Raw genomic sequence first — 72,089 nt, forward strand, 5'->3', positions numbered from 1 at the left:
AGTGGATTTCCAACAACATATAGATACTAGATTGAGTTTGATGAGCCTAGGTTGTTGGAAGAGGCCATCCAGAAGTTGAAGCATTTTTATGAGAAGTCAAGGTGAAAAGTAGAGCCTAAGCATGATTTGAAAGGAAATGGGAAAGGTAAATGGAAGTTACCACTGAAGCGGGGAAGACGTCAAGATGTAGGAGAGAAAGAAAATGTGGTTCCTTACAAGAAGTTCAATGTAGTTGAGAAGGGACATGGGTTGTATCTTGGAGAGCAGTAGACTAGAGGTGATGGTAGAGGACCATTGCGGTGATTTATATGTGGGAAATATCATTGCAAGAAGGATTGTCCATTGTACCAGGGAGGTAGCCTCAAATATATAGTTCTAAGGAGGCACAGAAAATTTCGGATGTTGGTCATAACATTCCTCAGATTTATGAAGCTATGGAAAATAAGAAAGCATACAATAAAGCATCCTTTATTGATATGGAAGGTAAGCTTTGTGGCTGAGTTGTTTCTATTTTGATTGATCCTAGACCTAATTATAGTTATGTTAATCTTGATTTGGTGGATAAGTGTGTCTTGAGAAAAGAAGTGCATGCAGAGTCTTGGTTGGTGCAATTGGCTATAGGTACTAAGAAGAGAGTTCATAATTGGGTAAGAACTTATGCATTTGAGTTGAATGGTATGCCTACAACAACACATTATAATGTACTTCCATTGGGATCATATTGTATGCTTTTGGGTATGGATTGGTTGCATCTTCACATAACAAAAGTAGATTTCCATGACAAGGCTATTGAGTGACTGGATGATAAGGAAAAAGAGAATCTTGCAGGGAAAGAAGAAGCAAACATCAGTGAGGATGGTCAAAATTATGAAATTTAAAACAATTGTAGGAAGGGGTGTGTAATGTTTGCAGTTCATATTTCTATTGACAAGGGTAAGGATGTTGAATATGCAGAAATCTTTGAGAGGTGTCCAGTATTGGAGTAGTTTCAGGATATATTTTTCACATAGATTACAAATTTGCCTCCTCATAGGGAAGTGGAATTTTCTATTGTGTTGGTAAAAGGGGCAGCCCCAGCATCAAAGGCACCTTACAGGATGAGCACTCTAGAGTTAGTAGAGTTGAAGTTGCAGTTGAAGGAAATGCTTGATAAGGGATACACTAGGCCAAGTGTATCACTTTGGGGTGCACCAGTATTGTTCGTGAAGAAAAAGGATGGTACTCTCAAATTGTGCATTTATTATAGGCAGTTGAACAAGGTGATGATCAAGAATAGGTACCCATTTTTGAGGATTGACGACTTGTTTGATCAATTGAAGGGAGCAACAGTATTCTCAAATATTGACATGAGATCATGATACTATTAGGTACGTGTCAAATTAGAAGACATCTACAAGATTGATTTCAAGACCAAGTATGGGCATTATGAGTTTTTTGTAGTTCCTTTTGGTTTGACTAATGCTCTAGCTACTTTTATGTGCTTGATGAATAGTGTGTTGCGTCCTTATTTGGACAAGTTTTATTGTATTCATTAATGACATCCTAATATATTCTAAGAATGAGGAAGAGCATGCCGATCATTTGGTAACAGTATTAAGATTGCTAAGAGAGCATTAGTTGCATGCCAAGCTTAGCAAGTGGAGTTTATTTCAGATAGAGGTACATTACTTGGGACATATTGTTTCCAAGGATGGAATAGCAGTAGATACAGAAAAGATAAAAGCTATCATGGAATGAGAAGCTCCTAGAAATGGGGGTGAAGTCAGATCATTCATGGGACTAGTAGGTTACTACATGAGATTCATCGGGAACTTCTCATGCATTTCATATCCTATTACATCATTGCAAAGAAAAGGTAAGAAGCTTGAATGGATGGAGGACTGTGCATCCAGTTTTGAACAGTTGAAGCAGTTGTTGACAAATTCTCCAGTGTTAAAGATTGCATATTCTGATAAAGATTTTGTAGTGTGTACATATGCTTGCAAGAGAGTGCTTGGTGGAGTCCTTATGCAGGAGGGATAGGTGGTGTGCTATGAGTCCAGGAAACTAAATGAGCATGAGCAAAACTATGTGATTCATGATCTTGAGTTGGAAGCTATTATTGATGCCTTGAAGATGTGGAGGCATTATCTTCTTGGCAAGAGGTTTTTATTGATGTGCGATCACTGTGGATTGAGATATTTGTTTGACCAACCAAATCTAAATTCCAGGTAAGCTAAATGGTTATCTACCCTTAGTGAGTTTGACTTCAAGATTAGATACATTAAGGAAGAGGAGAACAAGGTTGCATATGCTCTTAGCAGGAAAGTGCAGTTGAACCATGTTGCAGCAGTGAGCTCATATGGGACATATTTACAGGATCAGATCTTACAGGCAGGACAACAGGATGATATGTACAAGGAGCTTATGTATAGGTTACAACATGGTACATGTGATCACTATGTGGACTATTGTCTCACAGTAGATGGCTTGGTGAGATTCAGGGACATGATCTATGTGTCAGATGACAGTGAGATCAAAAAGCTTATCTTGGGGGAGTTTCATGTCAAGCCATATTCAGGTCACCTGGGATATTAGAAGCCATTGGCAGTAGTGAAGAAGTCCTACTATTGGCGAAATATGAAGAAGGAAGTGGCAGATTTTGTGGCTATATTCTTAGACTGTCAGTAGGTGAAAGCAAAGTGTAAGCATCCAGGTGGGTTGCTTCAACCTATTCTGCTTCCAGAATGGAAACGGGAGGTCATTTACATGGACTTCATTATAGTTCTTCTGAGGACATCGATGTAACATGATTCTATCATGGTTTTGTTTGATAGATTGAGAAAGGTAGCTCACTTCATTCCAGTAAAGACTACTTATTCATCTATTGATGTAGCACAGGTCTTCCTCTGGGAGATCGTGAGATTGCATGGTGTTCTGAAGAAGATTGTGTTAGACAAGGATTCTGAGTTCACTTCCAATTTTTGGAAATAGTTTTTTATAGGTTTGGGGATAGAGTTGGCCTTCAACACAACTTATCATCCACAGACAAATGGACTGACAAAGAGGGTCAACAATATTCTATAGGATATGTTGAGGATGTATGCCATTTATTAGCAGTGAAGGTGGGAGGAGTATCTTCCACTGGTTGAGTTTTCTTACAACAATGGTTATAAAGAGTCACTAAGGATGAGTCTGTTTGAGGCACTTTATTGGAGGATTTTTAACACTCCCATCAGCTGGAGTGATCCAATGAACATAGTACTTATTAGATCAGACATGTTGGAATACATGGAACAAGAAATGCAAGTTATCAAGAAGAATCTAAAGGCAACACAGGACAAATAGAAGAGTTATGCAAACCAACACGATGCATTTAAATAATTTCAGGTTGGGGAGCATGTGTACTTGTGCATCAAGCCCAAGAAGAGCTCCTTGAGGATTGTATCACATGCCAAGTTGGCACCACGATATTGCGGGCCTTTTGAGATCCTTGAGAGGATTGGACCAGTGGCCTACAGACTTGCACTGCCTTTGACAGTGAAAGTCCATGATGTTTTCCATGTTTCATTGCTTAAGATATATGTAAAGGATGTTGATCATGTTATTGATTGGTTTGTATTGTAGGTGGAACCAAAAGGAGAATTCTAGCTGGAACCTCGATGCATATTGCAGCAGAAACAACTCATGCTCAAGATCAGAGTGAACGAGCAAGTTAGAGTGTAGTGGAATCACTTTGGGTCCAATGAAGCTACATGGGATATGGATGATCAGATGTAGGCTATGTATCCTTCATTGTTTAGCGATGAAGGCAAATGAGTTTTGGTATTTGTACATATTTATGTATGTTTTATATTGTAAGTACCATAATGAGTTATGCTATAAATATCTAATAAGTGGTATGGTTGTCATATTGTCATGATGGTTTTTCTTTTGAGCAGGTTGTTATTGTAAATATTGCAACGAGATGGACTATAAAGTTCCATGGGAAGTATGTTTTTATTTTAGCGGTTTTACTGGTTGTAGGTGTTATAGAACACCAAGGATGGTGTTCCCCTAAGGGGGAGGGTATGTAAAAACCTCAAGTTAAAAGTTCATGTAATAAAATTTAATAAAGGCAAAATAATACCAAGGTCATGGGACGTGTATTCCAAGTTGAATGTTAGGCAAAATATCCTAGTGGGCATCACTTGATGTGTTTATGGCTAAGGGGAAATTGGAAAAGGCAATGGGAAAGGCTTTGGAAAGGAAAAAATGTATTTTTGGCACTTTATTTATTAAAATTATGAGAAAAGGGAGGTGACAGGTCACAGGTTGCATGTGAGGAGGAAATTGAAGGAAAATTAAGGAAAATGAAAAAATTATAGACATCAATAATAAAAGGACATCAGAGCATCAGTTGGTAGCCTTTTGTCAGTTCATTTTGGAATTGGTTTTAGAGAGGAGAAGAGCACCAAGAGGAGAAGGAAAGGAAGAAAGCAAAGGAAGGACAAGGAAAGCCAAGGAAGGACAAGGAAAACAAATAAAATTTGGATCAAGCAGCATCAGTAGGAGTACTTGTAGGTAATAGGTTGCATGTATGATTTCCTAGTTGGTTTTGACATGCATGGTATGTGCATGTTGGTATTTGGTTCTTTTGATGTCATTGACAAGGATTTTTTCAAGTTTGATTGTGGATTTTAGGCTTGCCTTTCCATTTCTGGATAACCATGTTGTGATAATATTCTTTCTTGGCTAAGCTTTGGATTGTCGAAAGGTTTTGGATCTAGGAGAGGTGGTCTTGGAAAATGCCAAGGGTTGGGGGTGGATATGGTTTTATCTAGGAAGCCCTCAACAGGTGGGTGGAGACAAGAAAATTCCTCAAGGGATGGTGAAGGAATTCTAAGGCATCCAAGCTCAGTTTGGTTTTGTGATCTCGACACCGCTTTAGGTGAGATCACTATATGGTGAGGGTGGAGGTGGTTTAACCTCTAGATTCCCTTGGTTTTTTATGGATTTGTTTATCCCATGATATCCCACATTCATGCTTGGAATATGGCACGGGGGTGATTGGTTGAAAGAAAGATTTGGTTCATCCCAATAAATGGTTGGGTGGTATGTGGAAGTCTCTGACCTGGTTGGCTTTTGCCTATGTTTAATAAGAGCTAAGTTCCTCTTGCTTTAAATGAGTAAATATAATTCCTATTATGTGGCTTTAATGTCATTTATATCATTGTTCTCTATATGGTTATATGTTGGTTATAAGCATGGTTATTTGATAGATGTAAGTATGGCTCTTATCACATTTTCATTAATGAATTTCTATTTCATGAATGTATAACCTAATTGGTGCTATGACAACTATTTTGAGAAGGAATTGATCCTTCTTGTTAAACCTCAAATAAGTTTCCAGATTCTTATGTTTAGATATGCATTCATGACTTGTAGCTTGCATGTTTAACAAGTATTTGATGGAATTTCACTTCCAGTTGGGAAAGGTCAGGCCAAGTACTAGTTCAATTTTTGGTTTATAAGCCTTGTGATCCGAACTTAAACAGGAACGCAACAAATTACAGAGATAACCATAAACACAGATATGCAGCGGAAATAATACTTCATTTCATTAATGTAAAATACTGAAATATGCTTACAAACGGTAATGGAAATAAACTAGCGAGGGCGATGGTAGCTTATCTCTGAGGAGAGATGTGGTGGCTACATGCCTCTGAACTGTGTTACAATGAGGCTCGAAGGCCTATTTATTGTTGAGAAACAATGGAAAACCCTTAACATTCCAAAACCTAACCCTAGAAGATGAAACGCCAAACTGTGGGCCCCGTTTGGGTAAATTGGTACACCAACTTCCCAGGGTCGTAACTTTGGCATGCGATCTCCGTTTGACGCGTACAATAGCTCGTTAGAAAGATCTATCCGAGCACTACCACTTTGGGAGGAAACATCGGTCCATGGACCCATGTTGCCACAGATTTCCCAAAAAACGTCGTTTAGGGCCTCAAAACGGCTCTGGAAGTTCAGGACTCAAAAAACTGCTAAAAATAGTAAGTTGTGCTACAATTAAGGAAACTGAAAATGCTGAGAGAAACAATGGTGGGGGTCCAGGTGGACTTGGCAGGTGGCCACCAATATCCACCTGGATCATTCCTCCCCCCTTAGGAAGCAATGGTCCCCATTGCGTTGAGTTCCTCCATGAGATGAGGAAACTTTTGCTGAACTTGTTCCCTGGTGAGCCACTTGCCCTGGTGAAGGAGTTGGCCTGCTTTGACAACTCGATACAGTTGGATATTCTGTTGGCGAGTGTTCTTGATCTGTGTATCCATGATCCGATCAGTTGTAGCTTGTTCCATGCAATCTGGATTTAATTCTGTGGGTGTGAGCTGTTCTGCAATGTCGGATGTGTCTAGCAATGGTGGAAAGTATGGCCGAAGGTGGTCCACATTGAACACTGGGTGCAGGCCAAGGAATGGGGGAATGCTGAGCTCAAATGCATTGTTTCCCATAGCCTTAGTAATGGTGTAAGGACCATATCGGAGTGGTCTCAGTTTCCGATAGGCTCCAGTAAGGCGTTCCTTTTGCAAATGTAACCAGACTTTGTCGCCCACCTGAAACTTGTGTTGCACCCGATGTTGATCATGTCGCTGCTTGTACTTGGCATTTGATTTCTCCAGAATTTCATGGACCTACTGGCGAATATGTTGGATGCGCTCAATGAAGCTGGTGGCCTTATCTGTTTCGGACTGGACATGAGCTGAATTTATGTGAGTAGCTGCAAGTGGCATGGCCACATCAATGGGGCATAGTGGCTGGAATCCCAAACCCACCTGAAAAGGGCTATGGCCAGTGGAGCTGTGAAGAGCTCGGTTGTAGCTGTGCTGAACATAGGGGAGGCTCTCATCCCATGTGCGTGGATGCTTTGAGTTATACATGCGCAGAATGTGCACAATCATCCTATTGACAACCTCTGTCTGGCCATCAGTTTGAGGATGGAAGGCCGTGGACTTCGTGAGTTTGGTGTCCAGCATTGACCAGAGACTGGACCAAAATGTGCTGAGGAACCGACTGTCCCGATCTGAGATGATCGACTGTGGGATCCCAAAGTGCACCCACACTCGTTCAAAGAAGAGTTTAGCAGTGGCTTCTGCTATGATATTCTTCTTGTAGGCCGCCATAATGGCCATCTTCGAGAACCTGTCGACGACCACAAAAACATAGTCATTTCCATGCTTAGTGGAAGGAAGGCCTGACATGTAATCCATGGAGATGGATTCCCAAGGTCGACTAGGGGTAGGAAACGGGGTATAGAGGCCGTGCTTCTTGATGGTCGGTTTGGCAATGGCACAGGCAGTACATGATCTGATGTACTTCCCAACATCCTGTCGAAGATTCGGCCAATAGAAATAATTTTGCAGTACTGCCACTGTTTTCTCGACCCCGAAATGCCCAGCAGCCCGACTGTAGTGTGCTTCCCAAATCATCTTGGCACGCTCGCTTGAAGGAACACAATGGTGACCTAGGTGGCATAACAGGGCATCCTGGAGGTGAAAATCTGGAACATGCCGACCCTCCAAGAGTGTCTGGTATGTGTGGCCGAATTCTGGGTCGCTTTTGTAGAGAAGTGGCCAATCAGAAGTCTCGTGCCCACAAGAGTTGAGCACGGTGGTTAACGCCATGATCGGTGGTCGACTGAGGCAATCTGCAACATTATTGGTGCTGCCCTTCTTATACTTGATATTCAAGTGGAACTGTTGCAGGTATGTAGACCACTTCTGATGGCGATCATTCTGCAATTTCCCTTGGGTCTGTATGAACTGCAGGGGTCGGTGGTCTGTGTGGATGACTGTTTCCTTCCCCAAAATGTAATGCTTCCATTGTCGGCAGGCCTGTACAATGGAATACATCTCTTTATCATAAGTGGGGTACTTCCGGACTGTGTCTGAAAGTGTTTCACTGTGATATGCCACTGGATGTCCATGTTGAGTAAGGACTGCCCCAATAGCATAGTCAGAGGCATCTGTCTCGACCTCAAATGGTTGTTGTAAATCTGGTAACGCAAGCACTGGTTCCGTGCAGAGGCGATCCTTCAACTCTATGAATGCCTTCTGTTGAGATTCAGACCAAAAGAATTTTGCTTTCGCCCCTCCCTTGGTGACTTGACTCAAGGGCCAAGTAATATGAGAAAACGCCAACACGAACCTGCGGTAGAAGTTGGCAAGACCTAGAAAGCTGCGGAGCTCTGTTAGAGTGGTTGGAGATGGCCAATCCCGAATGACTTGGATCTTGGCTGGATCGACATGCACCCCCTGTTCATCAATGATGTATCCCAGATACTGAACCTGGGTCATGCCAAAAGTGCATTTCTCCAAATTGGCACATAGCTTGTGTTGCCGCAGTGTTTGGAGAACCTGTCGGATGTGGTGGAGGTGCTCTTCCCAACTCTAGCTGAAGATCAGAATGTCATCTAAGTATACTACTACAAAGGAGTTGGTGAATGGCCGCAAGATGTCATCCATTAACCTCATGAAGGTTGCAGGAGCATTCGTCAATCCGAAAGGCATGACCAACCATTCGAAAAGGCCCTCCTTGGATTTGAAGGCAGTCTTCCACACATCAGAAGGTTCGATTGGTACCTGGTGATATCCTGACTTCAGATCGATCTTGCTGAAATATTTCGCCCCCTTTAGTTGGTCCAGGAGGTCATCAACCCGCGGGATCGGGTACCTATTACGGACAGTGATCTTGTTCAGCGCCCGATAGTCAATACAGAGTCTCCACGTCCCATCCTTCTTCTATACCAACACGATCGGGCTCCCACAAGGCGATGAACTCGGACGGATGTGACCTTTCTGCAAGAGCTCCTGAATCTGCCTCTTGATTTCATTGTTCTCCAGAACGGAGCGCCGATAAATTGGTCCATTGGGCAGCGGCGCGCCTGGGGTCAGATCGATGGAGTGCTTGACCTCACAGTGTAGAGGAACCCCTGCAGGGGAGGTGAAGATGTCCTCATACTCCTCCACAACCTTGTCCATCTGTAGTTGTTGTGCAGAGGGACCCCGTTTGGAGGCCGCAGCCACCGTCTTCTTCTTTCCTTGAGGGCGTATCATCAGGAAAAAAAATTTCCTGGTTTTGGAAATGATCTTACTGCATTGTTTTGCAGTAATCAAAGAGATGGCGGTAGGTGGTGCTACCTCTGGTATCCTGTACAACTTATTTCCCAATGTAATAATAACAGCACGGGGCCTTGATTCATACACAGCATGTCGCTTCCACAAGTATGGCTGTCCTAATAATACATCACAAACTTCAAGGGGAGCAATGTCACACAATACCTCATCCGTGAAGGGCTTGATGTTGTATGGAAGGCGACACTGCTGGCTCACGCGAAGATTTCGTCCTTGGTGAAGCCACCCAATGGTGTATGGTTGTGGATGTGCTGTGGTCGGTAAGCCCAACCGCTTCACGACCTCTGCCGAAATGAGGTTCTTTTGACTCCCGCTATCAACAATGAACTGTATCGGGGAGCCCTTTACCCACATCTGGGAGTGGAAGAGACGCTCCTCCTCCTCTAGATCTTCGGGTTCATTTTTCTGGATCTTGGCAGTAGCAACAGTGGCGTTGGGATCTGCATCAATGATTTGCTTCCCTTTTTCATTCCCCTTATCGGGTTCTGACTCAGAGTCGGAACATGCATCTGATTCTAAAACCTTTAGCTCAGCCACCAGTGACTGCTTGGCCCGACACTCACTTGTGTTGTGAGTGGAGCTCTTATGGAACTCACACCATTTTCCCGTGTCCTTTTTCGGCTTCGCGGCGCTGTTCTTTGCTTGCAGCTTCGGTGGGTTGTCTTGGGCTGTCCCGTCTTGGCTTTGTCCTTTGTTCTGTGGTTTAGGGTCACCTTTCCCCTGCTTTGGATTCGCAGATCCAAAGTCTCGCTTCTTTTGTTTAAACTTCTGCTCAACCTTGACGGCATATCGGTATGCTGCGCCGAGCGAGGAGATGTTCAGGAATTGTATTTCTTCTTGTATGTACTTGTGCAGGCAGCCACGGTATTTGAGTATCAAATGTTGCTCTGAATCCTTGATACCCAACTTTGTGCGAAGGGTATGGAAAAGATTGGTGAACTCCGGCACGTCTTGGTCCCTTCCCTGCCGCAGCGTGGTCCACTTTATGTATTCATCCTCATAGCTTCCGACAGGGTAGTATTGCTCCTTGATGGCATCCCGGAATGAATTCCAGGTGGGTGCGGCTGAAAATAGTGAGCTAGTACTTTCATCCTTCTGCTCGCAGTAGGTTTCCCACCAGTCCTTGACGTGGGGGGCTGCTTTGAGAAGAGCGAAAACAATCTTTTCCCGACTCGAAAAGTCATGAACAGAAAAATAACCCTCTAGCAAATTTAACCATTTATCTATGGCATCTGCGTCTATCTGACCCTCGAATATGGGGATTTCAAAATTAACTTGTACCTTAAAGGGCGTGGCTTTTTCCAGAGTAGCTGCTGGAAGCCGATGCGTCGCTTCTGGGTAGCCGCTGAAGGATTTGGGCAAAGCTGTCCATCATCGCATTCTGTTGTCGCTCGAGGGCTTCTTCGAGCAAGATTTTGATGGGATCTCTTGCCCCCTCATCTTTCTTCTCATCCGCCATGGGAGGCCGTCGGGATTTGCGAGGCTGGTCTTGCAAAGGTTCGACCAGTTCAAGCCCTAACTCCTTATATCCTGACCTTGTTGGGGACATGCAAAGAAAAACAAAGAAAAAGCAGACCGCTCTGATACCACTGATCCGGACTTAAACAGGAATGAAACAAATTACAGAGATAACCATAAACACAGATATGCAGCGGAAATAATACTTCATTTCATTAATGTAAAATACTGAAATATGCTTACAAACGATAATGGAAATAAACTAGCTAGGGCGATGGTAGCTTATCTCTGAGGAGAGATGTGGTGGCTACATGCCTCTGAACTGTGTTACAATGAGGCTCGAAGGCCTATTTATTGTTGAGAAACAATGGAAAACCCTTAACATTCCAAAACCTAACCCTAGAAGATGAAACGCCAAACTGTGGGCCCTGTTTGGGTAAATTGGTACACCAACTTCCCAGGGTCGTAACTTTGGCATACGATCTCCGTTTGACGCGTACAATAGCTCGTTAGAAAGATCTATCCGAGAACTGCCACTTTGGGAGGCAACATCAATCCATGGACCCATTTTGCCCCAGATTTCCCAAAAAACGTTGTTTAGGGCCTCAAAACGGCTACGGAAGTTCAGGACCCGAAAAACTGCTAAAAATAGTAAGTTGTGCTACAATTAAGGAAACTGAAAATGCTGAGAGAAACAATGGTGGGGGTCCAGGTGGACTTGGCAAGTGGCCACCAATATCCACCTGGATCACCTTGTTTCTATGTCATTCATCATTTCTATAAATTTCATTATTTCTAGGCAGAGGCCTAAGTCCTAGCCCTGAAAAATGGCTCAGAATTTGGGGTCGCTTGCATAGAGCTAACTGCAAAAGTCCACAATCACTAGTAGGTAGGCATATGGGAGTGAATGGAGGGCTATAGTTGCTTGCATTCCTTTTCAAGGGAGAGGCTAAGGCTCTAGTTAAGTGAAAAAGAGAGTTATCTCAAGGGTTGGACACCTGGAGGTGTTGGGTTGCTCTTGGAGGTCCTATAACACTTGAGGGAAGTCAGTAAGGTCTTAAGTTGTCGAAACCATTTCATTAAGGTCATATAGGAGGTTGATTTTTATCATAGTGACCCTTAAGTCCTTAAATGTGGGAGGAGTTCTTTATAATTAGGACTCCATAAGTCTTGGTATAGCTTCCAGGATGCAGTAAGTTGCCAAGAAATTTTTCCTAATTGGGAAAGGCTATGGAGTGACTACATTTAGGAATAAATATAGAGAGGGAGCAGAGATGGTAGATCAACAAAGATAGAATATGAGGAGAAATTTTCCCTAGCATGTAAATTCAAGGATAAGAAGGACCAAGGAGATGCCAAGTCCAGTCAAAAGGGCGAGAAGAAGAAGAATATTCTAATAAAGATTAAGTGCTTCCATTTCCATGAGTTTGGGAACTATGCCACTAAGTGTCCTAATCAGAAGAAGGAGTCCAAAAAGGATCATGTAGATGCATCAATAGAGTTAGATGCGTTTTCTCGCAGTTTGAGAAACATTTCTCAATAATTTATTTGCATGGCAAGCTCAACAAACGACGACGTATGGTATATTGATTCAGGAGCATCCTTCCACATGATTGGGAACAAGAATTATTTCAACCACCTGAAGGAGAAGGAAATGTAGTTTTAGATTGAGCTAGGAGATGATGATATGTATGCAGTTAGAGGAGTTGGTAGTGTTAGTTTTCAAAAGGAGTTAAGAAATATTCTTGATATCAGAGATGTCCTCTCTATTCCATGCCTTAAGAAGAATCTTATTTTGGTAGCTATCCTTGAGGACAAGGGCTATCATGTCATCTTCAATAGAAGTAAGGCTTGCCTCTAGCACTTAGCTTCTAGATGTAAGAAGAAAATAGGTGTGAGGAAGAAGAACATGTACCTACTATAGGTTGAGACAGTTTTGGCTTTGAACAACAAGGTAGGAAGTGCACAAAGTAGAAAAGTGATGGTTAAGCAAGAGAAGGATAGAGCTCTCAAGGTAAAGCCTCAACTATTATCTTAGTTTGAGTCTCAGCTAGTTGGTAGTTGGGTTGACCAGCAAGATGATGAGGATCTTAGCCCAGGGTGAGTGGATGCAACCACTCAGTCAGGGACTCTTAGTATAAGGTGTGTTCGAGCCAAGTGGGAAAAAGAGTTGTTCAAGGGATATCAAGAGAGATTTGGATCTCCCAGTATTACCTTCATCCAAAAGAAGCATCCACTGATATGGTACATGGAACTTATGAATGAGGTGATAGACTCATAGAGCATGGTTGGCAAGAAAAATTCTTCATATTAGATTCCACAATAGAAAGTAGGGAAGTATTCTAGTTGAGAGGGCGCAACTACATTAGCATAGAATGTGGTAGTGTTGAATACATATGCATATGGACAAGGTTCTTCCAGAAGTACCTTCCTCTCTAAGAGGGAGTGTTGAAAAGTGTTAACCAGAAAAATCACTCTTGTGGACAAGAGTGATAACCCTAAACTTGATACATAAGTCTAGAACAAATAGGAAAAAATACAATGATTCTTCTCTAGAAATACTTGAATCTTTCAAAGGTAAACTTATCCAATGATCGAAATAAGTCTTCAATAATTTTTTTTCTTGAGATCCTATTCCACTTTTAATCCATGAAATGGAATCTACAATGACAAAAACAACACAATATCAATACATAAAATATATAAATGATTTCAAGCTTTTTCTAGCCAAAAGATCAAGGAGTTTTGATATACATATGCAAACATTTGAAAAAATTGTATGATAAACATACCGCACTTTGTCTTAACAATGGGAAGACAAGATAACAACCCTTTTGGCCTTGATTTCATAAGCTCTCTTCCAAGAATTCCCCAATCCTTCCTCTTGAAATGATAAGTCTTCACTATTCAACTTAACAACATAAGGGTACTTCCAAAAGCCAATCTATTAGGCCCCTATACTACTAGTGTAACCCATTATTATTATTAGTACAACCCCCTTATTATATTGTTGTACCCATGTAGTCCCCATATTGTTACTATTGTGCCCCATAGAAGCCCACTATTGTTATTATTGTGCCCTTACATTATTATTGTTATGTCGACTCTGATTATATTATGACCCCTTAGAATCCTATATATAGAAAGGAGGTCTTGTCATTTGTATCATCGAAGAATTGTTCATTTGTGTAATGTAAAGGAGGTTGCCTCCTCGAAGAGACTTATTTCTAAGGCGTTCATCTATCTTTTCTATCTTTTTGTGAGTTGGTTTCATAACATTTGGAATCAAAGCTGTGGATTCTAGGGTTTCGCTACTCCAAACAGGTCATCATGGAATTTGCACTATAACTTTTTTTTCTGCCACGTTTCAGATGCAAAAAAAAGCTATTTAGGCCGAAATCATTTTGAACTGCAGGACTAAATTTCAAATCTTTTTGCGCTATATTTGCGGAGATATGATCTGAGGAAGTTGGCATTTTTGCAGACTCCCAAATTACATTCCAAACAGGCGACCTGGGGAAAATATTCATAACTTTTGTTTTGAGCATCAAATTGAAATTTCGTAAGAAGTTATAGAAATATGACGAACTTTAGTTTCCTATGTATATTTTTCAGATCCTAAGGTAAAAATAGTGACATGTGGCACTTCATACAAGTTCGCTCTTCTAAAAAGGTATATAATCAGGTCATCTTGGGAGATTGTGCATAACTCTTTCTTGGAGAATCTAAATTCGATCAGACTGGTGGCATTGGAAAGAGGACGCAGAGGGATACCACAGGTCGCAATCTAAGAACTGGAAGATCTGAAATTACAGAGTTATAGTCGTTTCAAGATCAAACTCCTAAAATCAAGAAAATGCAATATGAGGAAGTATGATGGCAAGGATCCGGTAAATTGGATACTTCAGATGGAGCAATATTTTGATCTACATGGTGTACCACTGTTACAAAAGGTATGTATTGCATCTTCATATTTAGAACCGGATCAATTTTTATGGTATAAAGGGCTTTGTTCTCATAAAAAACTTGTTACGTGGTCAATTTTCACAGAGGAAATGATAGCACATTATGAGGATACAAAGAGAAACACCTTCTTTAGCCAATTGATAAATCTCAAAAAAAAGTGTTCAATGGTAGAGCACATTGAGGACTTTCAAAAATTGAATATAAGGGTGAATGATATTCCAGAGAAGCAAAGGATTGATGTCTTCATAGGTACTTTAAAGGATAACATTCAACATGAGGTTCGTCTTTGGGAACCTGATTCATTGGAGAAGGCATTTAGGTGGGCAAGAAAAATTGAAAGCGAAATTATGGAAACAAGGAATCCCACCACTCACGACTATAATTATGGAAGTGTTTCTTCTCCTAGCCTTCCACAACCTACAAGGGTTATACCACAAAAATTGGAAGAAAAAAGAGAAAAAGGGCTTTGTTACAATTTTGATAGCAAATGCACTAAAGGTCATAAGTGTGCTGAGAAGAAACTATTTTACATAGAGTATGAAGAGGAGGAAGAAAAGGATCAAGAAACATCAAAAGAAGAGGATATACGCCAGGACCTAACCTAAGAGAAAGAAGAAATGAGTCTGACCATATCTTGTAAGCAAGAATTACCACTCCTAAAACTCTCAAGATAGAAGGACATATCAAGAAGAAAAAGGTTCAAGAAGTGAAAGATCACATCGAGAAAGAAGAAATGAATCCAAACATATCATGTAATGCATTGGCCAGAATTACCACTCCTCAAAATATCAAGATAGGACATATCAAGAAGAAAAATGTTCAAGAAGTGAAAGATCACATCGAGCAACAAGAAATGAATCTGACCATATCTTGTAAAGCATTGGAAGAAATTACCACTCCTCGAACTCTCAAGATAGAAGGACATATCAAGAAGAAAAAGATTCAAGTAGTGAAAGATCACATCGACCATCAACACCAAGTTCTCCAACTTTCAAAGGATAACGCCACTTTGGTGCAGAATTGAATGAAACAACAGGTAGGTCAACATCGCAGTGAAAAAAGTTTTGATGTAGGTGATTGGGTATTTTTACAGCTACATCTCAAGAAAGCTATTTATGAGAAGGAAATATTGGCAATACTACATGCACTTAAGAAATGCCGGCCTTACCCAATGGGAAGACACTTCAAGGTAAAAATGGATCACGATAGTCTTAAATATTTTTTAGAAAAAATATTCTTTATAAGAAAAGAAAAAGTGGGTCACAAATATGTTGGGTTATGTCTTTGACATCATCTACAGAAAAGGGAAGAAATTTTTTGTTGCAAATGCACTCTCAAGAAAGGATGAGGATGTGGAAGGATTGTTTTGTGCTATTTCTATTATCCAACTAGATGGGATAAATGAAGCAAGGGATGAATAGAAGAAGGATGAAGAAGTGTGGCCACCCATTCAAAAGCTACAAAAGATCCCAATTCAAACAATATTGCCAGAACTTGAAGAGGAAGGAAAAATCATATTGGAACCTGGAGCAGTCACAGAAACAAGAACCCGATAGCTACGAAATCGATCAATTTCAAAGTATCTCATCAAGTGGAAGAACTTACCCACTGAAGATTCCACATGGGAGGACAAGAATTTTAGACAAAAGCATCAAGAACTACGCAAGCGTTGAGGACAACACTTTTTGAAGGAGAGGGGCATGTTAGGCCCCTATACTACTAGTGTAACCCCTTATTGTTATTAGTACAACCCCTTATTATATTGTTGTACCCATGTAGTCCCCATATTGTTACTATTGTGCCCCGTAGAAGCCCACTATTGTTATTATTGTGCCCTTACATTATTATTTTTATGTCGGCTCTGATTATATTATGACCCCTTAGACTCCTATATATAAAAAGGAGGTCTTGTCATTTGTATCATCGAAGAATTTTTCATTTGTGTAATGTAAAGGAGGTTTCCCCCTCGAAGAGGCTTATTTCTAAGGCGTTCATCTATCTTTTCTATCTTTTTGTGAGTTGGTTTCATAACACAATCCCTACTCCTTTAGTCTGCATTGTACTTACAGGAGAGGCAGGAGGTTGGAGATCCATATTCTAAGGAATGAGATCCACAATTAGAGGGGATTGGTTCCATGATAAGGGGGATGAGATCCATCATTCTTAGGATGAGGTCCAAAGAGGTAGGAACTCGAGGTCTAATTGATTGAGGGAAGATTCCCCAACAAGGTTCTAGACTTTAATTTTCTATTTTTACCCATGTTAAAAGGGTGTGACACTCTATAATGGAGAACGATGCGGCACACTACTCAGGTGTCAATGACTTAACGTGAGGTGTCACAATTTGGGTCTAGGAAAGGTGTGACAGTGCTTAAAATTATGGTTTTTAAGAAATGTAATTTAGGATTCATGGGATCTTCATAATGGTTTATCTTCTGACTTTGTAGGGGATTACTAAGAAGGGTTCTTCAGATAGCGAGGGATCTGAATTTGGGGTCATTTTCCTAATGGTGACAAAATGATGTGTAACAGATTGCCCATAAAGCACAAAGTTAGAAATTTTGTATGAGGACTAAAGTTATTTATCTTGCAAAAGTTCAGATTAGAAGCCAATTGGTTGGACACATAAAAGTAGACAATCAAGGATCACAATACAATATAATAATGAATTCATATCTAAGGTAGGCATTCCCATACTCAATATAGTATATCAATAAATTTATACCTAAGTATGGAAATCTGTAAAAATCCATCTTGAACAAATCAAAGTCATGGTCACCAGACATACATCGTGGATCCATGCTCGAATAGACTCAATATGAACATAGCCATGATCATACTTTATCAATTTGTACATTAGTCATGAAAACTCCACGCAGCTTGGATGGATGAAACTAGACCCAGGGTCTTTGTCATCACCACTCGATAATACGAGTCTAACCATGTGAATGAGTGTGTCGAAGTCAAACGTGGCAAACACCATCTAATTACCAATCAATGATGAGAACTGTTAATAAATGTGAGAGAAACCACATGTAATTCCAATGAATCTCATTATACACTAGTATAATCTATGAAGTATGAATGAATGATCTACAATTGAACACTCATAGAATCTTCTGATTGAAGGCCAATGATGTAAACCTTTCATCAAAAGCGAAGAGACCGACAATTGAGGCATGCAAGTTCCAAGGGAATAAAGGGAGTTTCTAAGTCAACTTCCCAAATAATGTATTGAATTCAATAGGAAGTGACTCATCACAGGAGGGCCTTGATGTATCCTCCATCAACGACACGAAACAAGTATCAGTATTTTTAGTAGAAAAAATGAACTAATTTAGGATTGAACCAAGGATTGTTGATGTGAGAGAGGGCTATAAGTACTACAAAATATTTTAACTGAAGTTGAACTTCTCTTGAACATACCAGCAACACTATACAGAGTTGGTAGCATTGACTCATCAAAAAATAGTATGAATACTTTCAAGAAGGTGTGATCAATAGAAAGGAAATTTTATTTCCCAACCCAATAAAACATGAAAGTGAAAGAGTATCATATTTAAGATCAACTCATTTCCAAATATAAATTCAATGCATTGTTTTTCCCAAATTTCCCCCACCATTTTTGGCAAGTACCTCTTTGTTTTTATCAAGCTTGAGGAGGATAACATATGCTTGTAGTACAAGCTCATCCTTCGGATAAGTCCTTCAGAGTATTGATAATGAACCCCGGGAATGAGCAGCTCAATCTCATCATTATTGACGAGTCCTACACTATTTACATTTTACAAGTCCATTAAAGGGGTAACTCGACTTCTTTTTCACATTTAGAGAGTCTAAAAAGAAATAAAAAGAAAACTCTATAGTTTTCTTTTTTTGTAAATTAGCCTAAAATTGTATAAGTGTAAATTTGTATGAATCTTGATGTACACACTTTTCTCAGAAAATTAATACAAGATTTTTGGTGATTCCAACTTATTGGATTGTAGTATGTTCTTCTCCCTCTATGTTTTCATATATGTTAAATACTCTTCTCAGATTTCATGTCACGTAGCTGCTAGATATATTTCTCATTAGATGCAGATTCATCTAGATCAAGTTATTGATGGAAAATGCATGTATTGATGTGGAAACAAAGTCTTTAAAAAGTGCTCCATATATCTTAGCATTCCATAAACATTTCCTTATTCCCTCTTCTCTCTAAATCTAGATATATAGAATTCTTAAGTTTAAGCTCTCTATGACAGGTTTCTCCTCTACTGTCTTCTACAAATACATTTGTCTTAACAACTAATTTGTTGCAAATTCTTAATATGATTTGGCCACCACTAATTTAGGATTATTTCCTATGTATCCCTGTGTGTATGTTGCTTCGTACATTGTACCTTTATGAATGGTTCTGAATCAATCCTATTTGAAATAATCATGACAAAACTATAGTGCTACAAGTCTTTAAGATAAATTTGACACCACTAATTAAGATGTCCTAGGCACTGGTCTCCAATCAACCTAGAGGTTGTCTCTACGAGGCTTCTATATCTCTCGAAGCACTTGTGCGATAGGTGATAGAAAAATTTAGAACAATATCTATGCAGAAAATCTCTAGGCATAGCACTTTTCGAGATATATCCCATCTCTAGGTTGAGCCAAAGGTGTTCCATCATAATCCACTAGTGACTAGGCCCCCTTTATAAGTACACATTTGACTATGTAAGGGCCAAGCCACATGAAATTGAGCTTGCCAACTCCTAGCTTAGCATGTTCTTGGTCATATAGCAGGACCAAATCGCCTTCAAAAAAGACACGAGGGTTAACATTTTTATCAAATTTCAATTTAAGTAATTTCTTATGGGTCTTTTTAACCAATGCGACATCACAATGAGTTTCACCTAAATGAATTAAGTGCAACAAGCATTCTTCCTTGGTAGAAGTAGTAGGGAGAAGTTCAACAACTAGTTTCAAAGACAGGATTTCACATTCAATCGGCAAAACAACTTCTAGACCATAAACTACTTGGAGTGTGTAAATCTAGTTTTCGTTTTGACTGTAGTATGGTATGCCCATAATGTCGAAACAAGTATGATGCTAATTAGGTCAATGAATCCCTATGATCCATTGAAGCATCATTTTCAAAACCTTTCTCATGGCTTCAACCTAGCCATTGGCCTAAGAATAATAAGGAGTAGATCTATCATGACCTAGCACCAACTTAGCAGTTAACGTAGACATCATATAATTTCAAAAATTTGTGTCATGGCCCATGATGATGGCCTATGATACAACTAATCATTCAATAATGTGATTGAATATGAATAACACAACAATTTTACTGTTGTTGTCAAATGTTATCATTGCCTAGCCCATTTTGTGAAATAATTGACTACAATGATAATATAAACATATTTATAATATAACGATAATATAAAGATGGTTCGCATATGCATAAGATGACCTTGATGTTTCTTAGAGTGAGAAAGTAAGTCATCAAGATAAGGCTGAACAATATGTTTGATGTTATGAAAGGCATAATACATAGCTCTTTGGAAAGTTGCACTAAGATTTTTAGACCAAAAGGAAGCTTTCGATAAGTAAAAGTTCCCCAAGGGAAGATAAAAATTATTTTATGTTGGTAAAAATGGAGTATGTTTATTTGATTATATCCATAAAATCTGTCCATAAATGAAAATATTTAATTTACGATGCAATCATCAACGATCTGGTCAATGAAAGGAGTTGGATAATTTTCATGTGGACAAGCTCTATTGATATCTCTATAATCAACACACACTCTAATATTACCTTTCTTCTTCATATCTGGGACAATATTTGACACCCATTAAGTTAAAGGAACAGGGTATATAAAACCGACTTTTATAAGTTTTTCAACTTTGGCCTTGATAATAGCAGCGTTCTACGGATGCATAAAAAACAACCTTTTCCAAATATGCTAAGCATCCAGATAAGTTTTGATTTAATGGACAACAATACTTGGGTCGATTCTTGGCATTTCCCGGTATGTCCAAGTGAAAATATCATAGAATTCTTGAAATAGGGCCTTATAAGTTTGAATTTCTTCCATAGAACAAGAGGCTCCTATGTGAAAATTCTCAATAATTCTTGTTTTTAGTGAAATGATTATTAGGACGGTAGCAGATATGCCCCCCAAATTTCTTTTATAATTTTATTCATAAACAGAAACAAGACTTTGGGGTTTTGTAACTATCTCAGGTAAAAATATTGAATCAAAATTATTCTCAATGAATTCTAATTTCGGTAAGAAATAGGAACAATGATGATTATCGTCCCATGGTTTTTAATCTGAATTAATTACCTCCAAGACGCTTTCATCCATAGGGAAAACACCATTAAAAGGATCAGGGTTTGACACAGAAATTAACCATGAAGATTGAAAATACTCGTCGACTACCGGGTTCATTATGTTGTCTAGTGGAGGAATTATCACAAAGTCCAAATGGATTGCTTCATAAGCTTATTCTATTAGACTAGGTGGAATTTGATGACTGTAAATCTGATAATTGAAATCACTAAGTACTCCATGGATTATAGGAATCAATACTAGATGATATCATATTTACTTGTGTGACCGTGGTAGAAAATTTGGGTGGAGGGAGTGAAAAAGTTCCCATTAATGATGAGTCTTTAAATAAACCCACACCAACATTTTCATAAGGGATTGGTGTTTTACCTACAAAAGGAATGTTCCATGAAGTTGAGACTCAGAAGTGTAGAAGGCTAACTGATAGATAGTAATGATTTTCCCTTGATGCATAAATCTAATCATGTGAAAAAATGATGACATAATAACATAGCATAAGTCCATCTATGACCGAGTAAGAGGTTATAATCTAATTGGGTGTCAACTACTTCAACCTCCACCATAATTGTCTTACCTTCCAATTCTATAGGTACAACATTTATAATCCCATAAGGTTTGAACCCTCTCCCATTAAAATCTTTCAAGGTCATCAATGATACATTAATTGTGGGAGAGCCCAAACCTTTCCAGCAAGAAATAAACAGTATACACGTTGAGGCCCCTTCGTCTACAATCGTACGAAGAACATTTATCCTTTCACAACAACTTTGATTTGAAATGCAAGTTGGTGCGAGAAGCTAGGTATGTGATTCTCTAAGTTAATTACTATAATATTAGAATCCGACGAATCAATTCCACCAACTGTTGATAACAATGCTTTCCTCTAAGTAGGAAAACTTTGAATAACTTTGAGTGTTGACATAATAGAAGGTGTTTGTGCGTGTTTATGCCAATTCTTCCACAATGTTATAGTTTTGACCAACTCTAGCACATGAATTGAAATCATACTTACAAATGACTCCTTTGGGAGGATGCCTAATCATTGATTTAGTAGCAGGTCTCCCAATGCACAAAGGATAAAAAGGAGGACGAATTGAAGTGGAAGGTTGATCTGTAGCACTTATGCCCAAAGAAATTGTCGGGGTTTAGTCTTTAGCTCGAGTAGCCACCTTGATCATCCAGGTGGATATTGGTGGCCACCTGCCAAGTCCACCTGGACCCCCACCATTGTCTTTCTCAGCATTTTCAGTTTCCTTAATTGTAGCACAACTTACTATTTTTAGCAGTTTTTCGGGTCCTGAACTTCCGGAGCCGTTTTGAGGCCCTAAACGACGTTTTTTGGGGAATCCGGGGGCAACACGAGTCCATGGAATGGACTGGTGTTGCCCGTTCCAACAATGATAGTGCTCGGATAGATCTTTCTAATGAGCTATTGTACGCGTCAAACGGAGATCATATGCCAAAGTTACGACCCCGGGAAGTTGATGTACGAACTTACCCCCAAACGGGGCCCACAGTTTGGCGTTTCATCTCCTAGGGTTAGGTTTTGGAATGTTAAGGGTTTTTCCATTGTTTCTCAACAATAAATAGGCCTTCGAGCCTCATTGTAACACAGTTCAGAGGCATGTAGCCATCACATCTCTTCTCAGAGATAAGCTACCATCGCCCTAGCTAGTTTATTGCCATTTCTGTTTGTAAGCATATTTCAGTATTTTCCATTAATGAAATGAAGTATTATTTCCTCTGCATCTTTGTGTATATGGTTATCTCTGTAATTTGTTGCGTTCCTGTTTAAATCCGGATCAGTGGTATCAGAGCGGTCTGCTTTTTCTCTGTTTTTCTTTGCATGTCCCCAACAAGGTCGGGATATAAGGAGTTAGGGCTTGAACTGGTTGAACCTTTGCAAGACCAGCCTCGCAAATCCCGACGGCCTCCCATGGCAGACGAGAAGAAAGACGAGGGGGCAGGAGATCCCATCAAAATCTTGCTCGAAGAAGTGCTCGAGCGACAACGGAACGCGATGATGGATAGCTTTGCGTAGATCCTTCAGCGGCTACCCAGAAGCAGCGCATCGGCTTCCAGGAGCTCCTCTGGAAACGCCACACCCTTTAAGGTACAAGTTAATTTTGAAATCCCCATATTCGAGGGTCAGATAGACGCTGATGCCGTAGATAAATGGTTAAATCTGCTAGAGGGTTATTTTTTTGTTCATGAATTTTCAAGTCGGGAAAAGATTGTTTTTGCTCTTCTCAAAGCAGCCCCCCACGTCAAGGACTGGTGGGAAACCTACTGCGAGCAGAAGGATGAAAGTACTGGCTCACTATTTTCAGCCGCACCCACCTGGGATTCGTTCCGGGATGCCATCAAGGAGCAGTACTACCCTGTCGGAAGCTATGAGGATGAATACATAAAGTGGACCACGCTGCGGCAGGGAAGGGACCAAGATGTGCCGGAGTTCACCAATCTTTTCCATACCCTTCACACAAAGTTGGGTATCAAGGATTCGGAGCAACATTTGATACTCAAATACCGTGGCTGCCTGCACAAGTACATCCAGGAAGAAATACAGTTCCTAAACATCCCCTCGCTCGGCGCAGCATACCGGTATGCCGTCAAGGTCGAGCAGAAGTTTAAACAAAAGAAGCGAGACTTTGGATCTGCGAATCCAAAGCAGGGGAAAGGTGCCCCTAAACCACAGAACAAAGGACAAAGCCAAGGCGGGACAGCCCAAGACAACCAGCCGAAGCTGCAAGCAAAGAGCAACGCCGCGAAGCCGAGAAAGGACACTGGAAAATGGTGCGAGTTCCATAAGAGCTCCACTCACAACACAAGTGAGTGTCGGGCCAAGCAGTCACTGGTGGCTGAGCTAAAGGTTTCAGAATCAGATGCATGTTCCGACTCTGAGTCAGAACCCGATAAGGGGTATGAAAAAGGGAAGCAGATCATTGATGCGGATCCCAGCGCCACTGTTGCTACCGCAAAGATCCAGAAAAATGAACCCGAAGATCCAGAGGAGGAGGAGCGTCTCTTCCACTCCCAGATGTGGGTAAAGGGCTCCCCGATACAGTTCATTGTTGATAGCGGGAGTCAAAAGAACCTCATTTCGGCAGAGGTCGTGAAGCGGTTGGGCTTACCGACCACAGCACATCCACAACCATACACCATTGGGTGGCTTCACCAAGGGCGAGATCTTCGCGTGAGCCAGCAGTGTCGCCTTCCATACAACATCAAGCCCTTCACGGATGAGGTATTGTGTGACATTGCTCCCCTTGAAGTTTGTGATGTATTACTAGGACAACCATACTTGTGGAAGCGACATGCTGTGTATGAATCAAGGCCCCGTGCTGTTATTATTACATTGGGAAATAAGTTGTTCAGGATACCAGAGGTAGCACCACCTACCGCCATCTCTTTGATTACTGCAAAACAATGCAGTAAGATCATTTCCAAAACCAGGAAATTTGTTTTCCTGATGATACGCCCTCAAGGGAAGAAGAAGACAGTGGCCGCGGCCTCCAAACAAGGTCCCTCTGCATGGCAGCTACAGATGGACAAGATTGTGGAGGAGTACGAAGACATCTTCACCTCCCCGATAGGGGTTCCTCTGCACTGTCAAGTCAAGCACTCCATCGATCTGACCCCAGGTGCGCCGCTACCCAATGGACCAATTTATCGGCGCTCCGTTCTGGAGAACAATGAAATCAAGAGGCAGATTCAGGAGCTCCTGCAGAAAGGTCACATCCGTCCGAGTTCTTCGCCCTGTGGGAGCCCGATAGTGTTGGTACAGAAGAAGGATGGGACGTGGAGACTCTGTATTGACTATCGGGCGCTGAACAAGATCACTGTCCGTAATAGGTACCCGATCCCGCGGATTGATGACCTCCTAGACCAACTAAAGGGGGCGAAATATTTCAGCAAGATCGATCTGAAGTCAGGATATCACCAGGTACCAATTGAACCCTCAGATGTGTGGAAGACTGCCTTCAAATCCAAGGAGGGCCTCTTCGAATGGTTGGTCATGCCTTTCGGATTGACGAATGCTCCTGCAACCTTTATGAGGCTAATGGATGACATCTTGCGGCCATTCACCAACTCCTTTGTAGTAGTATACTTGGATGACATTCTGATCTTCAGCCAGAGTTGGGAAGAGCACCTCCACCACATCCGACAGGTTCTCCAAACACTGCGGCAACACAAGCTATGTGCCAATTTGGAGAAATGCACTTTTGGCATGACCGAGGTTCAGTATCTGGGATACATCATTGATGAACAGGGGGTGCATGTCGATCCAGCCAAGGTCCAAGTCATTCGGGATTGGCCCTCTCCAACCACTCTAACAGAGCTCCGCAGCTTTCTAGGTCTTGCCAACTTCTACCGCAGGTTTGTGTTGGGATTTTCTCATATTTCTTGGCCCTTGAGTCAAGTCACCAAGGGCGGGGTGAAAGAAAAATTCTTTTGGTCTGAATCTCAACAGAAGGCATTCAGGGAGTTGAAGGATCGCCTCTGCACGGCACCAGTGCTCGCGTTACCAGATTTACAACAACCATTTGAGGTCGAGACAGATGCCTCTGACTATGCTATTGGGGCAGTCCTTACTCAACATGGACATCCAGTGGCATATCACAGTGAAACACTTTCAGACACAGTCCGGAAGTACCCCACTTATGATAAAGAGATGTATTCCATTGTACAGGCCTGCCGACAATGGAAGCATTACATTTTGGGGAAGGAAACGGTCATCCACACAGACCACCGACCTCTGCAGTTCATACAGACCCAAGGGAAATTGCAGAATGATCGCCATCAGAAGTGGTCTACATACCTGCAACAGTTTCACTTGAATATCAAGTATAAAAAGGGCAGCACCAATAATGTTGCAGATTGCCTCAGTCGACCACCGATCATGGCGCTAACCACCGTGCTCAACTCTTGCGGGCACGAGACTTCTGATTGGCCACTTCTCTACAAAAGCGACCCAGAATTCGGCCACACATACCAGACACTCTTGGAGGGTCGGCAGGTTGCAGATTTTCACCTCCAGGATGCCCTATTATGCCACCTCGGTCACCTCTGTGTTCCTTCAAGCGAGCGTGCCAAGATGATTTGGGAAGCACACTACAGTCGGGCTACTGGGCATTTCGGGGTCGAGAAAACAGTGGCAGTACTGCAAAACTATTTCTATTGGCCGAATCTTCGACAGGATGTTGGGAAGTACATCCGATCATGTACTGCCTGTGCCATTGCCAAACCGACCATTAAGAAGCAAGGCCTCTATACCCCGTTGCCTACCCCTAGTCGACCTTGGGAATCCATCTCCATGGATTACATGTCAGGCCTTCCTTCCACTAAGCATGGAAATGACTGTGTTTTTGTGGTCGTCGACAGGTTCTCAAAGATGGCCATTATGATGGCCTGCAAGAAGAATATCACAGCAGAAGCCACTGCTAAACTCTTCTTTGAACGAGTGTGGGTGCACTTTGGGATCCCACAGTCTATCATCTCAGATCGGGACAGTCGGTTTCTCAGAACCTTTTGGTCCAGTCTCTGGTCAATGCTGGACACCAAACTCACGAAGTCCACAGCCTTCCATCCTCAAACTGATGGCCAGACAGAGGTTGTCAATAGGATGATTGTGCACATTCTGCGCATGTATAACTCAAAGCATCCACGCACATGGGACGAGAGCCTCCCCTACGTTCAGCACAGCTACAACCGAGCTCTTCACAGCTCCACTGGCCATAGCCCTTTTCAGGTGGGTTTGGGATTCCAGCCACTATGCCCCATTGATGTGGCCATGCCACTTGCAGCTACTCACATGAATTCAGCTCATGTCCAGTCCGAAACAGATAAGGCCACCAGCTTCATTGAGCGCATCCAACATATTCGCCAGCAGGTCCATGACATTCTTGAGAAATCAAATGCCAAGTACAAGCAGCGACATGATCAACATCGGGTGCCACACAAGTTTCAGGTGGGCGACAAAGTCTGGTTGCATTTGCAAAAGGAACGCCTTACTGGAGCCTATCGAAAATTGAGACCACTCTGATATGGTCCTTACACCATTACTAAGGCTATGGGAGACAATGCATTTGAGCTCAGCATTCCCCCATTCCTTGGCCTGCACCCAGTATTTAATGTGGACCGCCTTCGGCCATACTTTCCACCATTGCTAGACACATCCGACATTGCAGAACAGCTCAAACCCACAGAATTAAATCCAGATTGCATGGAACAAGCTGCAACTGATCGGATCATGGACACACAGATCAAGAACACTCACCAACAGAATATCCAACTGTATCGAGTTGTCAAAGCGGGCCAACTCCTTCAGCAGGGCAAGTGGCTCACCAGGGAACAAGTTCAGCAGAAGTTTCCTCATCTCATGGAGGAGCTCAATGCAATGGGGACCATTGCTTCCTAAGGGGGGAGGAATGATCCAGGTGGATATTGGTGGCCACCTTCCAAGTCCATCTGGACCCCCACCATTGTCTTTCTCAGCATTTTCAGTTTCCTTAATTGTAGCACAACTTACTATTTTTAGCAGTTTTTCGGGTCCTAAACTTCCGGAGCCGTTGTGAGGCCCTAAACGACGTTTTTTGGGGAATCCGGGGGCAACACGAGTCCATGGAATGGACTGGTGTTGCCCGTTCCAACAATGATAGTGCTCGGATAGATCTTTCTAATGAGCTATTGTACGCGTCAAACGGAGATCATATGCCAAAGTTATGACCCCGGGAAGTTGATGTACCAACTTACCCCAAACGGGGCCCACAGTTTGGCGTTTCATCTCCTAGGGTTAGGTTTTGGAATGTTAAGGGTTTTTCCATTGTTTCTCAACAATAAATAGGCCTTCGAGCCTCATTGTAACACAGTTCAGAGGCATGTAGCCATCACATCTCTTCTCAGAGATAAGCTACCATCGCCCTAGCTAGTTTATTGCCATTTCTGTTTGTAAGCATATTTCAGTATTTTCCATTAATGAAATGAAGTATTATTTCCGCTGCATCTTTGTGTATATGGTTATCTCTGTAATTTGTTGCGTTCCTGTTTAAATCCGAATCACTTGACTTCTCCTTGACACATAAGTATGTGAGAATAATTTTGGGAAGAGGATGGTTGATGTTGTGAAACCATTTAAGTTTCTTGGGTAGGAAAAGGAATTGTCAAAATAGCAAGTGCAGTGTATGTACCATTTAGAAAAAAATTTACTTATGCAGGATGCATACATTGTTTGGTATAATGTTCTTCATCACATATAAGACAAGGATACTGTGGTTTTCACTTTTCCTTGGGAGGTTGAGTTTTTTTTTTATCCTGTTGTTGGGAATACTTTTTCCTTTACCCTTTCCTTTTTTCCTACTTCCAAGTTGTTGAGACTTACCAACCTTGGTGGATTGGACTGCGTTAACCTCATAATTAACAAGAGTAGTGGATGAATTTGATTTGCAACAGTAGGAGTAGATTTCAGATTAGAATGATTGGAGGATTTACTTGTGGACTGTTGACTAACAAAACCAACCGCACCATCAGCAATGTGTGATCTTGTAGATGCTAATGGAGCTATGTTCGATGGATGAGAAGCGTTCATAATTTTTTTGTGCAATATGCCATATTGTGAATAAACCAAATCTAAGTATTGGGCATGAACAATAACTTGCTCTTCAACAACAACCCCTCCTTTAGAAACATATTCTGATATAGTGGGAAGAAAATATTTGATAAACCATTCAGTTAATAATTGATCTAGAATGTAAGCTTTTACTAACTGACTGTGACGTCTCCACTCATCTATATGATCAGAAATGAGAGTAGAGTTTGAATGCTTTAAAGAGGTTAAAATATCAGTACCAGTTTCATATTAGATCGGTAACTGAAAGTGTGTTAATAAAGTTGTTATTAAGGAATTGAAGTTATGGAAAGATGCACATTGTAACTCAATGTACCATTTTGTTGCATAACTTGTTTGAGTTATTTGGAAAAGACGTAAATGAATAGAATCATCATTAAAGGAGTTTGAAGAACACCACAAATGATAAGGCATGACGTGATTTGACGAGTCTTCACCAGGATTACCATCAAACTTTGGGATATCGATTAGTGACTTAGCAGGAATCACCAGCCAAAAAGAATAATGATCAATTAGATCATTAGCGAGCCAAGATAAACCTGGTAAATCAAGAGTTTCAATAAAGATTAACCATCAGTTCAAATCCTATTGAGAATATTAATTAACCTTGAGGATAAGGTCCAGTTTGTATTGCACCAGAGTAGGCAGGGTAAACCGTATCAGGTTAGGTTGTAAATGGATATCCTTGAAAAGGTTGTCCATAGAAGGGCTAGCCTTGAAAAGGTTGACCTTAAAAGGGTTGGCCTTGAAAATGTTGGCCTTGGAAAGGTTGGCCTTGAAAGGGTTGAACCTGATAAGGTATTTGAGACTGACTTGGAATAGGCTAACCCTAGACAGGTTGACCCAAATAAGGTTGACCTAGAATAGGTTGACTTAGATAAAATTGAACTTGATATGGAATTTGGGGCACACTGGGATAACTTGACCCGAAGGCATATGTGGAGAACCCTAGACAGTTTTACTATAGGGATATGAAGTATAGTTTGACCAAGTTGATAAATAGTTGCTTGAGGAAAGTTTGCACAGGTTGTTGGAATGATATTTGAGTTTCAATAGTTGTTTGTTATGCATTTTGTACAGGTGTTTTAGGTGTAGTTGGAACTGGTTGTTCAAATGGTGTTTGAGGTGTACTCGGTTGGTGAAAAAGGGTCTGAGGAGTAGCTTGGCCCAAATTTTGGACAAGTTGATCAAAAGACACCTGAGTAACCAGAATAGATTGACTCGAGGGTAATTGAGATACACCACCAAAAATAAGGTTATATATAGTACCTCTCATTCCTGGGAATGGAGCACTAATCAAGGGTTGAGATGCAACTTGTTAACTTGGGCCTACTTGAGGTATTTGACTAAGAATCAGATAAGTTCCGCCAACAAATGGTCCAATATACGAAGGATAAGGTACTTCGAGGATGCCCTCCTAGAGGAAAATATGGTCCATAGGACAATTCCACCCAAGTTGAAAAGTAAAATATTGTTGGGGTTTGTTGAGGTTGACTTGCACTACCAGATAACATATTTACTTGTTGGTCAAATCCCAATGGAATTTCAGGCATGGAAGTGTGTAAATTTCATAGTTTGGGCAGAAGATTCTATATTAACTAATAGTAAACCATATGAGATTATAGAAGACCAAGTAGAACTCTAAGGAGAAGAAGTATCTACTGCAGCTCCAAAAAAAAAATTGTTGAGTGATTGATACCCAGAAGGTACTAAGGGTCCACCATAAATAAATGTTTTGGGAGGTCCTCTAAACATAGAAGTCATACTCACTTTATTGGTTCCACTTTCAAGAGTGGATGAAGGTTGACTTACTGTTGAGGATTTTGTGATGGTTCACCTTACCGAGAAAGGTAAAAGTGTGTAAACCTAGAGTTCCCCTAGGTTAAAAAATAGAGGAGATGAACAACAAGGAGCTAGTTGAAAAGGAGGTGGAATTTGATATATTACAAGATCATCTGCAAGATGAATATGATCACTTGTAGGAGGCACTTAAGTAATTTGTTCAATACTAAAAAAGAACAAGTGGTAAATTCTCTATTTGAACAAATAAAGTTACAAACCATTGCGATGTAACCGGTAGAGGGGTAGAAATTAGGCCATATGTAGATGAATGTGAGTTTCTAAAGTTATTGGTTCATTGAACCACTCTTAAGGTATATTAGCCTCTGAAACTTTGGACTCTATTACTTTAGTTTCAGTTTCACTAATTTCCAGTTCTAAAGTTTTAGTTATCTCAGGTTAACTTTAGTTATTTCAAGTTCAGGTTGAACTAACTCTAGTTGTATTGTTTCTATTTGTCTTGCCTCATGTCTAAATAATTCTGGTCCTATAATACTAGTTGAATATATCTCAGGTGTTGTTACTTCATATTCTGTAACAGTAGGTCTCGTAACACTGGATGATTCAGGTGTAATCTCAAGGGGTAAACCCTACATTCTATAAGATCGTCAAGGTAGATTTGCCACGGTGAAGTTTTAATAAAGAAATTTTACCGATATATGATGATCAATTTTACAATTTTATCAATCAAATAAACAAAATTAGTAACAAGGGACGCTAGGTATAAAAGGATACTAGTCTTTTATGAACTGCAATATATCGATGTACATGTAGGAAATCTCCCTAAATGTTTTGTTCAATGTATTACAAACAAGAAGGCGATTGACTCAGTTACCTATGGTAGGTTTGCAACTTAGAGGGGGTCTTCCGATATACACTAGAGTACGTGGAAGCTCAGTGCATAGTAGTGTTATCTAATGTGTCTTGTACAATGGGAATCATTCTGATATACTCATCGTACGTGGAAAATTGACCACCTACAGAATGTAACACAAAAAATTAAAGAGAACTCCAACATTTATAGATGTTAGAACATGTCTTATAACCTAGACCACTAAATGTGATGTAATTAATTAATGAATTGGTAAATTTTAATTGATTTTTTTTTTGGCTTATGAAAGTTGTCAAATATGTATAATAACCGACTAGTGCAATAACTCAGTTTAAACTGATGTAGCTAACATGACATGCAACCTTTTCATTTCGATGAATCCTATTTATGAAAGGAGGAAATTTATTTCAATGCTAAGATCTTATCTTCAACAAATTTCATTTAATTCAACCCAAAATGATTTCAAAATCACTCTTTCAAAATGAACAACAAAATCTCTATAATGCAAGAATTGATTAATAAGAGAAAAAATGTCACAAATCCTCTAATGCGCTAATTTTCAAATGCAAATCAATCCAAACAAATTTTTGTTTTATGTTTAAAACAAATATATAAAACAAATCAGGGCTATTTTTCAATGAGAACACTAACTTTTCATACAACGAAATAACTCTTTACGACAAGGAAGAATGAATACTCTGATCAACTCACTGAAAGAATGATAAGTAATTTCATAAGCCATTGACTCTTTTAAACATATCAACAAACCAACCAGAGATTCTAAACCCTAAATTATAAAGATAAGTGATTTCTCAAGAAGGAAACCAAACACACTAATCTAAACTTAATCTTGACTTTTCTCAAGTGATAACAGAGCCAAAAAATCACGGAAAACAAAAAAATGTAGACCTAGAGGGTAAAATCCTAGTTACTTCGACTTTTCTAAGGTTCTCGCACTTACACCAGTTTGGTGTCATTCTATTTCTAAAGGAAAAGTGTGCAAGTGTCACTTTGTTACTGAAATCAAAGTGCGATAGACAAACACACAAAGAAAAAACCAAAACCTCTTCAAAGACCTCTAAGGAATGATTTTTAAGGATTAAAAAAAAGCGCTAGAGATGTTGGAAGGCCACGGTGAGAAAAGGAATCCACTGAAGAACTTAATCATTCCCCAGTGCAGTTGCTAAAAATTTTAACCAAACAAATTGCTCTTGCGGACAAGATTTATCTCCCTAGACTCAGTATCTAATTCTAGAACAAATAGGACAAAATACACTAATTCTTCTCTAGAAATACTTTAATAATTCAAAGGTAAACATTAGGGGAATTTTGAGGTCTAAAATGAGCCTCCTAAGAAAAATGAACAACCAAAATAAACTTTATAAGAACCAATAAGATTCAAGATGATGATGTCAACCATGGGGGATGATTCACCATTTTTGGAGTAAAAAGTAAAAATATTAAAAAATAATAAAACTACTTTTTGAACTCATATTTTCAACTTATCTCCCTAAATTTTTAATTAAATTTCGAGCGAGAGTACTCATTAGATGCAAAATTTAATTCTTCATCCAAAGGGTACTCATGTTGCATACTATCGATGGACCCTACTACAAGACAAATGAGAAATACATGAAAAAACGTGATTGCAATCACGTTTTTCATGTATTTCTAATTTTCCGTGTAGCAAGGTCCTTTGAAAGTATGAAACATGTGTACTTATTGGATTAGGAATCAAATTATGCATCTAACAAGTGTTTCTACTCAAAATTTGAGTAAACCCATAGGGAGATAAGTTGAAAATACGAGTTGAAGAAATAGTTTTTTTCATTTTTCCCTCTAAAATTTGATAATGTGATCTAATCTTATTTTATTATTTCCACCATTATTTTATAATTTCCTTAGGAGGCCCATTTTAGACCTCAAAACTCCCCTAGTGCTTACCTAATGATCTAAATAATTCTTCAATCCTTTATTTTTTTGAGATCCTGCTTCACTTTCAATCCATGAAGTAGAATTTGCAATGACATAAACAACACAAGATCAAAGCATAAATATATAAATTATTTTTAAGCTATATTTAACCAAAAAATCAAGGAGTTTTTATATACATATCCAAATATTTGAACACATTGTATGAGAAAAACGATGCACTTTGTATTAATAATGGGAAGGAAATATTACAACCCTTTTGTCCTTAAAGACATAATCTCTCTTCCAAGAAACATCCAATCCTTCCTATTGCAATGATAATCCTTCACTATTCAATATGACAACATAAGGGTATGTTCAAAAGGCACCCCTTTCTCCTTTAGTCTACATTGTATTTATAGGAGAGGAGAGGAAGTTGGAGATCCATCTTCTAAGGGATGAAATCCAAAATTATAGGGGATTGGTTCCATGATAAGGGGGATGATATCCATCATTCCTTGGATGAGATCCAAAGAGGTAGGAGCTTGAGGTCTAGTTGGTTAATGGAAGATTCCCCAATAAGGTTCTAGACTTTACTTTTTTTTATTTTTACCAATGTTAAAAATTTGTCACACTCTGTAATGGAGAATAGTGTGGCACACTATGCAGGTGTCAATGACTTAGCCTTCGGTGTCGTAGTTTGTGTCTAGGAAAGGTGTGACACTGCTTAAAATTAGGGTTTTTAATCAATGTAATCTAAGATTCTTTGGATCTTCAGAATGGTTTTTATTCTGACTTTGTAGGGGATTACTGAGAAGGGTTCTTTAGATAGCGAGGGATCAAGATTTGGGGTCATTTTCTTAATGGTGACAAAATATAGTGTAACAAAAAGTGTAGCAAGAGAATATCTTATTTAGATTGTTCCTTAGTTAGAAAGACCGAGTTTTTCTTTCCTTTGACCATGGATGAGTTCGTAGAGATGGTGAATTCATGCGTAGTGTTGGAGGACTCATTATGTGGAGCCTTCCTCATTTCATTAGAGAACTTTTGAGGTCTAAAATGGGCCTCCTAAGAAAAATGTACAACCAAAATAAACTTTATAAGAACTAATAAGATTCAAGATGATGATGTCAATGATGGGGGATGATTCACCATTTTTGGGGTAAAAAAGTAAAAAGATTAAAAAATAATAAAATAATTAAACTATTTTTTTGAACTTGTATTTTCAACTTATCTCCCTAAGGGTTTACTCAAATTTCAAGCGGAGTACTCATTGGATGCAAAATTTAATTCCTCATCCAAGGAGTACCCATGTTGCATACTTTTGATGGTCCATGCTACAGGAAAAATGAGAAATACATGAAAAAAAAAAAAAAAAAAAAAAAAAACAAAACAAAACAAACAAACAAATAAACCAAAAAAACAAACAAAAAAACAAAAAAAAACAAAAAAAAAAAACAAAAAAACAAACAAACAAACAAAAAAAAAAAACGTGATCACAATCACATTTTTCATGTATTTCTCATTTTTTCTATAGCAAGCTTCATCAAAGTATACAACATGGGTACTCCTTGGATGAGGAATCAAATTATGCATCCAACAAGTGTTCCCACCTGAAATTTGAGTAAACCCATAGGGAGATGAGTTGAAAATACAAGTTGAAAAAGTAGGGTTTTTTTTTTCCTCTAAAATTTGATGATGTAATCTAATATTATTTTATTATTTCCACTATTATTTTATAATTTCCTTAAGAGGCCGATTTTAGACCTCAAAATTCCCCTAATGAAACATAGTATCAAGTGGAAGTTTGAGTTTAGAAGAAGCTGATTTGGTAGCTTTAATTTCTAATTGAGGCAAGGACAAGTTAGAGTGTTAGTTAAACTTAGTTAACAAGTCAATCACAATTGTTGATGTAAATTTGTACTTTCCAGATTTAGCATGGATCGAATTAATAAAAGGAGGATGAAGGCACATCTATTCATCATTGTTTTGTGCTAAAGGTTGTGAGACAAAGCAAGCCTCACAAGTTAGTGAGAGAGAGACCTCTTTGCGTGTAGTGTGTGTGGGCTTGAAGAGTAAGAATGCACAGGTTATTGAGCTATTTTGTCCATATATTTAGGAGTTGCATCCTATATAATAGGATACCTAATTCCCATAGAAATAAGGACCTATTGCACTATAAAATAGGAGTTTTTGTGTGCACTTGTTTAGGCCCCAGTGTGTTAGGAAATAGGGTTGTTGGTGCACAAGGTTTAGGAGTTGGAATCAAGTGTTTTGCAAGGAGTTTAAGCTAGTATAGCAGAGAATATTTTTTTCTTAAATTTCCTTGTAATAGATTTCATTGCTAGAGTTTATCAATAAAATATTATAGCAAAGAAGATGGTTTTCCTTATTGGGTTTCCCAAGAAAAATAAGTGTGTTCAATTGTGTGATTGTTTCTTTTATCTCTGTGTTTTTATTCTACTACTTATAAGTTGTTAAGAGGCTTTTTATCTTGGTGAAATTTAATTAGTTTCAATTTCCAGTTATTCATCTAATTAGTTGCAAAGTTTCATGGAAATTTAGCATGCCCCTAGTTGTAACCTGGTGTGAGGACCCCAACGTAATTAACAACTTTTCCATCTTAGTCATGGTTGGATTTTTACGGTGATTTTCATCTTAATTCTTGATGCCATTTAGTGACACATTGGTCTAGAGGCATAAAAACTAAACCAACCAACATAAATCACTTTCGTAAGCTCTATCAAGTATCTTGTCAATTCTCATATGAGCGCACTACCCAAAATCCCTTGAGCCATCTTTTTACAAATGGACCCCTTTATCCAAAAGTTTCATTGCTTCTTACTGAGGTCATATTTTTTAATGTCAAAGTTATCAAGGCCATGGTTTTGGAGGCTAAGGTCATAGTTCCCAAGGCCAAGGTAATAGTTCTTGAGGTCATAGTTCCTGACATCATAGAGATCATAATTCCTGAGTCATATTAGCTTTACCTTCAAATCCCATGCTAATACCATTATGAAATAACAACTAAACATATTTCATGTTGAAAATTAATAGGTTATGACCAACCCTTCTAACACACTATTCTACATCAATTGTTTTACTAGGGATGCCATATAGAAATATGGAGAAGCAACCCTTGGGTGTTACCACAAATATTTCCTTTAAAAAAGTTAAACTTGGAGTTACTATAGTTAATACCTATACCTAATTTATGTATAAGTGATATTTAAGTCTTAAACACATTAAGTGAGAAGTTAAATTCAAAGGTACTAATCAAGAGACCAAAAGCTAAGTTGCATGGAAACAAATCTGAATGAATCCATATATTTTTTCAAAAGATTGGGATACAATAAAAACCCATGTGTGTGGGAGAGAGGGAGAGATCATTTGGTTAAATGAGAGAGTGGAAGGAGTTTTTCCTCGACCATTCAATATCAAATCTCATTATGCAAATAAATGATATTCCCTAGGATTTACAATCTTAGAATCCAATTTTTAATTAGATCACGTCCCTATATCACTAACTGAGCATGACCTTATTTATGATAAATAGAGTAGTAGAACCATCATAAATGAGTTTTTTGAGCTATCAGAAGTGTGTTTGGCTGAGGCCCATGTGAGAAAGCTACTGATAATCACTTGAGCTATTTTTTTGCAAAATGAACTCCATTGTAAAAAAATGGCATTGGTCCTTACTAAGCAAAAATCCTAGCTTCAGAGATCATCAGATAAAAAAAAAAATTGGCCAATGGAATCAAATAAGAGGTGTGCCCATAGTTGTAACATGGTGTTAGGAGTCTAACACAATTAAAAACTTTTCCATCTTAGTCATGGTTATATTTTTACAATGAGTTGCAATTCACTTCATAAATCCATTTAAGGACACATTAGGAATTTGGTCTAGAGGAATAAAAACGAAACCAACTAGCATAAATGAGTTTCTTAATCTCTAGCAAGTAGTTTGATCAATTCTCGTATGAGCATGCTACCCACATTCACTTGAGCCATTTTTTTTCAAAATGGACCCATTTGTGCAAAAGTTGCATTGTTTCTTACAAAGGTCATAGTTCCCAATGTCAAAGTTATCAAGGTCAAATTTCTTGAGGTCATAGTTCTAGAGGATAAGGTCATAGTTCCCAAGGCCAAGGTCATAGTTCCTAACATCGTAGAGGTCACAATTCCTAAGGAATATTAGCTATACTTTCAAATCCTATGCTAACACCATTATGAAATAAAAATTAACCATCCTGCATGTTGGAAATCAATAGGCTATGTCCAACCCTTCTAACACAGTAGTCTACATCAATTGTTTTTGCTAGAGATTCCATAAAGAAATATGGAGAAGAAACTCTTGGTGTTTCGATAAATATTTTCTTTAAAAAAAAAAAAACTTTGAGTTAATATTGTTAATACATATACCCAGTTTATGTAAGTGACATTTAAGTCTTAAAAAATTAAGTGAGTGAAAGTCAAAGGGACTAATGAAGAGACCAAAGGCTAAGTTGCATGGAAAAAAATCTAAATGAATCCATTGATTTTTAAAAAAAATTGGGATACAATCAACACCGTGAGAGAGAGAGAGAGAGAGACATTTATGTAGAAATACGGAGAAGCAACTCTTGGTGTTTCGACGGATATTTTCTTAAAAAAAAAACTTCGAGTTACTATTGTTAACACACAGAGAGAGAGAGAGAGAGAGAGAGAGAGAGAGGTGTTTTGACAAATATTTTCTTAAAAAAAAAAAAATTCGAGTTACTATTGTTAATACAGAGAGAGAGAGAGAGAGAGAGAGAGAGAGAGAGAGAGAGAGAGACACTTATGTAGAAATATGGCGAAGCAACTCTTGGTTTTTCGACAAATATTTTCTTAAAAAAAAAAAAAAAACTTCGAGTTACTATTGTTAATACAGAGAGAGAGAGAGAGAGAGAAAGAGATTTATGTAGAAATATGGAGAAGCAACTCTTGGTGTTTCAACAAATATTTTCTTAAAAAAAAAATAAACTTCGAGTTACTATTGTTAATACAGAGAGAGAGAGAGAGAGAGAGAGAGAGAGAGATTTATGTAGAAATATGGAGAAGAAACTCTTGGTGTTTCGACAATTATTTTCTTAAAAAAAATAAACTACGAGTTATTATTGTTAATACACAGAGAGAGAGAGAGAGAGAGAGAGAGAGAGAGAGAGATTTATGTAGAAATATGGAGAAGAAACTCTTGGTGTTTCGACAAATATTTTCTTAAGAAAAAATAAACTTCGAGTTACTTGTTAATACATATACCCAGTTTATGTAAGTGACAATTAAGTCTTAAAAAAATTAAGTGAGTGAAAGTCAAAGGGACTAATGAAGAGACCAAAGGCTAAGTTGCATGGAAAAAAAATCTAAATGAATCCATTGTTTTTTTCAAAAAATTGGGATATAATCAACACCGTGTGTGTGTGAGAGAGAGAGAGAGAGAGAAAGAGAGAGAGAGACATTTATGTAAGTGAGTGAAAGTCAAAGGGACTAATGAAGAGACCAAAGGCTAAGTTGCATGGAAAAAAATCTAAATGAATCCATTGATTTTTTCAAAAAATTGGGATAGAGAGAGAGAGAGAGGGGAACTTTGGTTCAATGGGATAGTGGAAGGAGTTTTCCCTGGGTTGAGAGAGAGATAGAGAGAGAGAGAGAGAGGAAATTTGGTTCAATGGGAGAGTGGAAGGAGTTTTCCCTCGCTTGTTCGATATCAAATCTCATTATGCAAATAAAGGATATTCCCTAGTATTTAGAATCATTGAATTTAAGTTTGACGTGGATGATGCCCCTATATCATTAACCAAGAATGACCTTGTTTCTAAGAAAAATCTAATATTTTTCATATATTTCTTGGATAACAAACACTTAAATAAAAGAATATTAAATTGTGGCTTTAGGAATTATGACCTCAGTTTATGGAACTCTCACCTTGGCCTTGGGAACTATGACCTCAAGAATTGTGACTTGGAGAACTATGACATTGATCTCGAGAACTATCAACTTGGGAAATGTGGCTTCAACATCAGAAACTGTGACCTTGGGAACTCAAGCATTGTGACAATGGGAACAATTACCTCAACCTTAAGAATTGTGACCTTAACCTTGGGAATTGTGACCTTAGGATTAAGTAGTGTGGCATTGAGAAATGTGGCTTAGTCCTTCAAAATTGTCACCTTAAAAAATGCAACCTCAGGAAATGTAGCCTCGGAAACTTAGACCTCGGGAACTCAGGAACTGTGATGTCAAGAATTATGACCCCCATATCTATGACCTTGGCCTCATGAACCATGACCTTTAAAACTTTGACCTCGACGTCAGGAACTGTGACATCGAGTTCATCAAATATGACCTAGAGGAATGTATTTTCATGGTTCATCATTTTTTTCTACTTAATATCGTCATGGTATGAAAACATGTTGTACCATTTATCTTTTATATCTTGATAGTCATATGATCAAAGTGTAAATGGCTAAAGTGAGCGCGCGCTGGAGAATGGAGCTCTCCCGCCCCTGGACGCCCTGATCGCCTTTGCCCAAGCTTGGCAGCCCTGCTGCCGGGCTTGCAGCCCCCACTGCGGGCCTCCCTAGCTGTGCTTTTCCTTCCTGCTTCCTGGGCCTCCTGCCCCGTCTCTGGCTGTTCGTGCTGCCCCTGAGGGTAGCCCTCTGCTGCATTTCTTGTTCTCCCGGGTCTCCTGCCCCTCCTTCCCTTTCCTTGCCGCCCGTTGAGCGTCCCAGGCTCGATGGATCCTCCCGCTCCTGATCAGATCGATCTTGAGAAAGCCTTTGCTTCTCTCATCCCAGAGAATATCTCTGAAAGGATCTGACCTACTGCCTCAAAATTTATCAAAAAGCTTGATGAAATTCCGGAAATCCCTCTTCCCCCATCTCTTCCAAGGAGATCTGCTGTAGCCTTGGCTAAACGCGGCCTGGTTGGACAGTTCACGGGGCTATGGCCCTCCCCTCGAACTGTTCAACGTTGGGTGGAAAGAAACTGGAACGCCATGGTCCAGGGGAAAATTGCGATAAGGTTTTGTGGAAGAGGCTACTTCACCTTCCTCTTCGAAACAGTGGAGGATCGCAATCTAATTTTCAGGAATGGGCCATACTTCATGGACACTAGAGGCCTTTATCTCAATCGTTGGACCCCGGACTTCGACCCTGAAATGGATGTACCCAACGCAGTTCCTGTTTGGGTTCGCCTTCCGCATCTTCCGCTTCACTGCTGGGCCGATGAATCTGTTCGAGCAATTGGAAACGCAATAGGTAAATATGTGGATAGATCAGAGCCAAAAGAAAATATGCATGCATGTGCGAGGATCTGTGTGGAGGTAGACTTGGGCAAAGGTCTACCAGAGGCAGTCAAGCTCAGAGTGGACCAGTGGACGCATATTCAACAGGTGGACTACGAGCAACTCCCCTTCAAGTGTAAGGTATGTCATGAGTACGGTCATTTTGCCAATAGGTGCTCTAAATCTAAACCAGAAGTCAATAATATTTCTGAAACCCCTGAGGAAGCATGGGAAATAGTAAGGAAAAAGAAGAAGTCAAACCCTCCCCCTGAGCCTGAGGTGCCTCACTCCGGAACCCCTCCCTTCCCCTCTGTCATCCCCTCATCCTCCAACCCCTTTGGATCCCTTGCTTTAGAGGATCTCCCATCTCCCCCTCCTTCCCCCAAAGGCCCCAGCATCTCCCCCTCTTCCCCCCTCCAAGCTTCCCCTCCTCACTCAGTGGAAAGGATCTTAACAAGAAACAAATCGAAGGAATCCTATGATGATCCTCAGCCTGATCAACCATCCTTGAATCGGATTGAGCCCCCCTTGATTTCTTCGACCCCATCTCAGCCCGTCATTGGACCTCCCCCCATCAGAACTACTAGAAGTTCCTCCAAGGACTTTGGAGCATCCGGTGATATCCACAAGAAACCTGGACCAGGCAGAAAGTCAGCCAAGCAGCATCGGGAAGAAAGCACGCAAAAGGACATAGCTCTAGGGATCCAAACTCCTATGGATTCTTTTATTACAGGTTCACAAGAGAAAGACACAGCAGGTAAAGAACTTGAGAGGCGAGCACCTCCTCGCTCGAATGCCTCATGATGAAGGTTTTATCCTGGAACAGCAGGGGTATGGGGCACCCCTCTAAATCAGCTGCCCTACGAGATCTTCTTCAAACAGAAAGACCCGAAATTGTTCTGATTCAGGAAACCAAGCAAAGTCAGAGCGAAATGCAAATAATCATAGAAGCCCAAAAAACTTTCTCAGGGGCCAGTAGCAATTCCAGAGGAGCCTCTGGAGGAATCACAACTATGTGGAATAAGCAGCAGTGGGATTGCAAATCCTCTGTCCTCAACCAAAACTGGATCAGGACCAACCTTGTCAACAAGGAAGAGAGTTGTGACTTAATCATTTACAATGTCTATATTCCCAACCATTTCCGGGAAAAGGAACAATGCTGGAAGGAATTGAAGGAAGAAATAGACAAGGAGCAGAATTCAAATGTTATTCTTGCTGGAGACCTCAATTTAATTCTTCATGCGAATGAGAAAAGGGGGGGCACCTTCAACCCCGATCCCTACAGAAGGCAGCTGGAAATGATAATGGCTGAGCATGAACTGATGGATATCATACCAAAAAATAGGAAATATACTTGGAACAATAGAAGAGTGGGGCCAGGCAACATTATGGAAAGGTTGGACAGAATACTGATCAATGTTTCCCTTCTTTCGTCCTTTGCTGCAGGCCACACCAAAATTCTCAGCGCCACAGCCTCAGATCACTTCCCCATTCTATTGACGTTGGACTCCCACGCTCATTTGGGACCAATTCCGTTCAGGTACAATCCCTTGTGGAGAGATAGCGCTGAGGCAGAGGCTATCATAGAAGAAACATGGAAGAAACACGTCGAAGGTTCCCCAAATCATATTTGGGAAACAAAACTTCGAAACACAAGGAAGGCACTCAAGGATTGGGCAAAAGCCAGCTACCAAGAGCCAGAAAAAATAAAGGAAAAAATGCAGCAGAAATTGGAAGAGATCCACAAACAAATAGAAGATCATGGATTCACTAATCAGCTGAAGAGTAAGGAATGGGAGGTTCAGGGACAGCTAACTCAAATAAAGAGAGCGGAAGAGATCAAATGGAGGCTCAAGTCAAGAGAATTATGGTTAAAGGAAGGTGATAAAAATACGGCATATTTCCATAAGCAGGCCACAGCAAAAAAAACGAGAAACAATGTTACCACTATTACTGATAGTCAAGGCAGCCAGCATAATGACCATGAATCTATTAAAAGAGCTGCCTTCCACCATTATAATTGCCTTCTCACTGAAAATCAAGGAGCCACGGACTACTCGGCTTTCCTTAAGTACCTTCCGGGGAAAATCTCTGCTAAGGAGAATGAGAGGTTAAACAGTGAAATAACAGAGGAAGAGATAAGAAAAGCCATCTAGACTTTACAGCCTGACAAGTCCCCAGGTCCAGACGGTTTCTCTATAAATTTTTACAGAGATCATTGGCACTTGATAAAAAAAGATCTTGTTAAAATGATGAAAGGAATCCAAAGGAAAAAGAAAATGGGGGGCTTCACAAATTCAACTTTTCTCGCCCTCATTCCTAAGGAAACCCGGCCCACTTCCTTCTCCAGATTTAGACCTATTTCTTTGTGTAACACTTCTTATAATATCTTTGCAAAAATTATAGCAGCCAGGCTCCAGCCTCTGCTCCCTTCCCTTATATCTGAAAATCAGGGAGGCTTCATGTCCAATAGGCAAATTCATGATTCCATCACCTTGGTTCAAGAAGCTATCCATTCCAGCACTTCTAGGCAAGAGAAAGGCTTCGTTCTTAAGCTTGACTTAGCCAACGCTTTCGATCGAGTAAGACACTCCTTCTTGTTCGTTGTCTTGAGGAAAATGGGCTTTAATTTTGACTTCATTAGCACCATTGTTGCTTGCATCTCTGGACCCTGGATCTCGCCTCTCATAAACGGCCGCCCTTGTGAAGCTTTCCAATCCTCAAGAGGGCTAAGGCAAGGATGTCCTCTTTCCCCCTATCTATTCATCTTGATGGCTGAATCCTTCAGCAGCATCCTCGATCACAACAGAAGAGTTGGTCTCATCTCTGGTATCAAGTTTGGGAACGGAGTGAAAAATATCAATCATTCACAATTTGTTGATGACACTCTGCTTATTGGTGGGGCATCCACTACTATAGCAAGGCGCTTCAAAAGCCTCCTCGATCAATTTATGGCGTGCTCAGGAGGAGAAGTCAACTTTCAAAAAAGTTGCATCTATGGATGGAACATTTCCAATCAAACAGCCCACAGTATTGCTAACATTTTTGGAGTAGCCTTCAAAGCAACCTGGGACCACTTTACCTACCTTGGGATGCCGGTCACCTTGGGCTCTCTTAAAGCCACCACTTGGAATGAAATAATCGACAAAGTCAAAAGGAAGGTTCAGCAATGGGGAACTCAATGGCTTAACCCAGCTGGCAGATTAATTTTGCTCAAATCAGGTATTTCCTCCTTACCTTTATACCGATTCACTCTTTACCAAGCTCCTGCTTCTTTCCACTATAAGCTGGAAGTCGCTCTCCGCAATTTTTTATGGCAAGGAGGGAAAAAAGAAAAAAATAGATACAATTTGGTCAATTGGAAAAGTGTAATACAATCTCCAGACAGAGGTGGGTTGGGAATCAGAGCTCCTAAAATTCTAAATCTCGCTTTTGGGATTAAAATGGCTTGGAGACTAATTAATGAACCAAAAGCCTGGTGGAAACAGGTCATTGAATGCAAATACCTCTCGGACAATAGACAAAGACTTCTTGAATCTGATATTCCCAACAGAGACTCCACCAAAATCTGGCATCTCTGTAAGAAAGCAATCCCCATTCTCATTCAAAATACCTCAAAGATTCCCGGGGAAGGGAGCAGTATAAATTATGCCACTGATAAAATCATGGGTTACCAACCCCTAAACACTGTTGAAGAAGCCATTCCCTTCATCCTCTATCTTAACAGCAAAGGCATTCAGAGGATGGACCAAATTTCAAAATGGGATGCTGAGAATGGTGCTTGGACTAGCTGGGATTTTCCAGTTATTCCCCCACACTTGGATTCAAGCTACCAAGCCCTCTATAAAAATCTTCAAAACAGAGCCCCCATAAAAAAAGGAGCAGTAGATGGGTTTAGATGGGACCCCACGGGCTCATGTTACACCATTAAATCTGGCTATCAATTCATATGCAACAATACTTATCAGACCTCGGTCTGGAATCAATGGAGAATAATATGGAAGTCTGAGGCCATCCCCAAGGTCAAATTTTTCATTTGGCTGCTGTTAAAGGGCAGAATCCTCACTTCGGAAAACCTTAGAAAGAGAGGGGTACATGGACCTTCAATCTGTCCTAACTGCTGCTCCGAGGAGGAAACCATCCACCATTTATTTCTTGACTGCATCTTCGCGAAGAAATGCTGGACCATTATGGCCAACTTGGGCAATATAACATGGCAACCTCAGCAAAACATTGCAGAGACAATCCAAGATTGGACAAGGAATTGCCCTTGGAAAGATAAACGGAGCAAGATAGTCAAAAGAACATGGGATATCATTCCCCACAACCTTCTTTGGAAAATCTGGCTCACAAGAAACAAGAAAATATTTCAAAACAAAGAGGGCAATGTTTGGAAGACATGTAGCAGTGCTCACCTCTTGGCGCAGGAGACGATGGCAGTCAAATACTCAGGAACAATTAAAGCAACAGACTATTCAGTTGAGGAGAGGCTCATGATCAAGCATATTCTAGGTCGCTCAGGTCAACAACAGAGTATTCGGAGAAATTATAGGCAGCATCAACATAAGACCAAGGATTGGGAAATTAGACTACCAACCCAGGAGTTCAAAAGGTGGATTCTGAGTAACAACTGCTCAACCTTATTCTTTGATGGCGCCTCAAAGTCCAACCTAGGACCAGCAGGCGCAGGAGGTGTTATCATTGATGAATTAGGAGAAGAAATATGCAACTATGAATGGAGTTTAGGAGAAAAAACAAATAATAATGCAGAGGCTCTTGCTCTGTATCAAGGATTGTTGCAATTAAAAAGCATGGGAATTAGAAAAGCTCTTGTCCTAGGAGACTCCTCAATAATCATTGGCTTCATGAACCATTACAGGAGATCCCCAAACAGTAATCTTCAGCAACATATCCAACGCATCAATCTCCTCACCGAATACTTTGAAAAAATCCGATTCTGTCACATCCTCCGCACACACAATGGGGAAGCGGATAAACATGCAAATAATGCAGTTGGACAACCGGAAGGTGCATTGAGGCACAGTCACAGAGAATTTTTCCAGCCTCTGCCATGAAGCAGGCCGATCCTGACATTGCCCAGGCGCGTAAATCCAGCAAGCGTGTGACGGGCATGGTTACAACAGACTCAGGACAGTCGATTGAGAGTATGAAGTGCACAAACAGTCTCATTCAGGTCTTGATCCAAAGAATAGCTGACATCCCGAGGGAAAATAATCATCTCAGCGAAGGACGGAAGAACGGTTTCACTGCTCCAGCGAATCGTCATAGAGATATAGGAAAATATCACAATAATGCAGAGGATCCGATCTCTGTTATGTATTCAGGCTACTGTTGGTCCCGATCCATAAATACGGGCACAGGAAGGCAAATATTTGTCATACACTGCTATGAACAAGAGCAGCCTCGCTGGAACGAAGAAGGCGCTCTTGTCCAGACTCGAAGACGAACTCCATCGCTGGTATCGATTCTTCTTGCTTTGTTTATCTATCCTCTAATCTACATCGTGGTTTTTTTCAGGGCTAGCTTTAGTGGGAAGCTGAGAGCTATAGCGCCTTTCTTTCAACAGTCTCTGCTCTATACTCTGAACCTTTGCTGGCCGTCCCCCATCCTTCCTTCTTGCCCCTTAAGTTCGCCCCTCTCTGGCTCATCCTCTCTAACTTCAAGTTTTTCCCCTTCAATCTTGAGCGCTATCAACCAGACTTCCTTTTATATCCCTGCTCTCATCCAGAAAGCGAGAACTGTAAGCTCGAAACCCTTCTGTTTATTTTCACTAACCTCCAACTCTCTTCTTTCAACCCCTCGCTTCATCATCCGGCCCCTCTTTTTCTTCTCCCGCAGCAAGGAGGAGTCAGCTGACCATCTCAGTGGATTTGACCCTCATAGAACCCAAGCCCAAATAGTGATGGCTCGTTCTGAGCAATGCTTTCACTGCCGCGACCTTCAGGCCGAATTCGAAGAGGTCAGAGCTCAACAAAGAATACTGGAAGATCAAGTGCGAAATATGGAAGCCAGGCACGCTGAACAGATTCGGAGCCTGGAAGCCAAATTTGATGAGCAGTTCAGAAGTCTTCACGCCAAATACCGCACAGAAATGAACCTGTTTCTCCACCGGGTTCATTCACTTCATGAGCAGTTCAACGAACTCAACAATAGATGCATTCACGCTGAGGAATCGCTGACAATCCTAAGGGAAATCATGGAAGCAAAGCAGAAAGAAAAATCAACATCTTCAAGCGCAAAGCCAATGGAAGCAGATCAGCGCCCAGAGGACTCCACAGCGAGAAATATCAGTCGTATTGACATTGATTAACTATGTGCTGTAAATGCAAGTTTTGGTGCCATCAGTATATCCGGATTTATAGTAGCAATAGATGTTTTTTAGTCAGAAGTTACAGAAACCAATTCAAGGATAGGAACCTCATGCTCTCTCCTTGGATTTGTAGTGCTCTTGAAGCAACCTATGTATGGCTTCATGCCTTATTACTTTTTTCAATCAATATATAGCAACCGATCTTGTCAAAAAAAAAAAAAAGTGTAAATGGCTAAATCATTGGCATAATCTTTTTCCAGGAACCATGGCATCAACCTTCAAAACACTATCCTTAGGAATTATGACATCGACCTCCATAACATTGGCCTCCAGAATTGTGACCTTGGGAACTATGACTAATGGAACTGTGACTTGAACTATGACCTTTGGAACTGTGACCTTGAACTTCATAATTGTGATCTCGAGAACTATGACCTCGGTAACTATGACCTTGGTAACCATGAACTGGAGATTGTGATCTTAGCCTCAAGAATGAAGACCACAGACTCAAGAACTATGACCTTGGCCTCAAGAACTGTGACCCTGCAAATTTGTTTCACTTAATGATTTAAAAACTCCATAGTCGATATCCTTCATAAATTACTTTTGGTCAAATATTTGAGAACACTATCAACACATCGATATCCTCGACATTCAAATATTTAAAAGGATCAATAAGGCATCGTTGTCCTTGGAAAATTATTTTCGCTCAAGGATTTTAAAAGCCCAACGATACATTACTAATTCTTCGAGGGATCTCTATTTTTTGATGGGATCTTCCTATGTTAAACTATTAAATATATTGGGGATATGCCATTGTCACTTTGCAGGATTTTTAATATCTTGCATTGAATAACAACATTGTGAAGCAAGATTATTATTAAATATATTGGAGATATGCCATTGTCACTTTGCAGGATTTTTAATATCTTGCATTGAATAACAACATTGTGAAGCAAGATTATTTCTTGTAAATCTAGTGGATCATATTATCTTTGTTTTCACCAGTGCTTTTAGTGAGACATTGGCACATACATAAATCAAATATTTTGTAATAGAAAAGTGAATAATACGATATTATTGGATATTATATATTATTAATTTGTTCATTCATTATTCTTGTGTGTCCTTCACATGTTCTATAAAATTATATTCAATCTAAAATACATAGTGTGATTCTTGGATGGGAAACAAGTCAAACTTTGAAAGTGATTTGTTGAGAGTGTAAGTGAATCATCCCCAAAGTGTAAGTTTCTTACAGATAATAGGTTGCTTGATGATCATGACACGTGGTGACATTTTCGGATATCAAGGTATGGGCTTCGTCTAATCTAATTAATTTGATCATTTTTACATTTAGTGCCATTTTCTTTATATGGTATAGGCTCTAATCTACACTACTTGTGTTGTAACCCTTTTCCATTATTTTGTATTATATTTTCCTACTTTTAAAAAATATATAATTTTTTATTATTTAATGCTTGTGTTTCCCTGTTTTTTTTAAATTTGAAGTTACCATTCCCAAAACACATGCATATTTTATATACTTTTGTTGTACCCTATTTGATGCAACATAGTTTTGGAATGATATATATAATTGACTTGCCTCATGAGAAATATAGAATATGCATGTGATGCTAACAAATTATGGTTATATAAAAATCCTCGGTAAAAGTAATCATTATATATGACACTTCATAAGTTAGCCAACGAGTTAAAGTCTCACAGATTTGGATTTTAAACATTACTACATGTTTCGTATCCCATGTATGTTCATTAATTGACTTTAACATATAAGAGATTTTTGGTTATTTTCCATTTTGTATTTTTTGCAAACATGCATATTTCCTATATATTTGAAATCAAGATGTCTATTTTGGAATGAGTAGTTCGCAAGGCTTTCTATGTACATATTTTTTTATTCTCTAGGATGCATTGCACCCCTAGTTGGAAAACCTACATTTCTTAATCCAACCCCTTGATTCTCCCCGTCACCTTTGTTGAATGATATGTAAACCTTCCCTCTTATGCTTCCATGAAGACTTATCCCATGGCCTCAATACTCTAGTTAAGACATTTGTAGGTTGTTCATTCATTCTAGGGGACTTTGCATGCATTGAAGCCGTATTTGAGCATATGTTTGGAGATCAAAAGATTAATGTGACAACATTTTTTCTTGTGACTATAGTTATAAATTCTTGAGTTTCCTAATCCAAACATCTATGCCTCTCAATATGTTGTTTCCAATGATTTTACTTTCCAACTTGAGTTTTCTCCAAGAAAATGGGAAAAAGAAGAAAGAACAATGTCCAAAGAGCATGAAACTGTTGCCAAACCAAAACATAAGACATATGTTGATATTCCATTCCTAAATGTAAAATGTCAAAAGAGAGCAACATTAGTAAATTTGAAAGTTAACAACTTAGGAATTTGTGTGGTGTTGTCTTATGGAGTCATCACCTACAAATTTTTGGAATCTATATTATGTGTGGTGTTTTCTTCCGGAGTCATCGCATACAAATTTTTGGAAGACTCCGAAAGAAAACACCACACATAATATAGATTGCAGAAGCCTCAAATCATTAACTTAGGAATTACAATTCAAATTTTGATTTCATGAAGGTTAACAACTCTATTTTTCTTAACCATTCATCAGTTGTTCTCTTTTCTTAACCTCTTGATTCCATTGGCCTGATTTTGGATAGGCACTAGTCCCTTATCGTCCATCACCTCTTTATTTCACGATATTATGAAAAAAATAATTTTCCAAGCCATCTCCTCACATCACCTTGAGATTACATGGGTTTTATATATATTGGCTCTATTGGTAAAGAAAAGAAAGGTTAATAACCATAATAAAAGTTGATAAAGTGACTATGATCTACTTAAACTATGACATTGTGGTTATGATCTACAATATGAAATGAGATGAGAAGCCTATGAGGAGCATACTAGATAGAGATTATTTATGAAACTTTATTCTATGGATAAGGTATGACAACAATTATGCAATGGACCTTTTAGAAAATTGTGGAGGCAAAAGAAAGAGAAATATCATATGGCAATTTTATATCAGAGTTTGAAATCATAACATTCTTCCTCAGACTTGTATTTTTGTCAATAATATATTATTTTTAAAGAGACAACACATGATACAATCATCTCTAAAGCATTGGAAATAGAAACATATTTGTATTACTTTGGATAATTTAACATGTGCATCTTAAGGCTTTTGAGGTCTTTACACCATTTATTTTTCCATCCTTGCAAGGGACGTCACATTTGTTGGGATTCATGGTGTAAGGAGAACTAGAATATGGAATTATAATGCACCAATGCAATGGTATTTTAAAACTTTTTACGAAAGGAATTATGCATAATTACATCACGTATACCAAAACATTCTATAGTTGATTTTAGATTTGGTTCTCCTATTATTGGTCATGTAAGTTGTCAACACAACCACTTAAGGTGGTTTTGTTTTAGACTACTTCAACAAGCTCAACTAAAGAGTATCAACGACTGGGGGGGCGGGAATTTGTAGAATGATAGTTGAATTGAAATAATATCCAAGATTTGTTTTGATTTTACCTAATTTTTGTAGCTTATAATGGTGTGCATTCTATCCAAGCGAAAACTTAAGAATTCCCATAGCATAAGAGCGATAATTGAATATTGAGTCAATTTTTCCATACACATTAATGAGCCACCTATCCTTTGGTCTTAAGGAAAGGGAGAAACCCATTGTAGAAAGAGAGAACTATAACAAAAATTTATTGTTGAAAAAAGGTTTTGGGATCAATCATGCAAATAAAACCCTAGCTATCTGAACACACCCCACCCCCCATAAAACTCAAAGCTCAAGGTTCTCTTAAAAATAAAAATAAAAATATAAGTACTTCCTAATAAGAATAATAAGGGAGAGATGTGTAATTCAATCAATTTTTAGAAAAAAAAAAAAAAAAAAAAAAAAAAATTGGACCTGCAAGACCAATGGGGGAGATATGAGGTGTTAGGGTTTGGACAAAGCTTGAATGATGATGGGAAATAAGGCTTTACAGGATCCTTGACTGGGATCGTAGGGGCTTAGAAAAATGGAGGAGTCATAAATGATTGATTACTCAGATAGGCCTGGTCATATGGAATTGTTGTCTATGATGAAAAATTTAAATAGTCCAGGGTGGTTATGAACTAGTTAGGTGGACCATCAAAATAGGATTTGGTCTCATCAGGAGGGGTTACATCATAGGAGCTCCACTATTTTGACTAGGCAATCGATGATCATGAGTCTATGTTCATGATTTCTTTTAACATATATTACTTAGGGTTTTAACCCTCCTTGGGTGAATGATGATGTGTCGGCATTGGTGGAGCCATGGGTTTTTAACTTATTGGAACCCCCTTTTCCAAGAGGGTTTAATTATTCTACTCAAGGTGTGATCCTAGATGAGATTCAAAAATTTTGGTTTTAAAATCCTTTGGAATTTTTTGTGGGTGAGGGGGCCTTACCATTCTCATCAGTGTAAGGGGATTTTCACTCCTTGGTCTCAAGGTAGCGTTTGATGTCAGAATAGGTGATTGAAGGCTTTCAGCCACTCTTAAGCAACTTCTTAAATACATTGTTGGTAGAAGGGGATGAAGGTGGAAAACTGGTAGGGCCTGAATATTGTGGTTATCAAGCTAAGGAAGGAGGTGATGAGGAATACTCTCATTCACCATCTAAAGGAACATTTGGCTCAATGATTAAAACAAATAAGAATAGGGTTCTAAAGAGTGTCAAAATCCTCATTGCTTACAAGCTCAACTTGGGGGTGATATGGAGATCACATAGGAGGAGTCTATAATAGAGAGGTATTTGGTTAGAAGGGCTAGAGTGCACAAATTGAATATTAGGAATTTGTAGGCATGGCTTAGGGACAAGATAACCCTAAAGGTAAAAAACTATCATGAATTTTTTATTTTAGCAAAAGGTTGGATTCAAATTAATTTTAAATCTAACAAGGATGCATAACAAATTTCCAAATTTGTATGGTCCATATATTCAACTTCGATAATGTTCAATTTGAACCCCACTCTTTGATGCAAGCCAAAAGTGGATTGACATTGCCTCCATTTGGGTTCGATTAGCCAACTTACTTTCTCATATGTGGAGTGAGAATATTTTTAAAGATTTGGAAAACAACATTGGGATCTTCTAGGAAGCTAATTTCTCATTCAAAGAGACCAAGGACATGTCAATGACCAAAATCATTCTGATCTTGCAATTGTGTAATGGTCTTCATGAAACTATCAACATTAGTAGAGGAATTGAGAGACTTTAAGTGCTTGATTATGAAGGGGTTTCATTTCAGTGTAAGAGATATCACAAATATGGGCACGATGTCAACCATTGCAATATCCCCTTTAAAAAGGCTTGGCATAGGGGGAGGCTAAGAAAAAAATGAAAATGGATCCTCTATCTGATTCAAGGGTGAGCATCAAGGAAGGGGAAGTGGGACTTGAGCAGGGGCAGAAAATACTAGAGGATCTATTAGGTTCAAGTCAAATGGAAGTAGGTTCGTAGTCTCAAGATCAACTTGCTAGTGCTAGGTTGTCCCCTTAGGCCATTAGAGGCATGTCAATCTCGGTTTCACACCCTCTAGGTTTTCCTTCTTCCCTTCCTAATTTTAATTTGCTTGCAAATTTTTTTTCGAGTTTGGGTTATGATTGGGGTTCTGCTTCTGGGGGTCTGGGGTTTGAAGTCCCACAACCAATATCTAGGTGTGTTCATAGCTAGGTCAATTCTTTGTTCCCTATTAGTTTTTGTGGTAGCAGAGGAAAAGTGTTCTAGTCTCTATGATGTATAAGAGGCTAAGGAACACGAGATCTCCAAAATCCATAAAAAGTTTCACAAGAAAATACTTAGAGACACCTCAATTAAATTAATTAGACATAATTGAGATATTTCCTAACTTAGTAAAAGTGGTTAATTAAAGTGAATTAATTGGGGAAGATAGATTTTGGTCTAGAAACTTTTATTGATGAAGCCAAGATGAACTTAGCCATTGGTTAAGATGTGATTGTGATCGTTAAGACTCCAACGAAAGATTATAAGAGTAGGTCTAAGGGGTTTGAGAAGGGACATCGAATCAATTATGAGTTGAGTTGCTTGAATACCCAATTGTAGGTATTCAACAAGGGCACAAGTAAAGTTAGGGAAGCATCAGAGGTAGGGGTTTCAATAGAGAATTGGGAGCAGGAGTATAAAGGAGATTTCCTTAGTATATTCCATTGTAAGGGATACATGAAGAGGAGTTCAAATTCATCTATAAAGAAGGTCACTACTGCTAGGGAGAGTAGCCATATTTCCCAATGTGAGTTCTTGGAGGAGACCATGTTTCAGTTGCTAGAAGCAAGATCTATTTTCCGAAGGCGGAGCGAGTGGGTTTCATAGGCAAAGGGAGGTAAGACAACTTGCTAGGAGGTCATTCCAAGGCTATACAAATTTCTAGAGAGAAACATCGCATATTTCCCCGAGGCAGTACAAATAGCTTGGGAGAGTTCAAGTTGCCACGAGAGGGCCAAATCGAGTAGCAGAGGGAGATGGATAGTCTCCATTATTTTTCCAGCTTAAATCAATATTTTTTAGAGGACTACTAATGAAAGGCAATGATTTGATCGTATTTTCTTCTAAATTGATAAATAATAATAAAACCCTCATCTGCTATACTAGTTTTCCCTTCTTCTTTTTTCCAAGGACAATTGTCCAAAATTAAAAATGTCATATTTTTATGTGTGTACATATTTTCTCAGTCCCACTTTTTATATCTTGCAACATTTTTAATTGTCAATATTACAATAGTGATTTAATCATTATTTTTCATCAAGTTAATTAGAGAAGACAAATAATCTCAAGTATATAGAAGATTAAACTTGAATTTATTGCAATCATGAAAATTTCACATGGTAGCAGAGTAATAAAGATTAGATCATAGGATCTAGAGCGAAGGAAGCGAGGGTTGTGCAGTTCATTGGGAGATCTGAAGCACATAAAACTAGATTTGTGTAGGCCAGCCAAGAAGTGCAAATTTCACAGAGGCAGTAGTTTGATTTCTAGTCTAGTCTAGAGGAAAAGTGTGAATTGTCTCAGGGTAGTAGTAGTAGGAAGAGTGGTTGTTGGAAAGGGTTTCCAGTGAGTAGATTGAATATTCACATAGCAGATCTAATACAGAGAATTTGTATCATAAGGGTTTTGCACTAGCATATCAACATAGGTAAAGGAAGATAATTTTGGGAAAAATACTTAGAAGGGGGTGCGGCAGGGGGGGTGGTGAATCAATATTTTCAAATTCAAACTTCCAAATTTTATATCCTGAAAAATATATGCTATTGTTATTAAGAAAACTTATGTATGTACGCTACTTCAGAGAAGGAAACCAATGTATATCCAGTTTACTTATTTTTCTCTCAGATGATTATCTTTTATCATTGCATCGGTAGATTAGTTACTTTCAGTGTAAAGAAATCACAAAAAATGAATAACACACATAGAAAACTGGGATTTTAAGGTGGAAACCTAATGTGGGAGAAAACCACCATTTTTGTTGTCTTTTTCTTCTTTCTTGTGATATAAAGAAAAAGTATTACATTTGTATTGATGTGGACTCTTGTTAGTATGGAGGCACCCACCTGCAGAAGGCTACAATCTTCTTCTTTTTCCCAGCATCTACTGGAAGGGATCTACAACCCCCTAAACTCATTTACCATCTCCTACTAGAAGGGAGTTCCTACCCCATTTCTGATGGCTACAACACTCAACTTCTTATGGAATAGTATTAATAATTGTCAGGCCAGGAGGTAACTCCTCCAAAATGAATTGTGTTTATTCATTAAGATTACTCATGGTTATATACATGAGGGAGTGACTCTTGTGCTTCACCTCTTGATGACTCTTCCTTTTCCATTATTTACTATTTACATTATTTACAAGTGTTCACCCAATCCCAATGATTAGGTGTCAACATTCCCCCCTTAATCTGAAGGGATGTTAGTGAGTCCAAGCATCATTCTGAATCTTTCAAATTGTTCTCTTCCAAGCGCTTTGCTGAATATGTATATAATCTATTCATTAGTGGAAAAATGGCGTAGATGGATTATATTGGCCTCAACATGATGTCGAATCAGATATTATTTTGTATTGATGTGCTTCTTTTGATCATGGAACTTTGGGTTCTTCACCAACTTTATTGCAGAGGTATTGTAAATCATGAGTGGAGTTGAATGTACTTGTTTTACCTACAAATATTCCAGAATTTTCCCGAGCCACACAATTTATTTTGTTACCTTAGTTGTTGCCACATATTCTACCTCTATTGTGGAATCTATTGGAATTTATTGTTTGCGTGATATCCAGGAGACAGCTCCTGATCCAAGATTCATAACATAACCTGAAGTAGATACCCCAGTTTCTTTGTCTCCAATCGAAGTCTGAATTAGAGTATCCAATCAATCTGAAGTCGCCCACTTGTGTATACTTGAGTCCAAAGTCTTGGGTTCCCTTCAAGTACTTTAGAACTCTTTTTGTAGCATACCCATGTCCCTCACAAGGATTTTGTATAAACCTCGAGAAGATTCCAATAGAAAACGAAATGTTTGGTCTGGTAGTAGTCAGGTAGTTGAGACTTCCTACAAGTTGTTTATACTTTGTTTCATCCTAAAATTATTTCCTTCAATGGATGTGAGATTTAATTTTTGTTCCATTGGAGTAGTTAGAGGATTGCACTCAGCCATGCCAAACTTGTTCAACAGATCTCCAAAGTACTTCTTTTGAGAGAGGAATATAGAATTCAGATGTTGAGTTACTTTAATACCAATATAGTAGTGAACATATCCCAAGTCAGACATTTCAAAACTTTCCTCAATTCCTTCTTTATGGATGCAATGTAGCTCTCATTCTTCCCTATCATCAAAATATCATCTACATATACTACAAGATATACAATTTTTTTTCCAACTTTCTTGACAAACAAAGTTGCATCATCAACATCATAATGTTTGAAGTTGAGTTTCAGAAGATGCTTAGTTAACTTTTCATACCAGGCTCACGGTGCTTGCTTGGGGCCATACAAGGATTTCACAAGTTTGCATACTTTATGTTTATGTCCCTTCATAGAAAATCCTTCACGCTTGGGCATAAAAAAGTTCTCTTTCAGATCTCCATTCAAGAAGTCATTTTTTACATCCATTTTATGGACTTTCCAACCGTTTTGAGCTGCTAAGGCAAACAGTGTCTGGATGGTAGCCCATTTTTCGGTGGGGTAAAAATTCTCCTCATAGTCTACCCCTTCCAAAACCTTTTTCCATAAGCCTGACTTTGTGTTTGTCAAGTGAGCCATCAGATTTATACTTGTTCTTGTAGACCCTCTTGCAACCAATTGGTTTGGTTCCAAATGGAGGATCAATCAACTTCCAAGTGTCATTCTTTATCAAGGCATCATACTCCTTTTGCATCACTTCTTTCCATTCATCATGAGAAGTGGCTTCTTTGAAGGAAGTTGGTTCAAATCTGTAGACAAATTCAGTTCAAAAACATAAGAAACATACATATCAACAACTGAATCAAAATCATCTACATCACCTCCATTTTTCCTGGTTGAATTTCTTATTCCTGTCTTTCCAACCTCATCAAGATGAACACTTTCAAGTGTCTTTGTTAGCCACTTTGGGGAACCTTTCTGAGATGGTCCAGGCTACTCAGTTTACTGAGTTGGGATTGAATCAAGATTGAGTCTCCCAATTCTGTCAATCACATCACTCAAAGTATCATCAGTGGTTGGAGTTTCATGTGGGGGAGAGAGTGCTTCAGAAGAAGATTCCACATATTGATCCAATATAGGAATCCCTCCTTCAAGATTTTGGAATCTTATTATCAAATTCTTGAAATTATTTTGCATGTCTGAACTATCCATGTGATCAAGTTGTCGCTAACAACATTGTCAGCTTTGGAATATTCAAGAAATATTACATCTCTAGATACAACAAAATTTTTATTAACTTCATCATAGATACGATATGCTTTGGAGGTATTTGAATACCCCAAGAAGATAAACTTACAACTCCTTGCACCAAGTTTGTTTCTATGTACCTTTGGTATCAAGGCATAATAGGTGGAACCAAAGACCCTGAGATGCTTTACCGATGGAATGTGGCCATACCACATGTCATAAGGAATCTTGTTCCCTATAGAATTAGATGGAAATCTATTCTTTACATATACAACACATAGAACTGCATCAACCCAAAACATCAATTTTACATTCTTGAAAAACATCACGGAACGTACAATATTTAAGATTATCCTATTCATTCTTTCAGATACTCCATTTTTTTGGGGATTATAAGTCATATTTGTTTGATGTTTGATCCCATGCTGGCGAAGATAGTTTTCAAATTAATTTGAAGTGTATTATTTTCCATTGTCGGTGTGAATAGAGCCAATATGAGATTGTGCATCATTTTCAATCCATGTATGGAAGTTCTTGAATGTTTCAAAAGAATCAAATTTGTTCTTCAATAAATAAACCCAAAACATTATGGTGTAGTCATTAATAAATGTCATCATATATTTATTTCCATTTGTAGAAGGAACAGGCATTGGACTGCATAAATATCAATGAATGAGTTCAAGTTTTCTATGTGCTCTGGAATGTGAATCATGAAAAGATTGTTTTCTATGCTTTCCAAGAATGGAAGAATCACATTGCTTAAGTTTCCTAGAAAATGTAGGCAAACCAATATCATCATTTTTCTTCAACAAGCGAAGGTTGTCATAGTTCAAGTGCCCAAATCTAGCATGCCATAAAAGACTTGATGGAAATGTACCTACATCATAATGAAAAATGTATGAGAATTTTTTTGCATGAGAAAAGGTACCTTGTAGCTTGAGAAGTCTTTCTTCTTCTATCCCCGTCATGACAAGTGAGTGATATGATGCTTTTCTCACCTCAACCTTGCCATCAAACATATGAATTGAGTGTCCTTGTTGGCCGATGTGGACCAAGGACAACAAGTTTCTCCTCAATTGTGGGAGATATAAAACATCATCAGAAGAAAGTCTGGAAGACCAGGCAATTTGAGCCTGATTGTGCCAAGCCCTGATAGCTTGAGTTTTGATTTTTCTACAAAGTATACTGCTCCATCAACACTGTCAGTAAATTCTTCAAAAAAAAATCTCTTCTAAAATTCATGTGGCAAGTTGCTCCTGAATCAAGCAACCAATCATTTTTCCAAGAAGCAAGTGAAGCATTAAATAAGTCTTCATTTACTCCAATATTACAATGTGCCACAACATAGTGAGTAGATTCAGGTGCTTTACGTTTCTGTTTGTCATTGGTTTTACCTTTGGCTTGATTTCTTTCCTACTCAATGTTGTCCCAAGGAAACTTTGATGTGGATGCGTCATGTGATCCATCTCTATTGCAATGTACGCAATGCAGATCATACTTTTCTCCTTGAGAGTGTTTGCTCCCCCTACCTCTAAAATTTCTTCTTCCTCTTCCTCTTCGACCACCTCTTCCTCTAGAAGAATCTTGAGCATGATTCTTATCTCTATGTGCAAGACACACAGCTTCTTTAGAAGACTGAGGAGTTGTCTTCTTCCCAAAATATTTCTCTCTCTTAGAAAATTTATTCACGAGGGAGTCAAAGGTAATCCCTTTGAGGTTTCAATTTGCTTGCAATGACTCAAGATAATTTGAAGAAGTGGGATAAAGTGCCTTGACAAAAGCTATCAGAGGAATTCATAGTTCAACATTAGTGACTTTGATATCATGCATAATAGATTTTACTTCTAATGCCAGAGCAAGAAAATCATCACTTTGTAATTCAAGACTAAAAAATTTAATCATCAATTGGAAAACTTCAAGCACAGAGTGTGAGACATAGAGTTATTTTACTTATATAAGGCTTCAAAATCATTTGAAAATGGTGAAATATTGTGACTCACCTCTTCATTTACAAATGTTGCAATCAAGGCATAGGCCTTGTTGTTCTTGTTTTCCCAAATGGAAAATTCCTTATCTGAGGTAGGCTTTGCAGGTTCATTGTCTCCTTCTCCTACACAAACTCCTTTCCACGACTCATTGAAAATAAGAGTGTTTTTGATCTTCCGAGACCACTCAGGATAGTTCTCCTTCCCAGTGAGAACCACTCCCACAATATATATCAATGAATGAATTTTAAAATCTGTGTACTGTAAAAAAAATACTTTTGCTGCCAATAGACTATAAGAAATTGCACCTCTGTTGATAATATACTGTGAAAAAAATTACTTCTATTTTGGTGTATTTTTATCTTATTTTTGAACAAAGGTATTATGTGGGAGAGGGAGTATTTGGGGGAGGGGTTTTATGGGGGAGTCAACGTATGGGAGGATGTATTAAATAATGTAGTGTTTTGGAAGTTCGCATATGGGAGCAAAGCGGAGGGGAGGTATTAAACAATGCATCGATTCGGTGAAACGACTCAACAATATAATGTGTTATAACAGTGGAGTGTATGCCAGCAGGAGCAGATAGCATACAACACACAACGTGTATTAAACAAAGGGAGTGGGAGCAGTGTATACTAAACGCATGTATTAAACACACAACACACATGTATTAAACACACAATAGTATATTAAAATGAAAATCGGGTGTACAGTGTGCATTGGTATGGAGCAGCAGTGTATGGAGAGCGGTGGTATGGAGAATACACGTTTGGAAGTGGCAGCATTGTGGTATGGAGCATATGCCGACTATGCATGAGGAGCTAAGGAGGGAGGGTCAACTGTGTAGGAGGTCCAACTGCGTATGGCAACGATAACACAGTGAGGAGGGGTGTGAGTTGAACAATAGAGAAGAGCCAACATATGGGAGAGTTGGTTCTCCAGTCGTATGGAGTGATGAACTAGAAAGTGGAAGGGTCAACTATGCAAGTGTATGGTATAGCCACGATGCACTGGAAGGAGTAATACCAAACAAAAAATACTAGTGATATTAAAATTCACCCTCATAAAAATTCAACACATGATTGAATGCATAGATACCGCATTTCAACAATGTTGAAAGAAAACACACACTCATAGTCTCCATGCCAATGCAAAAGACAGGTAGCATTCACTAGGTAGGCACGAATCCATAGTTCACATCAACGTTCAGTCCTTCGTGGAGGAACAACAACATGCACAGCTCAACGCATGACAATATTGCATTAAACAAAAATAAAACAAACGCAGAGGATAGGGAAAAGAATAGAGAGATAGAATATGGCAGAGAAATCTGACGGGAGTTACACTACAGAAAACTAATTTGGGACCTATGCTCTGATACCATGTCAAGTCAGGAGGTAACTCCTCCAAAACGAATTGTGTTTATTCATTAAGATTACTCATGGTTATATAAATGAGGGAGTAACTCTTGGGCTTCACCTCCCAATGACTCTTCCTTTTCCATTATTTACTATTTACATTATTTACAAGTGTTCACCCAATCCTAATGATTAGGTTTCAACAAGAATATTTCATACTGGATCCACCTATCAAACAATCATTACGCAACGTATTGGCCCTTTCATCAAATATTCAAATAGAACCCATATCAACCACAAACCTAAACAAACTGAAGCACTGAATTTGAGACACTATCACACTGTAAATCAACACAAATTTTGAAGCAGCAAGTCATTGAATGTAGAACCCAACTAGAAACAACAAATATCAAATTTTGTAGACTCATGCATATACACACTTTCTTTGTATACCACCTACGCACATATCTCAGAATACTGAACTCAAAATTAGTAATCAATGAATATTACACCAATTATAGATCATTGAATGTTAGGCCCCTATACTACTAGTGTAACCCCTTATTGTTATTAGTACAACCCCTTTATTATATTGATGTACCCATGTAGTGCCCTATTGTTATTATTGTGCCCGTACATTATTATTGTTATGTCAGATCTGATTATATTATGACCCCTTAGACTCCTATATATAGTAAGGAGGTCTTTTCATTTGTATCATCCAAGAATTGTTCATTTGTGTAATGTAAAGGAGGTTTCCCCCTTGAAGAGGCTGAATTATAAGGCGTTGATCTATCTTTTCTATCTTTTTGTGAGTTGGTTTCATAACATTTGGTATCAGAGCTTTGGATTCTAGGGTTTTGCTGCTCCAAATAGGTCATCATGGAAATTTCGCTATAACTCTTTTCTAAAAAGTTTCAGAAGCGAACAAAAAACCCATTTGGGCCGAAATAGTTCTAAACCGCAGGTCCGAACTTCAAAGCTTTTCGTGCTATATTTGTGGAGATATGATCTGAGGAAGTTGGTCTTTTTTCAAACTCCTGAATTACATTCCAAAAAGGTGACCTTGGGAAAATTGTCATAACTTTTGTTTTGAGCATCATATTGCAATTTCGTAAAAAGTTACAGAAAGAGGACGGACTATAGTTTCTTGTGTATATTTTTTAGACTCGAAGGTCAAAACAATGACACGTGGCACTTCATACAAGTTCGCTCTTTTGAAAAGGTATATAATCAGGTTATCTTGGGAGATTGTGCATAACTCTTTCTTGGAGAATCTAAATTTGATCAGACTGGTGGCATTGGAAAGAGGACACAGAGGGCTATTGCAAGTCGTAATCTCAAAACTGGAAGAACCGAAATTACAGAGTTATAGTCATTTCAAGATCGAGCTCCTAAAATCAAGAAAAGGCAATATGAGGAAGTTTGATGGCAAGGATCCTGTAAATTGGATACTTCAAATGGAGCAATATTTTGATCTACATGGTGTACCACTATTACAAAAGGTATGTATTACATCTTCATATTTAGAACCAGATCAATTTTTATGGTATAAAGGGCTTTGTTCTCATAAACAACTTGTTACGTGGTCAATTCTCATGGAGGAAATGATAGCACATTATGAGGATAGAAAGAGCAACACCTTCTTTAGAGCAACACCACAACTATTGGAAAGAGTAAAAGGGATTTGTGACATAGTGGAAAGTAAAATTATGGCAACAAGGAAGTCTACCCCTCACAACTATAAAGATGGAAGTGGTGTTTCTCCTAGCCTTCCACAACCTACAAGGGTTACACCACAACAATTGGAAGAAAAAAGAGAAAAAGGGCTTTGTTACAATTGTGATAGCAAATGAACTAAAGGTCATAAGTGTGCTAAGAAGAAATTATTTTACATAGAGTATGAAGAGGAGGAAGAAAAGGATCAAGAAACATCAAAAGAAGATGATATATTCCAGGACCCAACCCAAGAGAAATAAGAAATGAATCAGACCATATCTTGTAAAGCATTGGCAAGAATTACCACTCCTCAAACTCTCAAGATAGAAGGACATATCAAGAAGAAAAAGGTGCAAGAAGTGAAAGATCACATCGAGAAAGAAGAAATGAATCCAACCATAGCTTGTAATTCATTGGTCGGAATTACCACTCCTCAAACTATCAAGATAGAAGGACATATCAAGAAGAAAAATGTTCAAGAAGTGAAAGATCACATCGAGCATCAAGAAATGAATCCGACCATATCTTGTAAAGGATTGGAAGAAATTACCACTCCTGAAACTCTAAACATAGAAGGACATATCAAGAAGAAAAAGATTCAAGCAGTGAAAGATCACATCGAGCATCAACAACAAGTTCTCCAACTTTTAAAGGATAGCGCCACTTTGATGCAAAATTGAATGAAACAACAGGTAGATCAACATCGTAGTGAAAAATGTTTTGATGTAGGTGATTGGGTATTTTTACTGCTACATCTCAAGCAAGCTATTTATGAGAAGGAAATGTTGGCAATACTACATGCACTTAAAAAATGGTGACCTTACCGAATGGGAAGACACTTCAAGGTAAAAATGGATCATGATAGTCTTAAATACTTTTTAGAACAACAATTATCTTTATAAGAACAAAAAAAATGTGTCACAAATATGTTGGGTTATGACTTTGACATTATCTATAGAAAATGGAAGCAAAATTTTGTTGCAGATGCACTCTCAAGAAAGGATGAGGATGTGGAAGCATGTTTTGTGCTATTTCTATTATCCAACCAGATTGGATAAACGAAGCAAGGGATGAATGGAAGAAGGACGAAGTAGTATGACCACTTATTCAAAAGTCGCAAAAGATTCCAATTCAAACAATATTGCCCGAAATTGAAGAGGAAGGAAAAATCATATTGGAACCTAGAGCAGTCACAGAAACAAGAACCTGAAAGCTACGAGATCAATCAATTTCAGAGAATCCCATCAAGTGGAAGAACTTACCTGTTGAAGATTCCACATGGGATGACAAGAATTTTATACAGAAGCATCAAGAAGTACTCAAGCATTGAGGACAACACTTTTTGAAGGAGAGGGGCATGTTAGGCCCCTATACTACTAGTGTAACCCCTTATTGTTATTAGTACAACCCCCTTATTATATTTATGTACCCATGTAGTGCCCTATTGTTATTATTGTGGCCTTACAGTATTATTTTATGTAGGCTATGATTATATTATGACCCCTTAGACTCCTATATATAGAAAGGAGGTCTTTTCATTTGTATCATCCAAGAATTGTTCATTTGTGTAATGTAAATGAGGTTGCCCCCTCGAAGAGGCTGAATTCTAAGGTGTTGATCTATCTTTTCTATCTTTTTGTGAGTTGGTTTCATAACATTGAATCAATCACATATTTCAGAACCAATTATAGATCATAGCTCATACATCCAGTCAAACTTCTATACCATTAGAAACTGATAAATTCAACCAATTCACCACATTTTTTACTATTAGACATAGATCATCATGATAGAGACATCATTGACAGATAGCAGCAAGTAACCCAGACAACAAAAATTCTAAACATCAATCATTAGATCAAACCCTAGTTTGTATATGCAACTTCCACAAGAAACATTCACATATGTATGTGCTTACCATGCACAACACCTGCGTATAGATCTTCACATACTGGAAAAAAAAATCACAGAATATACATGCGACCCTTCATAGATGGATATGCATATGTGCACGTCTATACCCAATCATACATGCATATAGGTCTGAAAACCTTTCGCTGCAAAGACAATTTCACTTTCTACAACCTTTTCTGTCAATATACTGACTTCTGAATAAAACATTTAGATTGTAGTATCATAATTTCATCAATGGTGGCTACTTAGAAATTTGCAACGAGTAAATAAATCAGAGATATATGTCAACATATTTCAGATATTTCAAATCTGATTCTTATCCTTGCTCCTTAGTGCACACCTATTCAAATTAAATTATTCATTGACAATCCATATTTTTTCACACGTAACACTTTGATCTCCATCTCCTTATATAGCTTTTACACTTGCCAATACCTTAGGCCAATCCCTTAGTAATGTTGTTGGTATTCTTTGATGGGATCAAATAACCATTGATGCACTCATTACTATGTGCCAATACCATTGTTAAGACCCCTGGTATTCAAATTAACATGGTGTGGATTATGTATGTGACTTTTATTCATAGTACCTGTGTATGTGTGTGACCTTACTTCATAGGACCCGCGTATACTTTCTCAAACTTTGTCTTTACCATCCATATATCATTGAACTATCATTTCTCTATTCATACCAGTTGTAGCTTCCTATTATCACAATGTTGACATATTTATCAAGTAGATTTCCATCAAGGACAACACATTAGCCATAATTCCAACAATCTCCTGCTTTGGACTTGATGGCAACCAATTTGGTGTTTGGTTACCACTTGTAATACCTAAAAATACATATAAAAACATACCAAGATTCTCTCCAAGCATTCTTCTTAAAACACTAAGCTTCTCTCCCCCTTTGACATAAAAGGCTGACTAATGTTGAATGAAGGCTTTTCTCCCCTATGAAAATTGCATGTTGACCATGCTCCCCCAGAGCATTTGTTGAACCATCTTGAAGATATTCAACAAAGTACATGACTCTATGACTCAACCAAATATGACATTTACTATCACTAAGGAATTATGAACCATTACATCAATCACCCAACATAATGGGGTTTCTCAACATTACATCAATTACTCGAAATAATGAGATTACGTACAAAAGTTACTTGGCCTCAAGATCCTGTACATAACTAAATTTTACAATGATGTACAAAATGGATATTTACATGACCTTTACATCAAGGGACATATATGACATACATAACCAAAATCAGAAACCTCAATGGTGAGGCATAAAGACCATGATAGTAGTCAACTACCATCATACACCATATAGGAACCTGTAATATGAGCATATGATAACAACATCATAGAAGTAACATGAACATCGTCCTCATCAAAGTAAGATAGGTCAATGGAGTATAAAAGTATTCAGCATCATCAACATGGTACTAAGTATACAATGCTTCCAAATCTCACTGATAACTAGTAACAAAACAACAACATATATAGATCTCCATCAATAATAGTAGAAATATCAAAGATATGCAATAGGACATGCTTATGAGACCATAATTCCAACAAGATACTTTAGGGTTATATTAATTTCTCCCCCTGAACTAACAAACTGTAACAAACCACTGTAAAAAATAGAAGACTAAACAAGAAATGATGAATGCATATAGAAGGCTCCCCCTGAATCTGTGTCATTTTGTATTAATAACTGAGATGTATACAAGTCTGTGTAATTAAGAATATGTGACTGCCTTTCAAAAATCCATGTACATCAGTCACATCTCCTCCTGAACATAACATACTTGTTGGAACAATAAGAAAAGTTATGAAGCAAGAATCATTCCAAGTTTCTATCTGAGACATTCAAAGGAATCACATGGAATTGGCTTTGTAAATATATCTGCAACTTATTCCTTTGAAGGAACATACTCCAGCTTCACCTTTTGTTCAAGCACCTGCTCTCTCATAAAATGATATTTGATTGGAATGTGCTTTTTTTTTTTAGTGCATGACGGGATTCTTAGATAGGCTTATGTCACTAGTATTGTCACAGAGAATGGGCATAGGTTGAGGACAAGTGACTTGAATGTCTAGCAATGTTTGCATCATCCATAGTAGTTGAGTACAAGAAGATGCAGCAGCAACATATTCTTCCTTCGTTGTAGATAAATCAATGGAACTTTGTTTCTTGTTTAACAATGAAACCAAGGGAGGTCCCAAAAAAATTCTCCTCCACTAGTAATCTTGTGATCATCAATATGACCTACCCAGTCTGCATACGTGTAAGCATGAAGTGCAAAATCTACATTTTTTGGGTACCATAGACCAAAGTCTTTAGTTCCTTATAGGTACTTGAATATTCTCTTAACTACTTGGAGAAGAGTTTCCTTAGGATTTTCTTGAAATTGTCCAACAATTCGAGCTGCATGCATAATGTATGGCCTTGTACCTGTAAGGTAGAGCAAGCTTTCAATCATAGATATGTACTCTAGTTGATTGACTGAAGGAGAATCATCATTTTTACTAAGATTACATCATGTTACCAATTGTGTCCATACTGGCTTGCAGTCCTCCATTCCATATTTCTTCAAAATATGTTTGAGGTACTTGGTTTGTGAAAGGAAGATACCATTATTAGTTTGCTTAATTTGAAGACCAAGAAAGTATGTTAGTTCACCAAGTAGGGACATTTCAAATTCTTGTTGCATAACTAAAGCAAATCCTTGACTCATAGATTTTACATTGCTTCCAAATAAGATGTCATTTACATAAACAACAACTATAAAAAGTTTACCTTTATCAATTTTGATATATATGTTGTTATATGCAGACCCCCTTTTGAAGCCTTGTTGTTGAAGGTACCTGTCAAGACGATAATACCATGCATGAGGAGCTTGTTTTAACCCATACAATGCATTCTTAATTTTGCACACAAGATTTTTATAATTTCCAAGAATTAACCCTTCAGGTTTTTCAATATAGACTTCTTCTCATCGATACCCATTTAAGAATGTAGATTTAACATCCATTTGATATACTTTCAAGTTATGAAAAATTGAAAATGCAAGAAACATTCCTATGGCTTCAAGTATAGCTACAGGTGCAAATGTTTCTTCAAAATATATCCCTTCATGTTGAGCATAGCCTTTGCATACAAGTCATGTTTTGTTTCAAATTACTTCTCCATTTTCATGCATTTTTTTCTTGAACACCCATTTTCCCAATAGCATTTTTATTATGAGGTCTTCGTAGTAATTCCCATGTATGGTTCTTTTCTATTTGACAAAGTTCTTCATGCATTTCATTAATCCAACATTCATATTTTGTTTCTTGATGCAATTTTGAGGTTCAATAGTGGATAGTAAGGCTAAGTAACAAGAAGTTCCAACTAGAAATTCCAACAAGAAGTTCTGAACATACACTGAAGGAGTCTTTTCTGATGTGTTTGTGTTTCCTTCATTTCCTTCTTCTACAACATTTTGGTTTGTAGTAGGAAGAGTCTTATCATATGTTGGTGCTTCCCTTTTGGTACTTGTGGATGCTTCATCAATTACAACATCTATGCATTCAACAATATTTTGAAGCCATTTATTATAACATTTATATCCCTTGCTTCTAGAAGAGTATCCAAGAAGAATTCCTTCATCTTCTCTAGATTCAAATTTTCCAAGCTTATCATAATTTTTCTTTATGTAACATTTGCTTCCAAAAATTCTAAAGTGTTTGATAGCTGCAGGCATGCCATACCATAGTCCATATGGATTTTTATCATTTCTTACTTGAGCATGATCTTTGTTAAGAATATTCATTGTTGTATGTGTTGCTTACCCATAGAAAGTATGTGGTGTTCCTGATTCATCAAGCGTGGCACGTGCCATTTGTTGGATTATTTTGTTCATTCTTTTTGCTACTCCATTTTGTTGAGGAGTCTTAACTATAGAAAATTTTCTTTTGATGCCATGTTGTTCACATAAATTGAAAAAATCATCTAATATAAACTCTCCTCCTCTATCATATCTAAGACATTTGATTTTGAAATCTAACTCATTTTCTACCAGAGCCTTGAATACTTTAAATTTATCAAATGCTTCATCTTTATGTTTTAGTAAGCCAATCCAACACATTCTTGTAAAATCATCAATGAATAATATGAAGTATTGTTCACCATGAGGAGACTTATTTCTCATATGACCACATAAATAAGTATGAATAAGTTGAAGTGGCTTATTTGAATTACCTTCTTTGGCATTAAACTGAACTCTAGTTTTCTTACCAAATTGACATGATTTTCATATGTTATTTTTAGGTGGAGAGATGTTGGGAAAGTCACAAACTGCTCCCATTCTGCTTGATTTGTATAATTGAGAAAAGCTAAGGTGTCCCTACATTTTGTTCCAAAGCCATATTTCTTCTCATTTTCTTAAGTAACAATGTTCTTGGCTACCTTCGAAGACATAGATATTGCTTGGAGTTTTTGTTCCCTTTATTATGATCTTACATGCATTGAGATTCTTATCACGCAATTCTTTGATATTAAAACAACTTCACGCCCTTGGTCACACATTTGACTAACACTTAACAATTTATGTCTTAATCCATCAAAAAATAAAACATTTCTAGCCTTGACCTTTTTTCTTTAACATCATAGCTCTTTTTCCTTTGATAGTAGCAGGTGAGTTATTACCAAAAGTTACATTCTTTTCTTTATTTATTTCATTAAAAGAAATAAAATTATCTTTGTGACCTGTTATATGCTTTGAACATTCGTTGTCAAAGTATGACATATTTTCTTAATATCTTGCATACACAAGTAGACCATAATTTTTAGAATATGTAGTTTTATTTTTCCATAACTAGGTATTATTGTCTTCTTCTTAAGCTGGTAAGATGGTCCCATCCTACTTCTACATTCAATTTATTTATGACCAAATTTATTGCAAAGAGAGAATTCAATTTCATATTGAAGAGGTGAGAAAACATTAGAAGAGGATCTCTTTGCCCCAATCTCATTATTTTGCTTTCGTGGTTCTCTAGTCATAATAGTTTTATAAGCAACACGTTGAACAAATTTGTGACCAAAATTATGACAAGTGAAGCATTGACCATTGAAGTAGGAGTACCTGGGAGTATAATACCTTTTTGAGTAGCTTTCCCTTTGATTATAGTAAGGTTGTTTTTCTTGAGAGATATTTGATCCTTCATTCTTTTGTTGAGAACTGTAATTTTGATGACTTCTTCCTTTTACTGCATTGAGATAGCTTCTTGTACATGTTTTAGAGTATCTTTTTGATGACTCATCATTTGAATTATATCCAAGACCTGTCTTGATTAAAGGAGACCGTTGCACTTTGATGATTTATTCTAAAGTCTCAGATCCTTTAGCAAATCTAATATTTAGAGCCCTTTTTTTATCAAGTTTATTTCTTAGACCCATTATTTCAAGTTCTAAAAATTTTCAGTGTCTTTCCTTTTCTAGGACTTGTTTCTTCAAAATTTCTTCAAAATTTCTTCAACTAATTTAGCTTATTCTAGAAGGATTTTTCGCTGAGTTATTTCTTTAATAAGAGTATTTTCCTTATAGATATCCTTTTCTTCTAGAGCATCCATAAACACATCATCATATTCATCTACACAATTTTCTTCAAATGCCATAAGCAATTGACAATCTTGATCAGATTCATCATCCTCATTATTGGAAGAATATTCACTATCTTCATGAGTATAAAAACTTTTCTTGTTATCAAACATTCCTTTAACATTCCCTTTTGAAGAATTATTCTCTTTCTCATGATTTTATTTATAAGGACATTTAACAGCATAGCGACCAACCCTTCCACAAGAAAAACATTTGAAAGGAAGCTTACCTCTAAACCTACCAGTTCCTACTTGAATTTTCTTCACAAAATTCACCTCTTCTTTGTCTAAAATGTAACCAGTTCCTTAAGCTCTTCCTTTTCCTTCCCTTTGTATGTATCTTTGAATGTTGCTTCTCTTATATCTAATGGATTCCCTTTTCTCATTTCATAAGCTGTTAGAATCCCATGGATTTGTTCAATATCGAGATTCTTTAAATCCTACATTTCTTCGATGGTAGAGAGTTTGGAATCGAACTTTGAGGTTAGAGATCTTTGAATTTTCTCAACAATAATATAATATTTTATTTCATCACCAAGATTTTTCATTGAGTTTACGATCTCATCTAGCTTGAGGAAAAAACTTGGAATACTTTCATCATTATTCATTCTGAAAGTCTCATATTGAATTCTAAACGTTTGAATTTTAGCACTCTTTACCTTAGTGACACTTTCATAGCTTTGGATAATCTTGTCCCATATAGCTTTTGTGATAATCAGCTGCATGACCTTCAAAAATTTTGATTCTTCCAAGCTCCTAAGAGAGCATTGACTGCCTTTGCATTGGTCTCATACTACTTTTTCCCTACATCATCTGTGGGAATAGAGGATGGGTATTTATATCCTCCAACGATTTCTCATACATCTTCTCCTAGTTACTACAAGTATTCACTCATTCTAACTTACCAAAATACAAAGTTAGTTATGTTAAATAAAGGTGGCCTGATAAAAGATAGTCCCTCTTGACTTCTCATCTTGATGGACCGCCCTTTAAGTAATCAAGCTTCATCTGAGGGACATGCTCTAATACCATTTGTTGGGAAAAACACTGAGAGGGGGAGGTGGTGAATCAGTATTTTCAAATTCAAAATTCCAAATTTTATATCTTGAAAAATATATGTTATTGTTATTAAGACACCTACATATGTATGTTACTTCAGAGAAGGAAACCAACGTATATCCAGTTTATTGATTTTTATGTCAGATGATTATATTTTATCATTGCATCAGTAGATTAGTTACTTTCAGTATAAATATATCACAACAAATGAATAAAACACATATAACATGAAGATTTTAAGTTGGAAACCCAATGTGGGAGAAAACCATCGATGTTGTCTTTTTCTTCATTCTTATGATATAAAGAAAACTTATTACATTTGTACTGATGTAGACTCTTTTAAGTATGTAGGCACCCACCTGCATAAGGCTACAATATTCTCTTGTTTTCCAGCACCTACTAGAAGGGAGCTACAAACCCCTAAATTTAGTTATCGACTCCCACCGAAAGGGAGATCCTTACCCATTTCTTATGGTTGCAACACTCATCTCCCTGTTGACCACTTTTTAGAATATTTTAGACTGAATCCACCTATCAAAAAATCATCACACAACCTATAGGCCACCTTTCATCAAATATTCAAGCATAACCCATATCAACCATAAACCAAAACAAATTAAAGATTTGAATGAGTCATTGTAACACTGCAAATCAACTGAAATTTTGTAGCAACAAGTCATTGACTATAGAACACAACTAGAAACAACAAATATAAAATTATGTATGCGACTGTACTGGATAAGGCTCATGTATATACACGCTTTCTATGTCTACCACTTGTGTACATATCTCATAATACTGAACTCAAAATTATTAATCACTGAATATTACACCAGTTACATATCACTGAATGAATCACAGATTTTTGAACCAATTACAAAACATAGATCATACATCTAGTAAAACTTTCCTACCATTAGAAATTGATCAATTCAACTAATTCACCTCATTTTTTTATTCTCAGACATAGATCATCATGATAGAGACATCATTGAAAAACAATAGTAAGTAAACTAGACAACAACGACGGTAAACATCAATCATCATATAAAACCCTATTTTGTACACATGACTACCACAAGAAACATTCGCATATGTACGTGCTTACCATGCACAAAACCCACATACAGATATGCACATACTAGAAACTATTTCACATAATATATATGTGACCCTTCAGATATGGATACATTTATGTATGTGACTATACCCAATCATACCTGCGTAAATATCTGAAAAAATTTCATTGCAAATACAATTTCACTTTCCGCAACCTTTTTTGTCAATATTACTGACTTCTGAATAAACCACTTAGATCGTAGTATCACAATTTCATCAATATTACATACTTATAAATTTTAAACAAGTAAATCAATCAGGTATATATGTCAACATATTTCAGATCTTTAAGATCTGAGTCTTTTCCTTGCTCCCTAGTGCACACCTGTTTAGATCAAATTATTAATAAACAACTCAATTTTTTGCACACCTAACACTTTGATCTCCTTATCCTTATATAGCTTTTACCCTTAGCCAATAGCTTAGGCCAATCCCTTAGTAATGTTGTTGGTATTCTTTAACGGGATCAAATAACCATTTACACACCCATTACTATGGGCCAATACGATGGTAAAGACCCCTGGTATTCAAATTACCACTTAGTG

The 72,089-nt window shown here is 38.2% G+C and overlaps 1 protein-coding gene across 1 annotated transcript; it reads left to right on the forward strand.

Moving 5' to 3' along the window:
• The first annotated feature begins 41,261 nt into the window (after positions 1 to 41,261).
• On the forward strand, positions 41,262 to 42,584 carry LOC149180383 (uncharacterized). Its single transcript, XM_089413864.1, has one exon. It carries the CDS (start codon positions 41,262 to 41,264, stop codon positions 42,582 to 42,584), a length of 1,323 nt encoding a protein of 440 aa, XP_089269990.1.
• The last annotated feature ends 29,505 nt before the right edge of the window (positions 42,585 to 72,089 follow it).

The sequence above is a fragment of the Pinus tabuliformis genome, chromosome 3_2 (assembly GCF_031772625.1).
Source record: "Pinus tabuliformis cultivar Carrire ecotype Pingquan chromosome 3_2, CPIR1, whole genome shotgun sequence".
Taxonomy (NCBI): Eukaryota; Viridiplantae; Streptophyta; class Pinopsida; order Pinales; family Pinaceae; genus Pinus; species Pinus tabuliformis.

Bases quoted from the DNA above. Each gene is read 5' to 3' on its own strand.
- LOC149180383 (XM_089413864.1), top strand. From the start codon at position 41,262: ATGGGGCACCCCTCTAAATCAGCTGCCCTACGAGATCTTCTTCAAACA.